This window comes from Phyllostomus hastatus, unplaced genomic scaffold, assembly GCF_019186645.2.
Source record: "Phyllostomus hastatus isolate PE091 unplaced genomic scaffold, TTU_PhHast_1.1 phas_scaffold_345, whole genome shotgun sequence".
Lineage (NCBI taxonomy): Eukaryota > Metazoa > Chordata > Mammalia > Chiroptera > Phyllostomidae > Phyllostomus > Phyllostomus hastatus.
Genome location: NW_025334024.1, coordinates 30,582,992 through 30,649,353, shown reverse-complemented (window position 1 = coordinate 30,649,353; position 66,362 = coordinate 30,582,992). Strand labels below are relative to the sequence as shown.

General features: G+C 59.8%; 6 protein-coding genes across 18 annotated transcripts in view; 5 read left to right on the top strand and 1 right to left on the bottom strand.

The window, feature by feature from the left end:
• The first annotated feature begins 6,312 nt into the window (after positions 1-6,312).
• LOC123805880 (protein C19orf12-like) lies at positions 6,313-10,092 on the top strand. The gene is made up of 2 exons (XM_045818710.1): positions 6,313-6,377; positions 9,661-10,092. Exons 1-2 carry the CDS (start codon positions 6,368-6,370, stop codon positions 9,924-9,926), a joined length of 276 nt encoding a protein of 91 aa, XP_045674666.1. The 5' UTR covers positions 6,313-6,367; the 3' UTR covers positions 9,927-10,092.
• A 377-nt stretch (positions 10,093-10,469) lies between these two features.
• LOC123806143 lies at positions 10,470-23,159 on the top strand. Its single transcript, XM_045819153.1, has 5 exons — positions 10,470-10,678; positions 17,632-17,743; positions 18,254-18,496; positions 19,223-19,403; positions 22,690-23,159. The coding sequence occupies exons 1-5, from the start codon at positions 10,470-10,472 to the stop codon at positions 22,779-22,781; spliced, it is 837 nt and encodes a 278-aa protein (XP_045675109.1). The 3' UTR covers positions 22,782-23,159.
• An 8,033-nt stretch (positions 23,160-31,192) lies between these two features.
• Positions 31,193-36,461, top strand: LOC123805876 (protein C19orf12 homolog). The gene is made up of 5 exons (XM_045818705.1): positions 31,193-31,308; positions 32,036-32,216; positions 32,989-33,236; positions 35,073-35,242; positions 36,005-36,461. The coding sequence occupies exons 2-5, from the start codon at positions 32,057-32,059 to the stop codon at positions 36,132-36,134; spliced, it is 708 nt and encodes a 235-aa protein (XP_045674661.1). The 5' UTR covers positions 31,193-31,308; positions 32,036-32,056; the 3' UTR covers positions 36,135-36,461.
• Positions 36,462-44,572: 8,111 nt separating this feature from the next.
• On the top strand, positions 44,573-52,225 carry LOC123806163 (protein C19orf12 homolog). 5 transcript variants are annotated; one of them, XM_045819189.1, is made up of 4 exons: positions 44,573-44,673; positions 45,410-45,578; positions 46,360-46,604; positions 51,729-52,222. In XM_045819189.1, the coding sequence occupies exons 2-4, from the start codon at positions 45,419-45,421 to the stop codon at positions 51,873-51,875; spliced, it is 552 nt and encodes a 183-aa protein (XP_045675145.1). In that variant the 5' UTR covers positions 44,573-44,673; positions 45,410-45,418; the 3' UTR covers positions 51,876-52,222. The 5 variants fall into 5 exon arrangements, with proteins under 5 accessions (XP_045675145.1, XP_045675147.1, XP_045675146.1 ...); XM_045819190.1 differs by having other exon boundaries at positions 44,580-44,673; positions 45,383-45,578; positions 51,729-52,225; XM_045819193.1 differs by having other exon boundaries at positions 44,609-44,741; positions 51,729-52,224.
• A 2,005-nt stretch (positions 52,226-54,230) lies between these two features.
• LOC123805846 (protein C19orf12 homolog) lies at positions 54,231-57,807 on the top strand. 6 transcript variants are annotated; one of them, XM_045818632.1, is made up of 3 exons: positions 54,231-54,346; positions 55,308-55,488; positions 56,174-57,807. In XM_045818632.1, exons 2-3 carry the CDS (start codon positions 55,329-55,331, stop codon positions 56,437-56,439), a joined length of 426 nt encoding a protein of 141 aa, XP_045674588.1. In that variant the 5' UTR covers positions 54,231-54,346; positions 55,308-55,328; the 3' UTR covers positions 56,440-57,807. The 6 variants fall into 6 exon arrangements, with proteins under 6 accessions (XP_045674588.1, XP_045674594.1, XP_045674589.1 ...); XM_045818638.1 differs by lacking the exon at positions 54,231-54,346 and adding an exon at positions 54,476-54,493; XM_045818633.1 differs by lacking the exon at positions 54,231-54,346 and adding an exon at positions 54,503-54,708.
• A 7,056-nt stretch (positions 57,808-64,863) lies between these two features.
• Positions 64,864-66,362, bottom strand: part of PLEKHF1 (pleckstrin homology and FYVE domain containing 1) — an 8,187-nt gene continuing 6,688 nt past the window's right edge. For all 4 annotated transcript variants that reach the window (XM_045818686.1, XM_045818688.1, XM_045818689.1 and 1 more), the window contains exon 2: positions 64,864-66,362. This exon is cut by the window's right edge and continues 106 nt beyond it. In XM_045818686.1, the coding sequence (XP_045674642.1) occupies positions 65,605-66,362 (758 nt within the window). In that variant the 3' untranslated portion in view covers positions 64,864-65,604.

Here is a 66,362-nt window from a genome sequence, read left to right as displayed (position 1 = left end):
CGAGGACACCGTTTGTGAACAGGCCCGACTCACTGAGCCTTCCTTGTCCTCCAGGCGGCGCCGCCTCGTCCCGGCTCCCAGGGGCTGGGATGACCAAGGAGAAGACGCAGCTGATGCCTCGAGTCCAGAAAAAGACATGCACGTATATGTGGGAGCTGGTCAGCAGGGTGCAGGTGGTAACTAGTAACCTGTGTTTCCTTTAGCCGACGAGCTGCCCAAGGTCCCCAGTAGCCACCAGAGACGTCCCCAGCAGCTGGCGGACGTGCTGGGGGAACTCTTCCCCAGGGAGCCCAAGGGAAGGGGCACAAGCAGCCCCTCGGCACCAGGGTCCCCAGGAGCGGCGGGGGCTGGGGTGCCCACAGAGCCAGGTGTCACCTTAACCCCTCCATGCCCACGCTTTTCCCCCTCACGGCACACACAAGCAAACCACTGCAATTCTGAGTCACACCAGAAAATGAATTGCGCTTTCGGCTGATCTGATGAATAAAATTGGTGTAATTTTGATTCATTCACACCAGACGTCTACTGTTGTGTCGTCTCTGGTCATTTTTCATTTGACCACCTGAGGGAAAAGAGGTCGGTGCCCCTGACTAACAACAGGTCAGGTGTCACATGGTAAAACTTCTCACAGGGCCGTGGCTGACCTCGCCGCCTTCCGCGGCCGGGAGCCTGCTGCGGGGGAGGCTGGGCTGTGCGGGAGCCTGGTCCGGACACCCCCGATGCGGGCGGCCTGTGGCGTGGCGGCCTGGGCCTGCTGTCTGAGCCCACCCTCCTGCCGTGGGGTCTGCAGGGAGGTGGCGGTGGGCAGCCGATCATCTGCGAAGGTGACCTCTGACCCGGGCAGGTGCAGCAGGAGTGCGCGTCCCTCTGCACCTGGGGTCCCAGGACCTGGCAGCCGGCCAAGCTGGAACCATGGGGACCCCCTGAGTGAGCCCCTCCCCAGTCCCTTCTGAGGGGCCCCTGGGAGGGAAACGCCGAGGGCACCCAGCCCCTGTCCCAGCGCCCCAGGCCCTGCTATCCCATCCGGTTCTGCTTTTCCAGGTCGCTGCTTGCAGCAGAAGGTGCTCTTGCATTGCTCTTTCTGAAGATGTCGGGTCCCAGGCCACCTCTGAGAAGTGGGCACCCGAACGTTCCCACACACTGGCCCCCCATCCTCCGCCTAGAACCACGCCGGCACTGTCCCCAGATGGGACAGGAAATGGTCGGTGGCTTCTTTAAGAAAACACATTATTGACATATTTTTAGAGAGGGGGAAGGGACGGAGAAAGAGGGAGAGAGACGAGCATTCGCTCCCTCTCATACATGCCGCACCCGGGGGCCCACCCCGCCACCCAGGCGTCTGCACTGACGGGGAACCTAACCTGAGACCATTCCCTTGCAGAGGGCGCCCACCCCAGGGGCCCCTCCGCCCCCCGCCAGGGCTCCGGCACGTGGTCTTCGGGGCCAGTGCCTCCGAGTGAAATTGCCGGGTACAAAGTGGCAGTAGTTTCATCAATACACTTTATTGATTAGGCTATTAGTGTTGTCTCATTTTCCCTACCCTTGATTCCCCTCTGCCCTGCTCCCCACCTCCCACCAGCGTCCCCCCCTTAGTTCACGTCCATGGGTCGTCCCATGCCCTGCTCCCCACCTCCCACCAGCGTCCCCCCTTAGTTCACGTCCATGGGTCGTCCATGTAAGTTCTTTGGCGTCTCCAGTTCCCACACTGTTCTTACCCTCCCCTGTCTGTTTTGAACCTGCCAATTATGTTTCTTACTCCCTGTACCGTTTCCCCCTCCCCCTCCCCGCTGATAACCCTCCCTGTGATCTCCCTCTCTGTGGGTCTGCTCCTGTTCCAGTTGTTTGCTTAGTCTGTTTTTGTTTTTGTTTTAGGTGTGGTTGCTAATAATTGTGAGTTTGCTGTCATTTTACTGTACATGTTTTTTATCTTCTTTTTCTTAGATAAGTCCCTTTAACATTTCATAAAATAGGGGCTCAGTGATGATGAACTCCTTTAACTTGACCTTATCTGAGAAGCACTTGATCTGCCCTTCCATTCCAAATGAAAGCTTTGCTGGATAGAGCAATCTTGGATGTAAGTCGTTGCTTTTCATGACTTTAGATACTTTTTTCTGGCCCCTTCTTGCCTGCAAGGTTTCTTTTGAGAAATCAGCTGATAGTCTTACGGGAACTCCTTTGTAGGTAACTGTCTCCTATTCTCTTGGTGCTTTTAAGATTCTCTCCTCATATTTGATCGTAGGTAACACAATTATGATGTGCCTTGGTGTGTGCTTCCTTGGGTCCAACTTCTTTGGGACTCTCTGAGCTTCCTGGACTTCCTGGAAGTCTATTTCCTTTGCCAGATTGGGGAAGTTCTCCTTCACTATGTTTTCAAGTAAGTTTTCCATTTCTTGCTCTTCCTCTTCTCCTTTTGGCACCCCTGTGGTTCAGATGTTGGAACGTTTGAAGTTGTCCTGGAGGTTCCTAAGCCTCTCCTCATTTTTTTGAATTTCTGTGTCTTCATTTTTTTGTGATTGGATGTTTCTTTCTTCCCTTTACTCCACATCTTTGACTCGAGTCCCGGTCTCCTTCTCTTCACTATTGGATCCTTGCATATATATTTTTTTAAGATTTCATTTATTTATTTTTAGAGAGGGAAGGGAGGGAGGGAGAGAGAAGCGGGGGGGAGAGAGAGAGAGAGAGAGAGAGAGAAACACAGAGAGAGAGAAACAGAGAGGGAGGGAGAGAAACATCAATGTGCGGTTGCTGGGGGCCATGGCCTGCAACCCAGGCATGTGCCCTGACTGGGAATCGAACCTGTGAGACTTTGGTTTGCAGCCCACGCTCAATCCACTGAGCTGGGCCAGGGCAACCTTTATGATTTTATTAACCAAATTCACCCTGCTAAACTCAATAAAAAACAAATAAAAAACATTTGAAAGTATGTCCCAGTCATCCCTTCGAAACTGATGCCTTCCTTGTGCATTAACAACACCCCGGGGAGACCCCAGGGGGGCCTGCAGACCCCGCCTTTGCAAGGCCTCCCCAGGACCCCGGTGACGTAAGCAGGTGGAGGGCGAACATGTCTGTTTAGTAGGTTCGTTCTTCCCACTGGTCTGCCTACTGTGCATTCTGTAGTTTGGGGGGAGGAGGGCATCTTATCAATTTTCCTGAATGATTTCCACGGCAGACATGTGTGTGAAAGTCCCCCCTGGAAGTGGGGTTGGATGTGAGGCCTGGGCTCTGCGGGGTCCCCCGGACTGTCCCTCAGGGGCTCCGTGTGGTGCTCCCAGAGGCCAGCAGGTCCCTCAGGGGCAGCAGCCAGAGGGAGGATGCCCCGGACACCACACGGGGACAAAACTCGCCTAAATGGCAACATAAAGGGGCCTGAGCCCCAGAACCGAAGGGAGTGGGGAGGGAAGGAGAGGAGGGAGGGAAGGAAGAAAGGGAGGGAGGGAGGACCGACAGGCAGAGAGAAAGAAGGGCTCAATAAAAACACCCCCCAGATGTTGGGCAAACTGAAGTTCACTGCTGGGGCTCGTGTGTGTCCATGGAAAGGCCCAGAAGGCTTCTGCAGACTCCAGATGGCCCCGGGCCAGCCCGTGTGTGTGTGTGTGTGTGTGTGTGTGTGTGTGTGTTGGGGACTCCATGAGCCCCTCTAGAGCACAGTGGACTCCCCCTCCCTTGCGGGCCCACCCCCCAGAGAAGGAAAGGGCCCTCCCAGGGCTCTGCGGTGCTGCCCGCACTGTGGGGCAGGGAGGCCTAAGGAGCCCTGAGCTCAGCCCTGCAGGCGGCTCCTGCTGCTGTGGGTCCCCAAACAGGACCAGGGAGTGGTTTCCTGCGGCCCTTACCTGGATTTCGCATTAGCAGAGACACACACAGCAGGGATTTGGGTGTCCGCTGGGTCCCCCTGTCCACAGTTCCCAAGCCCCTTGTATGCTCCAGGCTCCCCCCCCCCACCTCAGCTTTGTCCTGAGAGCTAGGAGGAAGCCTGCCCTTGGCCTTCACACCCCCAACCCCCCAAGGCCAGAGGCCGGTGCGCACTGGGGGGACAGATGCTTTAGGAAGTGGCCGGTCCTGTCACCAAACGCTAGTTCAGCCCTCACTTCCCAAGGCCCTGCGCTCTCTCCGTGGAGCTGTGGGACGGAGTGGGCCCCAGGTCGAGGGTCCCCTGGGGCCAAAGGGTCATGGGGGCTCCGAGTGGGCCGGGGGGAGGGCAGGGGTGGCCTTGGGCGACCAGACTGCTACAATAGCTCCACGGGGGCCAGTCCGAGGGGCACGCACCCTGCCCGGCTCCTCCAGAGAAGCAGATGGCCAGGGACCCCAGTGCGGCGGCACCATTATTGCGACCTGGGTGGGTGGGCAGTCTGGACCCGTGGGTGGGCCGAAGGGCCTCTTCCCCTGGAGAAGAGGCGGGGCACCAGCTCTGTCTGCAGGTGGTCGCTGCTGGGGAGTGGAGAGGACAGAAGCCAGGGGGTGTTTGGGGACCCAGGACACCTGGCAGTCAGAGTGGGGGCAGGCACACCTGAGCACTCCCCCGGGGCCCTGGGCAGCGGTGGGCCCAGCCCCGGCCCGTCCAGTCCCCGGACTCTCAGACTCACACCCCGTTTGACACACAGACGCACCCGCACCACCAGGGGGCGCCTCCCTGCAGTGTCTGACCTGCAGCGCCCAGTCACACTTGCCCAGTGCCCTGCACCATGAGTGCGCCCTGGGACTCTGGCTGTCCCAAGTGAGCTCAGGACCCCTGGGCTGGCTGCGAAAGGCCGAGGGTCCCCTGCCCACGATGGCCGGGTCCACAGGACCTTCAGGGCCGACGGTGCCCTGCGGGCCATGGCTGGTCCCAGGGACTGGGGGAGGGAAAGAGGGAGAGGCAGGCTCTGAGCCCGGGACCCCCCAGCGCTCCTGGCAGCGCGGGGCGTTCTGGAGCCTGAGTGTGGGGTGGGAGGGTCCGCAGGGCAGGTCTGGGAACTCGCAGCTCCTTCCTGGAGCTCGGGGGGGGGGGGGTCCCGGTACATGAGACACTGGGGTGGACCCTCCTTGCTCAGAGCACCCTCATCCAACCAGAAGAGGCTGGGCAGCAGCGTGGGCCCCCGAAGTCCCCCTGCATCCCCTCAGTGAGTGTCTGCAGGTCAGCCCAGAACTCGGGGGGCCAAGGTGGGGGGGAGGGAGCTGGGAGGGGAGAGGCCCCAGCCTTGGCTGCAGCTGAAGGGGGGAAGAGGGTGTTCTGTCATTTTACCTCGAAGACCGGCCAGGTGGGGGCGCTCCAACCCACGGACCCTGGGCAGATCTGGTCCTGCCTGGTTGACCCTGGCCCCACCTACCATTTCCTGAGCAGCCCGCCCCTGATTTCTCTGAAGCTGGTCCCTGATTTCCACGAAGCCGGTCCCTGGTTTCCCAGCAGCCAAGACGCACGTAGTCTCCTGCCCCAGACAGTCATTCTGATCCCTGTCCCAGCGTTGGTGCCTGCTCCTGCCGCCCACCCACAGGTACGCTCGTCCCTGGGACTGATTCCTCTTGGCCTCTGGCTGGTCCATGGTTCTGCCTCATCCAACCCGTGAGTGGAAGTGGGTTGCCTGTCCAGGGGTAGATTTGGAGGCCGGGAGTGGGGGTCAGCGGCAGGATGCTGACCCAGAGCCACCACGTCCGAGGGTCTGCGGGGTCCCAGCTCCCCGGGCACCTGGCAGTGCTCCCCTCACCCCTCCAGAATCCAACGGGGGTGCGGGGGGAGCGATCCACCCCACAGCCCGGGACCTGACACCTGCTCAGGGTTCCAGGGCGGGCTGGGCGGGCGTGAGGCCATGGCAGTGGCTGAGTCCCATGTTCTCCCTCTCGGGCTTGTCCAGAGCCCAGATGTCCTGTCTGGGAGAGGCCAGCAGGACATCTCCCAAGAGGACACCAGCTGGGACACCCCCACACTCGGCCAGGCCTTGCCTCACTTGCACTGAACGCGGGCAGGTCCCTCCCTGTCCCGGGGCAGAGGTCACTGGAAAGCACAGAAGAGTTTCCATCTGCCCGCTGCTTCTGTTTGCCCATGAACTGGCCGCAGCCCTGCTTTCTCGGTGACAGAGAAGGTGTCACATGACTGGGTGCTGTCCCTCATGCGCACAGGGGAGCTACGATGCTCTCCCGAAAATGAGGACCCGTCCCCAAACTCTGGGGACAGTCGCCTTTGGGTGGCAACGCTCTGACACTCTCGAAACTCTCTCTGGAAAGGCTTCCTCCCAGGCTGCCGAGATGCCCGTTGCAGTACAGGGACGTCATGAGGCTGCTGGGCTCCGTTTCCAAGAAGAGGGGGGTTAGTAGTGGTCCTCAAGGGCGATTGGAGGGTGTCGTGAAACCTGGTGTTGGTGCCTGGATTGGTACCCTCCTTGGCGGCGTCCCAGGAATGGCTGTCGGTAAGTGCCAGTGCATCACAGGGGCAGCCGGCCCGGGGGCTACGGGACAAAGGCCTCAGGTCCCCAGGGCCCTCAGAGCAGGCTGCCTCCTGCATGAGGAGGGGTGGCGTTGAGGTCGCCTCTGAGACACCATCTTTGTCACAACCCACATCCTGGGAAACACCGGCCGCTGTGTCTGAGTCTCCGACCTGCAGGTGTCTGGAAATGGCCCCCATGTCCTGCAGACCCGGAGGACGCCCTGCCCAGGGATATGTCCTGCAGACTGAGGCCTCAGGGTGTCCCTGGGCGGCCCCTCAGGGACCCCTACACGGGGTCTTTCCATGGGGGTGTCTTTATTGAGCCCTTCCTTCTCTCCACCTGTTGGTCCTTCCTTCCCTCCCTCCTCCCTTCCTTCCCTCCCTCCTCACTTCCTTCCTCTCTCCTCTTTTCTTCCTTCCTTTCTGCATTTTTCCTCTCTCTTTCTCTCCCTCCCTCCTCTCCTTCCTTCCTTCCTTCCATTTCTTTTCTCTTTTCTTTTTTCTTTTCTTTTCTTTTCTTTTCTTTTCTTTCCTTTTCCTTCCTTCCTTCCATTTCTTTTTTCTTTTTTTCTTTTCTTCTTTTCTTTTCCTTCCTTACTTCCTTCCATTTCTTTTCTCTTTTCTTTTTTCTTTTCTTTTATTTTCTCTTCTTTTCCCTTCCTTCCTTTTCCCCCTCCCTCCCTCCCTTTCTTTCTTCCTCTTTCTTCTCTCTCCCCCTCCCTTTCTTCCTTCCCTCCCTCCTCTCCTTCCCTCCCCCACACCCTTGGGTTCTGCGGCTCAGGCCCCTTTACGTTGCCATTTAGGAGAGTTTTGTCCCCGTGTAGACCCCCAGTCGGGTGCCACCAGACTGCTACAAATGCTCCACAGGGGCCAGTCCGAAGGACACGCACTCTGCCCGGCTCCTCCAGAGAAGCACATGGCCAGGGACCCCACTGCGGCGGCACCATTATTGCGACCTGGGTGGGTGGGCAGTCTGGACCTGTGGGCGGGCCGAAGGGCCTCTTCCCCTGCAGAAGAGGCGGGGCACCAGCTCTGTCTGCAGGTGGTCGCTGCTGGGGAGTGGAGGGGACAGAAGCCAGGAGGTGTTTGGGGACTCAGGACACCTGGCAGTCAGAGTGGGGGCAGGCACACCTGAGCGCTCCCTGGCCGGTCTTCGAGGTAAAATGACAGAACACCCTCTTCCCCCTTCAGCTGCAGCCAAGGATGGGGCCCCTCCCTCCCAGCTCCCCGCTGCCCCACCCCCCTGCATCCTGGGCTGACCTGCAAACACTCACTGAGGGGATGCAGGGGGACTTCGGGGGCCCACTCTGCTGCCCAGCCTCTTCTGGTTGGATGAGGGTGCTCTGAGCAAGGAGGGTCCACGCCCGTGTCTCATGTACCGGGACCCCCGAGCCCCGGGGAAGGAGCTGCGAGTTCTCAGACCTGCCCTGCGGACCCTCCCACTCCACACTCAGGCTCCAGAACGCCCCGCGCTGCCGGGAGCGCTGGGGGGTCCCGTGTAGCACCCGACATCATCATCACAGGTGCCCTCAGGAGGGGCACCCATAGGGGCACGTGCCGTATGTCAGTTCACGTGAGCTGTTCAGCGAGGGCGTCCCCACTCCCAGTCAAACTGTCCAGGGCAGGAGAAGCTGCCAACCACCGCTGACAGCGTCACCTGCCCTCCTCTCCCCACCTGCTCCCACGTGGGAACCAGGACCAGGCAGCCTGGGCCGGGTGCAGGGCCTCTTGGTCCTCGGTCCCGGGGGATCCTTTCCCGATGCTGGGGTGGTGACCCCTCTCAGCCTGGGGGCGCCCCTTGCCGGGCTCACCGGCCCGGCCTCCTGGGCTGCTGTCCCTGGGGTGGCAGGATGGACATCCTAGCCGTGTCGTCGGGCGGGGGCCCCAGAGGGGGAGAGGCAGCGTGTGGCCCCCCAGACCTCCCACCCCTGCATGTTCTCTCCACTCCGCGTCAGTGAGTTCCGGCTGCAGCCGCCAGGCGGTGGCGGGTGAGGGGGGCCACAAGCCCGCACCTCCCGCCTCAGTGGTCGGGTCTGCGTCTGTCCCCCGCTCTGAGGTGCTCAGGGGAGGCCGGCTGGCTCCACCTGCCCCGTAGCCCCGCCCTGACGCCCTGTGGGGGGCGCCTCTGCGGGACTGAGTAGGGGCTACTGGGGAACACAGGTCCGCAGGGGAGGGGGCGGTGGCTGCCTGCCACCCCAGTCAGGGGCAGGAGCCTCCGTTTCCCAGGAAACGGGAATTTCTCTTCTCCAGAGAGTGGGTAGGTAGCTGGTCACCGTTCCCGTGACTCTTGGCATTAAGTGCTGCCCGCGGTCACAGACTGATGGTCCCGCAGAAGTGGAGAGAGGGGCAGACGGCTCCTGAGGGCGGTGTGCACACTGCCTGTGTCCTGGGGAGACTTCGGTGACACGTGTCAGTGATGGCTGTCCTCCGCAGGTGGCTCCTGTCCTTCCAGGCCGAGGGCAGCCCGGCCCAGGGCACCGTGCCTCTTCCTGGGTGGGGGGCCGGCCTCTCTCCCCTGGGCCGTGTGGGGGGGGGGGGGGGGGGGGGGCTGTGCCCCATGCCCCCTGAGAGGGTGCTCTCTGGCCCGGCTGCGTCCTTCAGAGAAACTTCTTGTGAAGGGTGTCAGAGGAACAGGGAACTTACAAAGACAGAGGACAGAAATCCCATGTACCCCCCGTTTTGACCCCCCCACGCTCATGACCAGGTGACAGGCACAGCTGTCACAGCTGGGAGGAAGCCAGCGCTGTCCCCTTACGAGTCCCTAGCCCCCAGACTTGGCTTTATGGGGTGACCAGCTTTCCCATAACTGACCCTCTCCCGTCCCGGGGTCCCACTCACGACTGATACTACGTGGCGTTTGATACCACGTGTCCTTGGTCCCCGGGCCTGGGACCGTCCCTCAGACCTGGCTGGCGTTCCCGGCCGTGAGAGGGTGGCGGGGTGGCCGCCGGGTGCTCTGTGGACCCGCTGCGCCCGGGCGTGGCTGCTGCCTCTCTGCTGACAGCGGGGGCTACGGGCCGTGGGCAGCACCCCGCTGAGGAGATCTCCACGCCCACAGCTCCGCATCAGGGGCACCGACGTCCCCGGCACCTCGAGGTGACGTTCACCTCGTCACCCGGTCAGGGGGTGTCCCCAGCGTGACGTCGGTGCCGCGTCCCCTGTGCGCTGCTCTCCCAGAGAGAGTCACTGCGTCCAGCTGGGCCGCCGCTGCCGAGGACACCGTTTGTGAACAGGGCCCGACTCACTGAGCCTTCCTTGTCCTCCAGGTGGCATCATCGGAACCCTGGTAGGGGTCTGGATGGTCATGGACAAGAGGCAGCCTGTGTCTCAGGTCCTGAAGGGGCTGTCTGGCGCTAAGCAGCAGAAGCTGTTCAATAAAGTCAAGGCCATCATCTGGAACCTGGATTCCATGAACGAGGAGCAGCTGACGGAGTGTGTCATGAGCAGTGAGACACTTCAGCAGCAGCTGGTGGAGTTGCTGGAGGATTTCTTCGAAAAGGAGCTTAAGATCCCACATGAAAAGCAGAGGTAGCTCCTGGGGGCCGGGGATCCCCAGGAGCAGTGGGGGCTGGGGTGCCCGCAGCGCCACGTGTCACCCTAAACCATCAGTGCTCACCCTTTTTCCCCTCATGGCACACGCAAGTGAATCACTGAAATTCTGGGGCACCCCACAAAATAAGTTGTTCTTTTTGCTGATCTGATGAACGAAATGTGTATAATTTTGATTGATTCACATCAGATGTCTACTGTTGTGTCGTCTGTTGTCATTTTTGTATTTGACCATCTGTAGGGGCGTCACACTCATTGTCACCGGGGGCCACATCAGCCTCGCGGTGGCCTTCAAAGGGCTGAATGTGACTTTAGGACTGTGTACATGGAACTGCTCCTTAACAGGGGGCCAGGAGCTCGGTGCTGCCACCGGGTAGAAACAAGGCACCAGGCCGGACAAAATGAGGTGGGGGGTTGGGTTCGGCCTGCGGGCCTCGTGTCTGCCTCCTGTGCTCTAAGGGAAAAGAGGGCAGTGCCCCTGACTAACAACAGGTCAGGTGTCACATGTGAAAATTCCCACGGCGCCATGGGTGACATCAACGCCTTCCGCGGCCGGGAGCCTGCTGCAGGGGAGGCAGGGCTGTGCGGGAGCCTGGTCCAGACACCCCCGATGCGGGCGACCTGTGGCGTGGCCGCCTGGGCCTGCTGTCTGAGCCCACCCTCCTGCCGTGGGGTCTGCAGGGAGGTGGCGGTGGGCAGCCGATCATCTGCGAAGGTGACCTCTGACCCGGGCAGGTGCAGCAGGAGTGCGCGTCCCTCTGCACCTGGGGTCCCAGGACCTGGCAGCCGGCCCCGCTGGAACCATGGGGACCCCCTGAGTGAGCCCCTCCCCAGTCCCTTCTGAGGGGCCCCTGGGAGGGAAACGCCGAGGGCACCCAGCCCCTGTCCCAGCACCCCGGGCCCTGCTGTCCCATCCGGTTCTGCTTTTCCAGGTCGCTGCTTGCAGCAGAAGGTGCTCTTGCATTGCTCTTTCTGAATATGTCGGGTCCCAGGCCACCTCTGAGAAGTGGGCACCCGAACACCCCACACACTGGGTCCTCCCCTACCTAGAACCATGCCGGCACTGTCCCCAGATGGGACAGGAAATGGTCGGTGGCTTCTTTGAGGAAACACATTATTGACATATTTTTAGAGAGGGGGAAGGGACGGAGAAAGAGGGAGAGACGTGCATTCGCTCCCTCTCATACATGCCGCACCCGGGGGCCCACCCCGCCACCCAGGCGTCTGCACTGACGGGGAACCTAACCTGCGACCATTCCCTTGCAGAGGGCGCCCACCCCAGGGGCCCCTCCGCCCCCGCCAGGGCTCCGGCACGTGGTCTTCGGGGCCAGTGCCTCCGAGTGAAATTGCCGGGTACAAAGTGGCAGTAGTTTCATCAATACACTTTATTGATTAGGCTATTAGTGTTGTCTCATTTTCCCTCCCCTTGATTCCCCTCTGCCCTGCTCCCCACCTCCCACCAGCGTCCCCCCTTAGTTCACGTCCATGGGTCGTCCATGTAAGTTCTTTGGCGTCTCCAGTTCCCACACTGTTCTTACCCTCCCCTGTCTGTTTTGAACCTGCCAATTATGTTTCTTACTCCCTGTACCGTTTCCCCCCTCCCCTCCCCCGCTGATAACCCTCCCTGTGATCTCCCTCTCTGTGGGTCTGCTCCTGTTCTAGTTGTTTGCTTAGTCTGTTTTTGTTTTTGTTTTAGGTGTGGTTGCTAATAATTGTGAGTTTGCTGTCATTTTACTGTACATGCTTTTTATCTTCTTTTTCTTAGATAAGTCCCTTTAACATTTCATAAAATAAGGGCTTGGTGATGATTAACTCCTTTAACTTGACCTTATCTGGGAAGCACTGTATCTGCCCTTCCATTCCAAATGAAAGCCATGCTGGACAGAGCAATCTGGGATGTAGGTCCTTGTCTTTCATGACTTGGAATCCTTCTTTCTGGCCCCTTCTTTCCTGCAAGGTTTCTTTTGAGAAATCGGCCGATAGTCCTATGGGAACTCCTTTGTAGGTACCTGTTTCCTTCTCTCTTCCTGCTTTTAAGATTCTCTCCTCATATTTGATCTTAGGTAACACAATTATGATGTGCCTTGGTGTGTTCCTCCTTGGGTCCAACTTCTCTGGGACTCTTTGAGCTTCCTGGACTTCCTGGAAGTCTATTTCCTTTGCCAGATTGGGGAAGTTCTCCTTCACTATGTTTTCAAGTAAGTTTTCCATTTCTTGCTCTTCTTCTTCTCCTTTTGGCACCCCCTATGATTCAGATGTTGGAACGTTTGAAGTTGTCCTGGAGGTTCCTAAGCCTCTCCTCATTTTTTTGAATTTCTGTGTCTTCATTTTTTTCTGATTGGATGTTTCTTTCTTCCCTTTGTTCCAAATCTTTGACTCGAGTCCCGGTCTCCTTCTCTTCACTCTTGGTTTCTGGTATGTTTTTATTTCACTTTTCATAGCCTTCACTTCTTCCTCTATGTTGCAGCCATACTCAACCATTTCTGTGAACATCCTAATTACCAGTGTTTTGAATTGTGCATCTGATAGGTCCACTATCTCTTCATTGCTTAGTTGTATTTTTTTCTGGAGGTTTGATCTGTTCTTTTATTTGGGCCTTAATTTTTTTTTGTTTTGGCATGCCTGTTACATAGTGAGGGGTGGAGCCTTAGGGATTTGCCAGGGCAGGGCAACCCACGTCCCCGAGTTATGGCGCTGTGCATGGGGGAGGGGCCTGAGAGGGAACAGTGCCATTTGTTCAAGTCTCAGCTGGCTTTCAACCACTTCCCCCCTACCGACTAGCAAAGTGGGCCCTTCGGGTGCTGATTCCCCTGCGGGTGGGTCTGTGCACGTCCTAGGACCCTGTGGGTCTCTCCAATGAGCTCTCCTGTGAGGCTGGGAGTTTCTCCTGCTGCCCCAACCCCCACGGGGTTTTACGGTCAGAGGTCTGAGGCTTTATTTCCCCGCTGGAACCCTGGGTTGTGGGTCTGTCTCGCCCCCCAGTTGTTCCTCCTGGTTAACCTGCACACGAATGTGGGAGCACCCGCTCCCCAAGCCACCACCAGGCACAGTCTGTGAGCCGCCGCCTTGCCACGCATGCTCCCCGCCCCTCCTGTGGGTCTGGGCGAGTGTTTCTTCTTCCACTCCTTGTTTGTCGGACGCCCACACGTTTGATTTACCGGCAGCTCTGGTTAGGTTTTGTTTTTACATGTGTTGTTGTCGTCCTTCTTTGGGTTGTGTGGCAGTCTGCAAACTGTATCCACCTGCGCATCATCTTGGCCAGGAATCGTGAAGTGGCTGTGTTTCCTAAGGCTGTAGTTTTACTGAGTCCAGGTTTCTATCGGACGGGGACACAGGAACACACGGTGGGGGGAAGACGGCCTGCCCATCCCACGGGAGAGGCGGAGAACTGGGCACAGATGCTCAGCGCAGAGACACCAGGAGAAAGGCCTCCTGGACATGACAACTGTGTGGTGACTGCTGGGGGGGCACGGGCAAGGGGGACTGAAGGTACTGCACAAAAAATACAGCAAGGATTAAGTTAAAAAAACAAGAAAACTGTTACAGAACAAAAGGGTGGGCCAAGGGCAGCCGAGGCAATATACTACTACCTGAAAGGAAACCCCCCAGGTTCATTATATCCGCCGCCAGAGGAAAGACATCTCTCAATACCAGAGATCGGTGAAAAGGAGAGGAATTTGTTATTCATTTGAAATAACACAAACTAAAGTTCCCCACAAATGCACACAGTCCTCCCAGCACCCTCCACGTGGCAAAAGGGAGCACCTCCAAAGCCTCGTGGTGCTGATTCTCACCCAAGCCTCATGGTCCCAACCACGACACCACAGCTGCGTGGTCCTAAACAGACTAGTGGTCCCAAAAGGAAAGAGCCCCAATGGCTGCCTCGCTGGGTTTAAATCCCAGCGCCAATCTTCCTCTGCAGCCCCATTTCTGGCTCCTCCCACAACTGGCCACAGCTGCCCGCGTTCTGGGCAGGTGTGGCCCTGTGCTGTGGAGCCAATTATCTCCAAGCTCTTCTGGACCCTGTAACAAATCCCTATTTGGGGCTCCCCTCTTGGCTGCACCCTGTTACAAAACTAGACCACCTTCTTACACCATCTACAAGAATAAACTCAGCATGGATTGAAGACTTCAGTGTAAATCTCAAAACCATGGGAACCCTAGAAACAACCAGGGGCAGTAACCTCTCGACCGTTTATTGTGGCCATAGCTTCTTCTGCTGTATCTCCTCGGGCACGGGAAACCAGAGAGAAAGTAATGACCCTAAAACGTGTTTGCATAGCAAAATGAAAACACATTCCCCAGTGACACTCCTGATGAGGGGTCAATATCCAAAATGCATAAAGAACTCGCACAACTCAACACCAAACAACAACACTCCAATTAAAAACTGGGCAAAGGACCTGAACAGACACTTCCCCAAACAGGACACGCAGAGGTCAACAGACGTGTGAAAAGATGCTCAACGTCACGAATCATCAGAGAAATTCAGTTAAAACCTCAGTGAGGTATCACCCGACACCTGTCAGAATGGCCGTCACCAACAAACCCACAAACAAGTCCTCGTGGGGACGGGGAGCAGGGCACCCTGGTGCACTGCTGGTGGGAATGCGGACGGTGCAGCCGCCGTGGGGAACAGTATGGAGGTTCCTCAAAACATGAAAACGATACTGCCTTCTGACCCAGCATCCCCCTTCTGGAATGTATCTGAACAAACCGAACCCTAACGGGAAAGGACGTAAGCACCCCGTGTTCACTGCAGCGAGCTCACTATAGTGGCCAAGACTGGACGCAGCCCTGTCGCCCGGCGGCAGCCGAGGGGTGGAGGGGCTGCAGTGCGCTCCCGCGGCGGAATGCGCTCAGCCCCGAGGACGGAAGGAGCTCTCACCCCCTGTGACAGCAAGGATGGGGCCACCCCAGAGAGGGGTCTGCTGGGTGGGACACACCAGTCACTCACGGGGCGGGGGGGCTGGCGGTGCGCTGGGGGAAAACGTGGAGAGATTCGGCAAAAAGAAGGAAACAAACAAACAAAACACGGGTGGAGAGCCCACAGCGTGGAGGGGACCGGAGGGAGCGCAGAGGTCGGGGGGGGAAGGAGGGGTGGGGGGCCGACCTGGTGCAGGGAAGAGACCTGACTCTGGGCGGCGCACACAGGCTGCCACGTGCAGGTGAGGTGCTGGCTCGGCCGAAAGTCTCTCCAGAGTTTGCCTTAAATAAAAGACACAGTTTCCATGTTCACCAGTAACGCGTGGTTGAGTTGGGTATTCTGAGTGCGTTGGCCCTCTCCCTCGTGCCATGACGCTGATTGCTCCCAATGAACAACTGGATTTGGTCGCTATCAGCTGCAGCTGGTCCACCCGGCTGTGGGGCACCGTCCAGCGAGAAACGTCCAGCACGGAACTTCACAGACCACCTCTGACACGTTCCATCGGTCACAGCGCCTTCTCCACGCACTGTACATGACTTTTCTTGTTTCACTTGTGTTTTGACCTTTCTTGGAAAAAATAAAGCATAAGATCCCGAAAATGGTGCTTACTCTCTTCCTTCTTCAATATAAAAAGGGCTGTACAGAAATTCTCCAGTTTCAGTTGTTTCAGAGGCACGCGGACAGGACGGCTGGCACGGTGCGTCTCACAAAGCTGTTTCCGACGACGAGCAAGCGCTGCCGGAGCCCCCGTCCGGGAAACGCCCAAGGGACCTTCCGGCCAACGCGGTGTCACAGATTCGTCCACCTGCAACCTTTATAATTTTTTTTGTTTTAAAATGTTTTATTTCTTTATTTTTAGAGAGGGAAGGGAGGGAGAGAGAGAGAGAAACATCATGTGCAGTTGCTGGGGGTCATGGCCTGCAACCCAGGCATGTGCCCTGACTGGGAATCGAACCTGCGAGACTTTGGTTTGCAGCCCGCGCTCAATCCACTGAGCTGGGCCAGGGCAACCTTTATGATTTTATTAACCAAATTCACCCTGCTAAACTCAATAAAAAACAAATAAAAAACATTTGAAAGTATGTCCCATTCATCCCTTTGAAACTGATGCCTTCCTTGTGCGTTAACAACACGCCGGGGAGACCCCAGGGGGCCTGCAGACCCCGCCTTTGCAAGGCCTCCCCCAGGACCCCGGTGACGTAAGCAGGTGGAGGGCGAACATGTCTGTTTAGTAGGTTCGTTCTTCCCACTGGTCTGCCTACTGTGCATTCTGTAGTTTGGGGGGAGGAGGGCATCTTATCAATTTTCCTGAATGATTTCCACGGCAGACATGTGTGTGAAAGTCCCCCCTGGAAGTGGGGGTTGGATGTGAGGCCTGGGCTCTGCGGGGGTCCCCCGGACTGTCCCTCAGGGGCTCCGTGTGGTGCTCCCAGAGGCCAGCAGGTCCCTCAGGGGCAGCAGCCAGAGGGAGGATGCCCCGGACACCACACGGGGACAAAACTCGCCTAAATGGCAACATAAAGGGGCCTGAGCCCCCAGAACCGAAGGGAGTGGGGGAGGGAAGGAGAGGAGGGAGGGAAGGAAGAAAGGGAGGGAGGGAGGACCGACAGGCAGAGAGAAAGAAGGGCTCAATAAAAACACCCCCCAGATGTTGGGCAAACTGAAGTTCACTGCTGGGGCTCGTGTGTGTCCATGGAAAGGCCCAGAAGGCTTCTGCAGACTCCAGATGGCCCCGGGCCAGCCCGTGTGTGTGTGTGTGTGTGTGTGTGTGTGTGTGTGTGTGTTGGGGGCTCCATGAGCCCCTCTAGAGCACAGTGGACTCCCCCTCCCTTGCGGGCCCACCCCCCAGAGAAGGAAAGGGCCCTCCCAGGGCTCTGCGGTGCTGCCCGCACTGTGGGGCAGGGAGGCCTAAGGAGCCCTGAGCTCAGCCCTCTAGGCGGCTCCTGCTGCTGTGGGTCCCCAAACAGGACCAGGGAGTGGTTTCCTGCGGCCCTTACCTGGATTTCGCATTAGCAGAGACACACACAGCAGGGATTTGGGTGTCCGCTGGGTCCCCCTGTCCACAGTTCCCAAGCCCCTTGTATGCTCCAGGCTCCCCCCCCCCACCTCAGCTTTGTCCTGAGAGCTAGGAGGAAGCCTGCCCTTGGCCTTCACACCCCAACCCCCAAGGCCAGAGGCCGGTGCGCACTGGGGGACAGATGCTTTAGGAAGTGGCCGGTCCTGTCACCAAACGCTAGTTCAGCCCTCACTTCCCAAGGCCCTGCGCTCTCTCCGTGGAGCTGTGGTACGGAGTGGGCCCCAGGTCGAGGGTCCCCAGGGGCCAAAGGGTCATGGGGGCTCCGAGTGGGCCGGGGGGAGGGCAGGGGTGGCCTTGGGCGACCAGACTGCTACAATAGCTCCACGGCGGCCAGTCCGAGGGGCAGGCACCCTGCCCGGCTCCTCTAGAGAAGCAGATGGCCAGGGACCCCAGTGCGGCGGCACCATTATTGCGACCTGGGTGGGTGGGCAGTCTGGACCCGTGGGTGGGCCGAAGGGCCTCTTCCCCTGGAGAAGAGGTGGGGCACCAGCTCTGTCTGCAGGTGGTCGCTGCTGGGGAGTGGAGGGGACAGAAGCCAGGGGGTGTTTGGGGACCCAGGACACCTGGCAGTCAGAGTGGGGGGCAGGCACACCTGAGCGCTCCCGGGGCCCTGGGCAGCGGTGGGCCCGGCCCCGGCCTGTACAGTCCCCGGACTCTCAGACTCACACCCCGTTTGACACACAGACGCACCCGCACCGCCGGGGGCGCCTCCCTGCAGTGTCTGACCTGCAGCGCCCAGTCAGACTTGCCCAGTGCCCTGCACCATGAGTGCGCCCTGGGACTCTGGCTGTCCCAAGTGAGCTCAGGACCCCTGGGCTGGCTGCGAAAGGCCAAGGGTCCCCCGCCCACGATGGCCGGGTCAACAGGACCTTCAGTGCCGCCAGTGCCCTGCGGGCCATGGCTGGTCCCAGGGACTGGGGGAGGGAAAGAGGGAGAGGCAGGCTCTGAGCCCGGGACCCCCCAGCGCTCCCGGCAGCGCGGGGCGTTCTGGAGCCTGGAGTGTGGGGGTGGGAGGGTCCGCAGGGCAGGTCTGGGAACTCGCAGCTCCTTCCTGGAGCTCGGGGGGGGTCCCTGGTACATGAGACACTGGGGTGGACCCTCCTTGCTCAGAGCACCCTCATCCAACCAGAAGAGGCTGGGCAGCAGCGTGGGCCCCCGAAGTCCCCCTGCATCCCCTCAGTGAGTGTCTGCAGGTCAGCCCAGAACTCGGGGGGCCAAGGTGGGGGGAGGGAGCTGGGAGGGGAGAGGCCCCAGCCTTGGCTGCAGCTGAAGGGGGAAGAGGGTGTTCTGTCATTTTACCTCGAAGACCGGCCAGGTGGGGGCGCTCCAACCCACGGACCCTGGGCAGATCTGGTCCTGCCTGGTTGACCCTGGCCCCACCTACCATTTCCTGAGCAGCCCGCCCCTGATTTCTCTGAAGCTGGTCCCTGATTTCCACGAAGCCGGTCCCTGGTTTCCCAGCAGCCAAGACGCACGTAGTCTCCTGCCCCAGACAGTCATTCTGATCCCTGTCCCAGCGTTGGTGCCTGCTCCTGCCGCCCACCCACAGGTACGCTCGTCCCTGGGACTGATTCCTCTTGGCCTCTGGCTGGTCCATGGTTCTGCCTCATCCAACCCCTGAGTGGAAGTGGGTTGCCTGTCCAGGGGTGGATTTGGAGGCCGGGAGTGGGGGTCAGTGGCAGCATGCTGACCCAGAGCCACCACGTCCGAGGGTCTGCGGGGTCCCAGCTCCCCGGGCACCTGGCAGCGCTCCCCTCACCCCTCCAGAATCCAACGGGGGTGCGGGGGGAGCGATCCACCCCACAGCCCGGGACCTGACACCTGCTCAGGGTTCCAGGGGCGGGCTGGGCGGGCGTGAGGCCATGGCAGTGGCTGAGTCCCATGTTCTCCCTCTCGGGCTTGTCCAGAGCCCAGATGTCCTGTCTGGGAGAGGCCAGCAGGACATCTCCCAAGAGGACACCAGCTGGGACACCCCACACTCGGCCAGGCCTTGCCTCACTTGCACTGAACGCGGGCAGGTCCCTCCCTGTCCCGGGGCAGAGGTCACTGGAAAGCACAGAGAGTTTCCATCTGCCCGCTGCTTCTGTTTGCCCATGAACTGGCCGCAGCCCTGCTTTCTCGGTGACAGAGAAGGTGTCACATGACTGGGTGCTGTCCCTCATGCGCACAGGGGAGCTACGATGCTCTCCCGAAAATGAGGACCCGTCCCCAAACTCTGGGGACAGTCGCCTTTGGGTGGCAACGCTCTGACACTCTCGAAACTCTCTCTGGAAAGGCTTCCTCCCAGGCCGCCGAGATGCCCGTTGCAGTACAGGACGTCATGAGGCTGCTGGGCTCCGTTTCCAAGAAGAGGGGGTTAGTAGTGGTCCTCAAGGGCGATTGGAGGGGTGTCGTGAAACCTGGTGTTGGTGCCTGGATTGGTACCCTCCTTGGCGGCGTCCCAGGAATGGCTGTCGGTAAGTGCCAGTGCATCACAGGGGCAGCCGGCCCGGGGGCTACGGGACAAAGGCCTCAGGTCCCCAGGGCCCTCAGAGCAGGCTGCCTCCTGCATGAGGAGGGGGTGGCGTTGAGGTCGCCTCTGAGACACCATCTTTGTCACAACCCACATCCTGGGAAACACCGGCCGCTGTGTCTGAGTCTCCGACCTGCAGGTGTCTGGAAATGGCCCCCATGTCCTGCAGACCCGGAGGACGCCCTGCCCAGGGATATGTCCTGCAGACTGAGGCCTCAGGGTGTCCCTGGGCGGCCCCTCAGGGACCCCTACACGGGGCCTTTCCATGGGGGTGTCTTTATTGAGCCCTTCCTTCTCTCCACCTGTTGGTCCTTCCTTCCCTCCCTCCTCCCTTCCTTCCCTCCCTCCTCACTTCCTTCCTCTCTCCTCTTTTCTTCCTTCCTTTCTGCATTTTTCCTCTCTCTTTCTCTCCCTCCCTCCTCTCCTTCCTTCCTTCCTTCCATTTCTTTTCTCTTTTCTTTTTCTTTTCTTTTCTTTTCTTTTCTTTTCTTTCCTTTTCCTTCCTTCCTTCCATTTCTTTTTTCTTTTTTCTTTTCTTCTTTTCTTTTCCTTCCTTACTTCCTTCCATTTCTTTTCTCTTTTCTTTTTCTTTTCTTTTATTTTCTCTTCTTTTCCCTTCCTTCCTTTTCCCCCTCCCTCCCTCCCTTTCTTTCTTCCTCTTTCTTCTCTCTCCCCCTCCCTTTCTTCCTTCCCTCCCTCCTCTCCTTCCCTCCCCCACTCCTTTGGGTTCTGCGGCTCAGGCCCCTTTACGTTGCCATTTAGGAGAGTTTTGTCCCCGTGTAGACCCCAGTCGGGTGCCACCAGACTGCTACAAATGCTCCACAGGGGCCAGTCCGAAGGACACGCACTCTGCCCGGCTCCTCCAGAGAAGCACATGGCCAGGGACCCCACTGCGGCGGCACCATTATTGCGACCTGGGTGGGTGGGCATTCTGGACCTGTGGGCGGGCCGAAGGGCCTCTTCCCCTGCAGAAGAGGCGGGGCACCAGCTCTGTCTGCAGGTGGTCGCTGCTGGGGAGTGGAGGGGACAGAAGCCAGGAGGTGTTTGGGGACTCAGGACACCTGGCAGTCAGAGTGGGGGCAGGCACACCTGAGCGCTCCCTGGCCGGTCTTCGAGGTAAAATGACAGAACACCCTCTTCCCCCTTCAGCTGCAGCCAAGGATGGGGCCCCTCCCCTCCCAGCTCCCCGCTGCCCCACCCCCTGCATCCTGGGCTGACCTGCAAACACTCACTGAGGGGATGCAGGGGGACTTCGGGGGCCCACTCTGCTGCCCAGCCTCTTCTGGTTGGATGAGGGTGCTCTGAGCAAGGAGGGTCCACACCCGTGTCTCATGTACCGGGACCCCCCGAGCCCCGGGAAGGAGCTGCGAGTTCTCAGACCTGCCCTGCGGACCCTCCCACTCCACACTCAGGCTCCAGAACGCCCCGCGCTGCCGGGAGCGCTGGGGGGTCCCGTGTAGCACCCGACATCATCATCACAGGTGCCCTCAGGAGGGGCACCCATAGGGGCACGTGCCGTATGTCAGTTCACGTGAGCTGTTCAGCGAGGGCGTCCCCCACTCCCAGTCAAACTGTCCAGGGCAGGAGAAGCTGCCAACCACCGCTGACAGCGTCACCTGCCCTCCTCTCCCCACCTGCTCCCACGTGGGAACCAGGACCAGGCAGCCTGGGCCGGGTGCAGGGCCTCTTGGTCCTCGGTTCCGGGGGATCCTTTCCCGATGCTGGGGTGGTGACCCCTCTCAGCCTGGGGGCGCCCCTTGCCGGGCTCACCGGCCCGGCCTCCTGGGCTGCTGTCCCTGGGGTGGCAGGATGGACATCCTAGCCGTGTCGTCGGGCGGGGGCCCCAGAGGGGGAGAGGCAGCGTGTGGCCCCCCAGACCTCCCACCCCTGCATGTTCTCTCCACTCCGCGTCAGTGAGTTCCGGCTGCAGCCGCCAGGCGGTGGCGGGTGAGGGGGGGCCACAAGCCCGCACCTCCCGCCTCAGTGGTCGGGTCTGCGTCTGTCCCCCCGCTCTGAGGTGCTCAGGGGAGGCCGGCTGGCTCCACCTGCCCCCGTAGCCCCGCCCTGACGCCCTGTGGGGGGCGCCTCTGCGGGACTGAGTAGGGGCTACTGGGGAACACAGGTCCGCAGGGGAGGGGGCGGTGGCTGCCTGCCACCCCAGTCAGGGGCAGGAGCCTCCGTTTCCCAGGAAACGGGAATTTCTCTTCTCCAGAGAGTGGGTAGGTAGCTGGTCACCGTTCCCGTGACTCTTGGCATTAAGTGCTGCCCGCGGTCACAGACTGATGGTCCCGCAGAAGTGGAGAGAGGGGCAGACGGCTCCTGAGGGCGGTGTGCACACTGCCTGTGTCCTGGGGAGACTTCGGTGACACGTGTCAGTGATGGCTGTCCTCCGCAGGTGGCTCCTGTCCTTCCAGGCCGAGGGCAGCCCGGCCCAGGGCACCGTGCCTCTTCCTGGGTGGGGGGGGGGCCGGCCTCTCCCCTGGGCCGTGTGGGGGGTGGGGGGTGGGGGGCTGTGCCCCATGCCCCCTGAGAGGGTGCTCTCTGGCCCGGCTGCGTCCTTCAGAGAAACTTCTTGTGAAGGGTGTCAGAGGAACAGGGAACTTACAAAGACAGAGGACAGAAATCCCATGTACCCCCCGTTTTGACCCCCCCGACGCTCATGACCAGGTGACAGGCACAGCTGTCACAGCTGGGAGGAAGCCAGCGCTGTCCCCTTACGAGTCCCTAGCCCCCAGACTTGGCTTTATGGGGTGACCAGCTTTCCCATAACTGACCCTCTCCCGTCCCGGGGTCCCACTCACGACTGATACTACGTGGCGTTTGATACCACGTGTCCTTGGTCCCCGGGCCTGGGACCGTCCCTCAGACCTGGCTGGCGTTCCCGGCCGTGAGAGGGTGGCGGGGTGGCCGCCGGGTGCTCTGTGGACCCGCTGCGCCCGGGCGTGGCTGCTGCCTCTCTGCTGACAGCGGGGGCTACGGGCCGTGGGCAGCACCCCGCTGAGGGGGGCTCCCCGCCCACAGCTCCGCGTCAGGGGCACCGACGTCCCCGGCACCTCGAGGTGACGTTCACCTCGTCACCCGGTCAGGGGGTGTCCCCAGCGTGACGTCGGTGCCGCGTCCCCTGTGCGCTGCTCTCCCAGAGAGAGTCACTGCGTCCAGCTGGGCCGCCGCTGCCGAGGACACCGTTTGTAGAACAGGGCCCGACTCACTGAGCCTTCCTTGTCCTCCAGGTGGCATCATCGGAACCCTGGTAGGGGGTCTGGATGGTCATGGACAAGAGGCAGCCTGTGTCTCAGGTCCTGAAGGGGCTGTCTGGCGCTAAGCAGCAGAAGCTGTTCAATAAAGTCAAGGCCATCATCTGGAACCTGGATTCCATGAACGAGGAGCAGCTGACGGAGTGTGTCATGAGCAGTGAGACACTTCAGCAGCAGCTGGTGGAGTTGCTGGAGGATTTCTTCGAAAAGGAGCTTAAGATCCCACATGAAAAGCAGAGGTAGCTCCTGGGGGCCGGGGATCCCCAGGAGCAGTGGGGGCTGGGGTGCCCGCAGCGCCACGTGTCACCCTAAACCATCAGTGCTCACCCTTTTTCCCCTCATGGCACACGCAAGCGAATCACTGAAATTCTGGGGCACCCCACAAAATAAGTTGTTCTTTTTGCTGATCTGATGAACGAAATGTGTATAATTTTGATTGATTCACATCAGATGTCTACTGTTGTGTCGTCTGTTGTCATTTTTTGTATTTGACCATCTGTAGGGGCGTCACACTCATTGTCACCGGGGGCCACATCAGCCTCGCGGTGGCCTTCAAAGGGCTGAATGTGACTTTAGGACTGTGTACATGGAACTGCTCCTTAACAGGGGGCCAGGAGCTCGGTGCTGCCACCGGGTAGAAACAAGGCACCAGGCCGGACAAAATGAGGTGGGGGGTTGGGTTCGGCCTGCGGGCCTCGTGTCTGCCTCCTGTGCTCTAAGGGAAAAGAGGGCAGTGCCCCTGACTAACAACAGGTCAGGTGTCACATGTGAAAATTCCCACGGCGCCATGGGTGACATCAACGCCTTCCGCGGCCGGGAGCCTGCTGCAGGGGAGGCAGGGCTGTGCGGGAGCCTGGTCCAGACACCCCCGATGCGGGCGACCTGTGGCGTGGCCGCCTGGGCCTGCTGTCTGAGCCCACCCTCCTGCCGTGGGGTCTGCAGGGAGGTGGCGGTGGGCAGCCGATCATCTGCGAAGGTGACCTCTGACCCGGGCAGGTGCAGCAGGAGTGCGCGTCCCTCTGCACCTGGGGTCCCAGGACCTGGCAGCCGGCCCCGCTGGAACCATGGGGACCCCCTGAGTGAGCCCCTCCCCAGTCCCTTCTGAGGGGCCCCTGGGAGGGAAACGCCGAGGGCACCCCAGCCCCTGTCCCAGCACCCCGGGCCCTGCTGTCCCATCCGGTTCTGCTTTTCCAGGTCGCTGCTTGCAGCAGAAGGTGCTCTTGCATTGCTCTTTCTGAATATGTCGGGTCCCAGGCCACCTCTGAGAAGTGGGCACCCGAACACCCCACACACTGGGTCCTCCCCTACCTAGAACCACGCCGGCACTGTCCCCAGATGGGACAGGAAATGGTCGGTGGCTTCTTTGAGGAAAACACATTATTGACATATTTTTAGAGAGGGGGAAGGGACGGAGAAAGAGGGAGAGACGTGCATTCGCTCCCTCTCATACATGCCGCACCCGGGGGCCCACCCCGCCACCCAGGCGTCTGCACTGACGGGGAACCTAACCTGCGACCATTCCCTTGCAGAGGGCGCCCACCCCAGGGCCCCTCCGCCCCCCGCCAGGGCTCCGGCACGTGGTCTTCGGGGCCAGTGCCTCCGAGTGAAATTGCCGGGTACAAAGTGGCAGTAGTTTCATCAATACACTTTATTGATTAGGCTATTAGTGTTGTCTCATTTTCCCTCCCCTTGATTCCCCTCTGCCCTGCTCCCCACCTCCCACCAGCGTCCCCCCCTTAGTTCACGTCCATGGGTCGTCCATGTAAGTTCTTTGGCGTCTCCAGTTCCCACACTGTTCTTACCCTCCCCTGTCTGTTTTGAACCTGCCAATTATGTTTCTTACTCCCTGTACCGTTTCCCCCTCCCCCTCCCCACTGATAACCCTCCCTGTGACCTCCCTCTCTGTGGGTCTGCTCCTGTTCTAGTTGTTTGCTTAGTCTGTTTTTGTTTTTGTTTTAGGTGTGGTTGCTAATAATTGTGAGTTTGCTGTCATTTTACTGTACATGCTTTTTATCTTCTTTTTCTTAGATAAGTCCCTTTAACATTTCATAAAATAAGGGCTTGGTGATGATTAACTCCTTTAACTTGACCTTATCTGGGAAGCACTGTATCTGCCCTTCCATTCCAAATGAAAGCCATGCTGGACAGAGCAATCTGGGATGTAGGTCCTTGTCTTTCATGACTTGGAATCCTTCTTTCTGGCCCCTTCTTTCCTGCAAGGTTTCTTTTGAGAAATCGGCCGATAGTCCTATGGGAACTCCTTTGTAGGTACCTGTTTCCTTCTCTCTTCCTGCTTTTAAGATTCTCTCCTCATATTTGATCTTAGGTAACACAATTATGATGTGCCTTGGTGTGTTCCTCCTTGGGTCCAACTTCTCTGGGACTCTTTGAGCTTCCTGGACTTCCTGGAAGTCTATTTCCTTTGCCAGATTGGGGAAGTTCTCCTTCACTATGTTTTCAAGTAAGTTTTCCATTTCTTGCTCTTCTTCTTCTCCTTTTGGCACCCCTATGATTCAGATGTTGGAACGTTTGAAGTTGTCCTGGAGGTTCCTAAGCCTCTCCTCATTTTTTTGAATTTCTGTGTCTTCATTTTTTTCTGATTGGATGTTTCTTTCTTCCCTTTGTTCCAAATCTTTGACTCGAGTCCCGGTCTCCTTCTCTTCACTCTTGGTTTCTGGTATGTTTTTATTTCACTTTTCATAGCCTTCACTTCTTCCTCTATGTTGCAGCCATACTCAACCATTTCTGTGAACATCCTAATTACCAGTGTTTTGAATTGTGCATCTGATAGGTCCACTATCTCTTCATTGCTTAGTTGTATTTTTTCTGGAGGTTTGATCTGTTCTTTTATTTGGGCCTTAATTTTTTTTTGTTTTGGCATGCCTGTTACATAGTGAGGGGTGGAGCCTTAGGGATTTGCCAGGGCAGGGCAACCCACGTCCCCGAGTTATGGCGCTGTGCATGGGGGAGGGGCCTGAGAGGGAACAGTGCCATTTGTTCAAGTCTCAGCTGGCTTTCAACCACTTCCCCCCTACCGACTAGCAAAGTGGGCCCTTCGGGTGCTGATTCCCCTGCGGGTGGGTCTGTGCACGTCCTAGGACCCTGTGGGTCTCTCCAATGAGCTCTCCTGTGAGGCTGGGAGTTTCTCCTGCTGCCCCAACCCCCCACGGGGTTTTACGGTCAGAGGTCTGAGGCTTTATTTCCCCGCTGGAACCCTGGGTTGTGGGTCTGTCTCGCCCCCCAGTTGTTCCTCCTGGTTAACCTGCACACGAATGTGGGAGCACCCGCTCCCCAAGCCACCACCAGGCACAGTCTGTGAGCCGCCGCCTTGCCACGCATGCTTCCCGCCCCTCCTGTGGGTCTGGGCGAGTGTTTCTTCTTCCACTCCTTGTTTGTCGGACTCCCACACGTTTGATTTACCGGCAGCTCTGGTTAGGTTTTGTTTTTACATGTGTTGTTGTCGTCCTTCTTTGGGTTGTGTGGCAGTCTGCAAACTGTATCCACCTGCGCATCATCTTGGCCAGGAATCTTGAAGTGGCTGTGTTTCCTAAGGCTGTAGTTTTACTGAGTCCAGGTTTCTATCGGACGGGGACACAGGAACATACGGTGGGGGGAAGACGGCCTGCCCATCCCACGGGAGAGGCGGAGAACTGGGCACAGATGCTCAGCGCAGAGACACCAGGAGAAAGGCCTCCTGGACATGACAACTGTGTGGTGACTGCTGGGGGGCGCGGGCAAGGGGACTGAAGGTACTGCACAAAAATACAGCAAGGATTAAGTTAAAAAACAAGAAAACTGTTACAGAACAAAAGGGTGGGCCAAGGGCAGCCGAGGCAATATACTACTACCTGAAAGGAAACCCCCCAGGTTCATTATATCCGCCGCCAGAGGAAAGACATCTCTCAATACCAGAGATCGGTGAAAAGGAGAGGAATTTGTTATTCATTTGAAATAACACAAACTAAAGTTCCCCACAAATGCACACAGTCCTCCCAGCACCCTCCACGTGGCAAAAGGGAGCACCTCCAAAGCCTCGTGGTGCTGATTCTCACCCAAGCCTCATGGTCCCAACCACGACACCACAGCTGCGTGGTCCTAAACAGACTAGTGGTCCCAAAAGGAAAGAGCCCCAATGGCTGCCTCGCTGGGTTTAAATCCCAGCGCCAATCTTCCTCTGCAGCCCCATTTCTGGCTCCTCCCACAACTGGCCACAGCTGCCCGCGTTCTGGGCAGGTGTGGCCCTGTGCTGTGGAGCCAATTATCTCCAAGCTCTTCTGGACCCTGTAACAAATCCCTATTTGGGCTCCCCTCTTGGCTGCACCCTGTTACAAAACTAGACCACCTTCTTACACCATCTACAAGAATAAACTCAGCATGGATTGAAGACTTCAGTGTAAATCTCAAAACCATGGGAACCCTAGAAACAACCAGGGGCAGTAACCTCTCGACCGTTTATTGTGGCCATAGCTTCTTCTGCTGTATCTCCTCGGGCACGGGAAACCAGAGAGAAAGTAATGACCCTAAAACGTGTTTGCATAGCAAAATGAAAACACATTCCCCAGTGACACTCCTGATGAGGGGTCAATATCCAAAATGCATAAAGAACTCGCACAACTCAACACCAAACAACAACACTCCAATTAAAAACTGGGCAAAGGACCTGAACAGACACTTCCCCAAACAGGACACGCAGAGGCCAATAGATGTGTGAAAAGATGCTCAACGTCACGAATCATCAGAGAAATTCAGTTAAAACCTCAGTGAGGTATCACCCGACACCTGTCAGAATGGCCGTCACCAACAAACCCACAAACAAGTCCTCGTGGGGACGGGGAGCAGGGCACCCTGGTGCACTGCTGGTGGGAATGCGGACGGTGCAGCCGCCGTGGGGAACAGTATGGAGGTTCCTCAAAACATGAAAAACGATACTGCCTTCTGACCCAGCATCCCCCCTTCTGGGATGTATCTGAACAAACCGAACCCTAACGGGAAAGGACGTAAGCACCCCGTGTTCACTGCAGCGAGCTCACTATAGTGGCCAAGACTGGACGCAGCCCTGTCGCCCGGGGGCAGCCGAGGGGTGGAGGGGCTGCAGTGCGCTCCCGCGGCGGAATGCGCTCAGCCCCGAGGACGGAAGGAGCTCTCACCCCCTGTGACAGCAGGGATGGGGCCACCCCAGAGAGGGGTCTGCTGGGTGGGACACGCCAGTCACTCACGGGGCGGGGGGGCTGGCGGTGCGCTGGGGGAAAACGTGGAGAGATTCGGCAAAAAAGAAGGAAACAAACAAACAAAACACGGGTGGAGAGCCCACAGCGTGGAGGGGACCGGAGGGAGCGCAGAGGTCGGGGGGGGAAGGAGGGGGGGGGGGGGGGGCCGACCTGGTGCAGGGAAGAGACCTGACTCTGGGCGGTGCACACAGGCTGCCACGTGCAGGTGAGGTGCTGGCTCGGCCGAAAGTCTCTCCAGAGTTTGCCTTAAATAAAAGGCACATTTTCCATGTTCACCAGTAACGCGTGGTTGAGTTGGGTATTCTGAGTGCGTTGGCCCTCTCCCTCGTGCCATGACGCTGATTGCTCCCAATTAACAACTGGATTTGGTCGCTATCAGCTGCAGCTGGTCCACCCGGCCGTGGGGCACCGTCCAGCGAGAAACGTCCAGCACGGAACTTCACAGACCACCTCTGACGCATTCCATCGGTCACAGCGCCTTCTCCACGCACTGTACACGACTTTCCTTGTTTCACTTGCGTTTTGACCTTTCTTGAGAAAATACAGCATAAGATCCCGAAAATGGTGCTTACTCTCTTCCTTCTTCAATATAAAAAGGGCTGTACAGAAATTCTCCAGTTTCAGTTGTTTCAGAGGCACGCGGACAGGACGGCTGGCACGGTGCGTCTCACAAAGCTGTTTCCGACGACGAGCAAGCGCTGCCGGAGCCCCCGTCCGGGAAACGCCCAAGGGACCTTCCGGCCAACGCGGTGTCACAGATTCGTCCACCTGCAACCTTTATAATTTTTTTTGTTTTAAAATGTTTTATTTCTTTATTTTTAGAGAGGGAAGGGAGAGAGAGAGAGAGAGAGAAACATCATGTGCAGTTGCTGGGGGTCATGGCCTGCAACCCAGGCATGTGCCCTGACTGGGAATCGAACCTGCGAGACTTTGGTTTGCAGCCTGCGCTCAATCCACTGAGCTGGGCCAGGGCAACCTTTATGATTTTATTAACCAAATTCACCCTACTAAACTCAATAAAGATAAATGGGGTTCAATGTGAGGCCTGGGCTCTACGGGGGCCCCCTCGGACTGTCCCTCAGGGGCTCCGTGTGGTGCTCCCAGAGGCCAGCAGGGTCCCTCAGGGGCAGCAGCCAGAGGGAGGACGCCCCGGACACCACACGGGGGACGAAACTCGCCTAAATGGCAATGTAAAGGGGCCTGAGCCGCAGAACCGAAGGGAGTGGGGAGGGAAGGAGAGGAGGGAGGGAGAGAAAGAGAGAGGAAAACGAAGAAAGGAAGGAAGAAAAGAGGAGAGAGGAAGGAAGTGAGGAGGGAAGGAAGGAAGGGAGGAGGGAAGGCAGGACCGACAGGCGGAGAGAAAGAAGGGCTCAATAAAAACACCCCCCAGATGTTTGGGCAAACTGAAGTTCGCTGCTGGGGCTCGTGTGTGTCCATGGAAAGGCCCAGAAGGCTTCTGCAGACTCCAGATGGCCCCGGGCCAGCCCATGTGTGTGTGTGTGTGTGTGTGTGTGTGTGTGTGTGTGTGTGTTGGGGGCTCCATGAGCCCCTCTAGAGCACAGCGGACGCCCCTCACCTGCGGGCCCACCCACCAGAGAAGGAAATGGCCCTCCAAGGGCTCCGCGGTGCTGCCCACACTGTGGGGCAGGGGGGCCTAAGGAGCCCTGAGCCCAGCCGTGCAGGCGGCTCCTGCTGCTGTGGGTCCCCAAACAGGACCAGGGGGCGGGTTCCTGCGGCCCCCTTATGGGGATCTGGCATTAGCAGAGACTCACACAGCAGGGATTTGGGTGTCCGCTGGGTCCCGCCGCCCACAGGCCCCGAGCCCCTTGCATGCCCCAGGTCCCCCCACCTCAGCTTTGTCCTGAGCGCCAGGAGGAAGCCTGCCCTTGGCCTTCACACCCCAACCCCCAAGGCCAGAGGCCGGTGCGCACTGGGGGACAGATGCTTTAGGAAGTGGCCGGTCCTGTCACCAAACGCTAGTTCAGCCCTCACTTCCCAGGGCCCTGCCCTCTCTCCGTGGAGCTGTGGGACAGAGTGGGCCCCGGGTCGAGGGTCCCCCTGGGGCCAAAGGGGGCACGGGGGGCTCCGAGTGGGCTGGGGGGGAGGGTAGGGGGCGGCCTTGGACCACCAGACTGCTACAATAGCTCCACGGGGGGCCAGTCCGAGGGGCACGCACCCTGCCCGGCTCCTCTAGAGAAGCAGATGGCCAGGGACCCCAGTGCGGCGGCACCATTATTGCGACCTGGGTGGGTGGGCAGTCTGGACCTGTGGGTGGGCCGAAGGGCCTCTTCCCCTGGAGAAGAGGCGGGGCACCAGCTCTGTCTGCAGGTGGTCGCTGCTGGGGAGTGGAGGGGACAGAAGCCAGGGGGTGTTTGGGGACCCAGGACACCTGGCAGTCAGAGCGGGGACAGGCACACCTGAGCGCTCCCCGGGGCCCTGGGCAGCGGTGGGCCCGGCCCCGGCCTGTACAGTCCCCGGACTCTCAGACTCACAACCCGTTTGACACACAGACGCACCCGCACCGCCGGGGGCGCCTCCCTGCAGTGTCTGACCTGCAGCGCCCAGTCAGACTTGCCCAGTGCCCTGCACCATGAGTGCGCCCTGGGACTCTGGCTGTCCCAAGTGAGCTCAGGACCCCTGGGCTGGCTGCGAAAGGCCAAGGGTCCCCCGCCCACGATGGCCGGGTCCACAGGACCTTCAGTGCCGCCAGTGCCCTGCGGGCCATGGCTGGTCCCAGGGACCGCGGTGGGGAGAGAGGGGAGAGGCAGGCTCTGAGCCCGGGACCCCCCAGCGCTCCCGGCAGCGCGGGGCGTTCTGGAGCCTGAGTGTGGGGTGGGAGGGTCCGCAGGGCAGGTCTGGGAACTCGCAGCTCCTTCCTGGGGCTCGGGGGGTCCTGGTACATGAGACACTGGGGTGGACCCTCCTTGCCCAGAGCACCCTCATCCAACCAGAAGAGGCTGGGCAGCAGAGTGGGCCCCCGAAGTCCCCCTGCATCCCCTCAGTGAGTGTTTGCAGGTTATCCCAGGATGCAGGGGGTGGGGCAGCGGGGAGCTGGGAGGGGAGGGGCCCTAGCCTTTGCTACAGCTGAAGGGGGAAGAGGGTGTTCTGTCATTTTACCTCAAAGACCGGCCAGGTGGGGGCGCTCCAACCCACGGACCCTGGGCAGATCTGGTCCTGCCTGGGTGACCCTGGCCCCACCTACCATTTCCTGAGCAGCCCGCCCCTGATTTCTCTGAAGCTGGTCCCTGATTTCCACGAAGCCGGTCCCTGGTTTCCCAGCAGCCAAGACGCACGTAGTCTCCTGCCCCAGACAGTCATTCTGATCCCTGTCCCAGCGTTGGTGCCTGCTCCTGCCGCCCACCCACAGGTACGCTCGTCCCTGGGACTGATTCCTCTTGGTCTCTGGCTGGTCCATGGTTCTGCCTCATCCCGTCCCCTGAGTGGAAGTGGGTTGCCTGTCCAGGGGTGGATTTGGAGGCCGGGAGTGGGGGTCAGTGGCAGCATGCTGACCCAGAGCCACCACGTCCGAGGGTCTGCGGGGTCCCAGCTCCCCGGGCACCTGGCAGTGCTCCCCTCACCCCTCCAGAATCCAACGGGGGGTGCGGGGGAGCGATCCACCCCACAGCCCGGGACCTGACACCTGCTCAGGGTTCCAGGGCGGGCTGGGCGGGCGTGAGGCCATGGCAGTGGCTGAGTCCCATGTTCTCCCTCTCGGGCTTGTCCAGAGCCCAGATGTCCTGTCTGGGAGAGGCCAGCAGGACATCTCCCAAGAGGACACCAGCTGGGACACCCCACACTCGGCCAGGCCTTGCCTCACTTGCACTGAACGCGGGCAGGTCCCTCCCTGTCCCCGGGCAGAGGTCACTGGAAAGCACAGAAGAGTTTCCATCTGCCCGCTGCTTCTGTTTGCCGGTGAACTGGCCGCAGCCCTGCTTTCTCAGTGACAGAGAACGTGTCACATGACTGGGTGCTGTTCCTCACGCGCACAGGGGAGCTACGATGCTCTCCCGAAAATGAGGACCCGTCCCCAAACTCTGGGGACAGTCGCCTTTGGGTGGCAACGCTCTGACACTCTCGAAACTCTCCCCGGAAAGGCTTCCTCCCAGGCCGCCGAGATGTCTGTCCCGGTGGAGGACGTCATGAGGCTGCTGTGCTCCATTTGTGAGAACAAGAAAATGAGAGCGACCTTCAAACACTCAGTCAGGGGTGCTCTTATTACTAGTGCTGTGGCCATCACTGGTTTCATCCTTGGTGGCCCCCCAGGAATGGCTGTTGGTAAGTCCAGCGCCTCGCCCGTTCAGCCGGCCTGGCGGCTATGGGACTAAGACCTCAGGTCCCCAGAGCCCTCAGAGCAGGCTGCGTCCTGCGTGAGGAGGGGTGGCCTTGAGGTCACCTCTGAGACACAATCTTTGTCACAAACCACATCCTGGAAAACACCGGCCGCTGTGTCCGAGTCTCCGACCTGCAGGTGTCTAGAAATGGCCCCCGTGTCCCGCAGACCCGGAGGACGCCCTGCCCAGGGATGTGTCCTGCAGTCTGAGACCTCAGGGTGTCCCTGGGTGGTCCCTCCCCCATCATCATCATTACAGGGCTCCTTGGGAGGGGCACCCATAGGGGCACGTGCCATCTGTCAGTTCACGAGAGCTGTTCAGAGAGGGCGTCCCGCTCCCAAACTGTCCAGGGCAGGAGAAGCTGCCAACCACCGCCCACAGAGTCACCTGCCTTCATTTCTGTACCTGCTCCCACGTGGGAACCAGGACCTGCCAGGGGGATGAAGTTGGGCCGATGTCCCCTGGTCCCTGGGAGGGAGGTGACCTTGCTTCCTCTGGACTAGGGACAGGGAGATTCCCCAGGGGCCTGGCCTTGAGCTGACACTCAAACCACTGGCTGTGACCAGAGCAATAGCTGTGACCAGCACCACGTGGGATGGCCTGCTCTGACCACTCGTGAATGTCCCCAGTCATCATGAAGTTCATGAGCTGTCAGTGAGCTCAAGGCCATCGTTTGTGAACAGGGCTGGACTCACTTAACCTTCCTTGTCTTTTAGGCGGGTCCGCAGGGGCGCTCTTAGGGGCCTGGATGTCAAGTGGGCAATGTCAGTCTGTCCCTGAGATCCTCATGGAGCTGCCGCCCGCTGAGCGACGGAAGCTGCTCCGTGAGTTCATGGCCATTGTCCAGCACCTCGACTGGAGAGACACAGAGGAGCTGACCGACATGGTCATGGACAGGAAGGAACTGCAGCAACCGGTGGTGGACATGCTGGTGCACTACGTCACCAACGAGCTCGGGGCCAAGGTGCGGTATGGTCATTAGCCCCTCAGGACACCACAGGGTGTCGCAGGAGGGCCCTGGGGGCTGGGGTGCCCCGCCCCACCCTGTGTTACCTTCGGCTGCCGTGAGCCCCCTGCGGGGGAGGCTCGGCTGTGCCAGATCCTGGTCTGGCCATTGCAAATGAGGAGGTTGTGTGGCGTGGCCGCCTGGGGGTGGTTGTCTGAGCCCACCCTCCTGCCGTGGGGTCCGGAGGGAGGTGGTGGTGGGCAGCCGCTCATCTGTGAAGGTGACCTCTGACCCAAGCACGTGTAGCAGCACTGGGCGCCCCTCTGGGCCCGGGGTCTCAGGACCTGGTAACCGGCCACGCTGGAACCATGGGGACCCTCTGAGCGAGCCCCTCCCCCAATCCCTTCCGAGGGGCTCCTGGGAGGAAGTTGCAAAGTGCACCCCGCCCTTCTCCCACCTGCCCGGGCCCTACTGTCCAACCCAGTTCTGCTTTTCCAGGTCGCTGCTTGCAGCAAAAGTGTCACTGCTCTTCCTAAAGGTGTCGCATCACAGGCCACCTCTGAGAAGTGGGCACCCGAACATTTCCCACACACTGGGCCCCTGCGCCTAGAACCACGATGACACTGTCCCCAGATGGGACACACTTCCTGTGCAGTGTCTCTGTCCCCCTCACTCCTGGTCAGCAACCCTAACACTAGGGAGTCGTCCCCTCTGAGGGATGGGGACAATGGTACAGCTTGCCACCGGTGGCTCCTGTCCCCTCCTGACCCCCCGTTTTCCTGGCTGATTGGCTGTCATGCTCCATGGGCTGCCAGCGGGCATGCACTGTCCCGCCTCCCTGGGTTTGTGGGGGTGACTGAAGTGTGTGGCTGGAGGCCCTCCAGCCCTAGCACCCCCATTTTCCTAATCAAAAGCTTCAGGAAGAAGGGGGCGCCTGTCTGTGAGCGAAATTGGGTCTCTTGCCACCGCGTCCAGCACACACTGTGCCCCTGGAGCTGACCTGGCACAGAGCTGTCCCCTCCAGAGCTGCCTAGGGGAGTTGTTTATGGCCACCCACAATAATCTGGCATGTGTGGGGGGCTCACCTCCCGACCTAGCCGTGGTGTGCATGTGTGCAACCACCACGGTAACCCCATGTGTTTGGTGTGACCTCCTGTGGTACCCACCCACCCGTGTCTCCTTCCTCCGTCACCCTGGGCTCTGTGGGGGTCACCTCTCCCAGTAGCTAAGTATGTGACCCTCCACAGTAGCTTGTGCCTCCCTGCCATTGTAACAGGCCTTGCAGGGGGGTGGGTGACAGGTGAGGAAGACTGATCCTACCGGGGACACGTGGCAGTCAGCACACCCGCCCCACTTGGGGGAGGAGCCACAGGGGCTGCTCTGGAGATGGTCAGAGGGGGCAGTCAGCCATTTAGGACGGGAGATGGGTTTTGGGGCGGGGGTGCCTGGAAGCTTGCTTGGCCTTTGAAAAGACCCTTTGAGAGGTGTGAGGGGCCCTGCCAGGTGGGCAGGAGGCAGTGAGCCCCGGTGGGTCCTGGAACGGGTGGGCAGGGTGGTCCCGGACTTCAGAGGTTTTCCCGAGATGGAACCTGAGGTCCATGACCCACCCCCCGATTCTGAAATCCCAGGGACCGGGGCCTCCAAAGCAAAGGCCTTTCATAGTCATTGCCTGTGAACTGGCCGCAGCCCTGCTTTCTCGGTGACAGACAGTGTGTCACATGCCCGGGTGCTGTCCCTCACGTGCACAGGGGAGCTACGGTGCTGTCCCGAAAATGAGGACTCGTCCCTAAAACTCTAGGTAGAGTCAGCATTGGGTGGAAACACTCTAATACCCTTGAAACTCTCCCCTGAAAGGTTTCCTTCGAGGCCCTCGAAGACACCCATCACAGTGGAAGACCCCATGAGGCTGCTGAGCTCCAGATCAGGGGAGGAGAAAATAAGGCTGCGCAGGTTCCCTCTCTTGATCGGCCCATAGCTTCTGGTAGCCGGGGCCAGGATTGCAGGACCGCCAGGACTAACCATCAGTAAGTGGCAGTGCCGCGCGGGGGCAGCCGGCCTGGGGGCTGTGGGACACAGGCCTCAGGTGCACAGAGTCCTGGAAGCAGGCTGCCTCCTGCGTGAGCACGGGTGGCGTTGACGTCGCCTCTGAGACACGATCTTTGATACAGGACAAAATCCCATGTCCCCCCATTTCACCCCCCTGACACTCCTGACAAGGGGACAGGCACCGCGGTCACAGCTGGAAGGAAGCCAGCGCTGTCCCCTTGCTAGTCCCTAGTCCTTGGACTTGGCTTTATGGGGTGACCAGCTTTCCCATCACTGACCCTCTCCCGTCCTGGGGTCCCGCTCACGACAGATACTACGTGGCATTTGATACCACATGTCCTTGGTCCCCGGGCCTGGGACCGTCCCTCAGACCTGGCTGGCGTTCCCGGCCGTGAGAGGGTGGCGGGGTGGCAGGGTGGCCGCCGGGTGCTCTGTGGACCCGCTGCGCCCGGGCGTGGCTGCTGCCTCTCTGCTGACAGCGGGGGCTACGGGCCGTGGGCAGCACCCCGCTGAGGGGAGCTCCCCGCCCACAGCTCCGCATCAGGGGCACCGACATCCCCGGCACCTCGAGGTGACGATCACCTGGGTCACCCGGTCAGGATGTGTTGCCAGGTGACGTCGGTGCCGCATCCCCTGTGCGCTGCTCTCCCAGAGAGAGTCACTGCGTCCAGCTGGGCCGCCGCTGCCGAGGACACCGTTTGTGAACAGGCCCGACTCACTGAGCCTTCCTTGTCCTCCAGGCGGCGCCGCCCTCGTCCGGCTCCCAGGGGCTGGGATGACCAAGGAGAAGACGCAGCTGATGCCTCGAGTCCAGAAAAAGACATGCACGTATATGTGGGAGCTGGTCAGCAGGGTGCAGGTGGTAACTAGTAACCTGTGTTTCCTTTAGCCGACGAGCTGCCCAAGGTCCCCAGTAGCCACCACAGACGTCCCCGGCAGCTGGCGGACGTGCTGGGGGAACTCTTCCCCAGGGAGCCCAAGGGAAGGGCACAAGCAGCCCCTCGGCACCAGGGTCCCCAGGAGCGGCGGGGGCTGGGGTGCCCACAGAGCCAGGTGTCACCTTAACCCCTCCATGCCCACGCTTTTCCCCCTCACGGCACACACAAGCAAACCACTGCAATTCTGAGTCACACCAGAAAATGAATTGCGCTTTCGGCTGATCTGATGAATAAAATTGGTGTAATTTTGATTCATTCACACCAGACGTCTACTGTTGTGTCGTCTCTGGTCATTTTTCATTTGACCACCTGAGGGAAAAGAGGTCGGTGCCCTTGACTAACAACAGGTCAGGTGTCACATGGTAAAACTTCTCACAGGGCCGTGGCTGACCTCGCCGCCTTCCGCGGCCGGGAGCCTGCTGCGGGGGAGGCTGGGCTGTGCGGGAGCCTGGTCCGGACACCCCCGATGCGGGCGGCCTGTGGCGTGGCGGCCTGGGCCTGCTGTCTGAGCCCACCCTCCTGCCGTGGGGTCTGCAGGGAGGTGGCGGTGGGCAGCCGATCATCTGCGAAGGTGACCTCTGACCCGGGCAGGTGCAGCAGGAGTGCGCGTCCCTCTGCACCTGGGGTCCCAGGACCTGGCAGCCGGCCCCGCTGGAACCATGGGGACCCCCCTGAGTGAGCCCCTCCCCAGTCCCTTCTGAGGGGGCCCCTGGGAGGGAAACGCCGAGGGCACCCAGCCCCTGTCCCAGCGCCCCAGGCCCTGCTATCCCATCCGGTTCTGCTTTTCCAGGTCGCTGCTTGCAGCAGAAGGTGCTCTTGCATTGCTCTTTCTGAAGATGTCGGGTCCCAGGCCACCTCTGAGAAGTGGGCACCCGAACGTTCCCACACACTGGCCCCCCCATCCTCCGCCTAGAACCACGCCGGCACTGTCCCCAGATGGGACAGGAAATGGTCGGTGGCTTCTTTAAGAAAACACATTATTGACATATTTTTAGAGAGGGGGAAGGGTCGGAGAAAGAGGGAGAGAGACGTGCATTCGCTCCCTCTCATACATGCCGCACCCGGGGGCCCACCCCGCCACCCAGGCGTCTGCACTGACGGGGAACCTAACCTGAGACCATTCCCTTGCAGAGGGCGCCCACCCCAGGGGCCCCTCCGCCCCCCGCCAGGGCTCCGGCACGTGGTCTTCGGGGCCAGTGCCTCCGAGTGAAATTGCCGGGTACAAAGTGGCAGTAGTTTCATCAATACACTTTATTGATTAGGCTATTAGTGTTGTCTCATTTTCCCTCCCCTTGATTCCCCTCTGCCCTGCTCCCCACCTCCCACCAGCGTCCCCCCTTAGTTCACGTCCATGGGTCGTCCATGCCCTGCTCCCCACCTCCCACCAGCGTCCCCCCTTAGTTCACGTCCATGGGTCGTCCATGTAAGTTCTTTGGCGTCTCCAGTTCCCACACTGTTCTTACCCTCCCCTGTCTGTTTTGAACCTGCCAATTATGTTTCTTACTCCCTGAACCGTTTCCCCCTCCCCCTCCCCGCTGATAACCCTCCCTGTGATCTCCCTCTCTGTGGTCTGCTCCTGTTCTAGTTGTTTGCTTAGTTTATTTTTGTTTTTGTTTTAGGTGCGGTTGCTAATAATTGTGAGTTTGCTGTCATTTTACTGTACATGCTTTTTATCTTCTTTTTCTTAGATAAGTCCCTTTAACATTTCATAAAATAGGGGCTCAGTGATGATGAACTGTTTTAACTTGACCTTATCTGAGAAGCACTTTATCTGCCCTTCCATTCCAAATGAAAGCTTTGCTGGATAGAGCAATCTGGGATGTAAGTCGTTGCTTTTCATGACTTTAGATACTTTTTTCTGGCCCCTTCTTGCCTGCAAGGTTTCTTTTGAGAAATCAGCTGATAGTCTTACGGGAACTCCTTTGTAGGTACCTGTTTCCTTCTCTCTTCCTGCTTTTAAGATTCTCTCCTCATATTTGATCGTAGGTAACACAATTATGATGTGCCTTGGTGTGTGCTTCCTTGGGTCCAACTTCTTTGGGACTCTGTGAGCTTCCTGGGTTTCCTGGAAGTCTATTTCCTTTGCCAGATTGGGGAAGTTCTCCTTCACTATGTTTTCAAGTAAGTTTTCCATTTCTTGCTCTTCCTCTTCTCCTTTTGGCACCCCTGTGGTTCAGATGTTGGAACGTTTGAAGTTGTCCTGGAGGTTCCTAAGCCTCTCCTCATTTTTTTGAATTTCTGTGTCTTCATTTTTTTGTGATTGGATGTTTCTTTCTTCCTTTTACTCCACATCTTTGACTCGAGTCCCGGTCTCCTTCTCTTCACTCTTGGATCCTTGTATATATTTTTTTAAGATTTCATTTATTTATTTTTAGAGAGGGAAGGGAGGGAGGGAGAGAGAAAGGGGGGGAGAGAGAGAGAAACAGAGAGGGAGGGAGAGAAACATCAATGTGCGGTTGCTGGGGGCCATGGCCTGCAACCCAGACATGTGCCCTGACTGGGAATCGAACCTGCGACACTTTGGTTCGCAGCCCACACTCAATCCACTGAGCTACGCCAGCCAGGGCATGGTTCCTTGTATATTTTTATTTCACTTTTCATAGCCTTCACTTCTTCCTCTATGCTGCAACCATTTCTCAGAACATCCTGATCACCAGTGTTTTCAACTGTGCATCTGGTAGGTTGGCTACCTCTTCATTCTTTAGTTGTCCTTGTTCTGGAGCTTTGATCTGTTCTTTTATTTGGGCCTTAATTTTTTTTTGTTTTGGCATGCCTGTTACATAGTGAGGGGTGGAGCCTTAGGGATTTGCCAGGGCAGGGCAACCCACGTCCAGGGCAGGGCAACCCACGTCCCCGAGTTATGGCGCTGTGCATGGGGGAGGGGCCTGAGAGGGAACAGTGCCATTTGTTCAAGTCTCAGCTGGCTTTCAACCACTTCCCCCCTACCGACTAGCAAAGTGGGCCCTTCGGGTGCTGATTCCCCTGCGGGTGGGTCTGTGCACGTTCCTAGGACCCTGTGGGTCTCTCCAATGAGCTCTCCTGTGAGGCTGGGAGTTTCTCCTGCTGCCCCAACCCCCACGGGGTTTTACGGTCAGAGGTCTGAGGCTTTATTTCCCCGCTGGAACCCTGGGTTGTGGGTCTGTCTCGCCCCCCGGTTGTTCCTCCTGGTTAACCTGCACACGGATGTGGGAGCACCCGCTCCCCCAGCCACCACCAGGCACAGCCTGTGAGCCGCCGCCTTGCCACGCATGCTCCCCGCCCCTCCTGTGGGTCTGGGCGAGTGTTTCTTCTTCCACTCCTTGTTTGTCGGACTCCCACACGTTTGATTTACCGGCAGTACTGGTTAGTTTTTGTTTTTAAATGTGTTGTTGTTGTCCTTCTTTTGGTTGTGTGAGGATGCAAACTGTATCCACCTGCGCATCATCTTGGCCAGGAATCTTGAAGTGGCTGTGTTTCCTAAGGCTGTAGTTTTACTGAGTCCAGGTTTCTATCGGACGGGGACACAGGAACACACGGTGGGGGGAAGACGGCCTGTCCATCCCACGGGAGAGGCGGAGAACTGGGCACAGATGCTCAGCGCAGAGACACCAGGAGAAAGGCCTCCTGGACATGACAACTGTGTGGTGACTGCTGGGGGGCGCGGGCAAGGGGACTGAAGGTACTGCACAAAAATACAGCAAGGATTAAGTTAAAAAACAAGAAAACTGTTACAGAACAAAAGGGTGGGCCAAGGGCAGCCGAGGCAATATACTACTACCTGAAAGGAAACCCCCCAGGTTCATTATATCTGCCGCCAGAGGAAAGACATCTCTCAATACCAGAGATCGGTGAAAAGGAAAGGAATTTGTTATTCATTTGAAATAACACAAACTAAAGTTCCCCACAAATGCACACAGTCCTCCCAGCACCCTCCACGTGGCAAAAGGGAGCACCTCCAAAGCCTCGTGGTGCTGACTCTCACCCAAGCCTCATGGTCCCAACCACGACACCACAGCTGCGTGGTCCTAAACAGACTAGTGGTCCCAAAAACAGAGACGCGCAGTGGCTGCCGTGCCTCCGTTTAAATCCCAGCGCCAATCTTCCTCTGCAGCCCCATTTCTGGCTCCCACCACAACTGGCCACAGCTGCCCGCGTTCTGGGCAGGTGTGGCCCTGTGCTGTGGAGCCAATTATCTCCAAGCTCTTCTGGACCCTGTAACAAATCCCTATTTGGGCTCCCCTCTTGGCTGCACCCTGTTACAAAACTAGACCACCTTCTTACACCATCTACAAGAATAAACTCAGCATGGATTGAAGACTTCAGTGTAAATCTCAAAACCATGGGAACCCTAGAAACAACCAGGGGCAGTAACCTCTCGACCGTTTATTGTGGCCATAGCTTCTTCTGCTGTATCTCCTCGGGCACGGGAAACCAGAGAGAAAGTAATGACCCTAAAACGTGTTTGCATAGCAAAATGAAAACACATTCCCCAGTGACACTCCTGATGAGGGGTCAATATCCAAAATGCATAAAGAACTCGCACAACTCAACACCAAACAACAACACTCCAATTAAAAACTGGGCCAAGGACCTGAATAGACACTTCCCCAAACAGGACACGCAGAGGCCAATAGATGTGTGAAAAGATGCTCAACGTCAGGAATCATCAGGGAGATGCAAATTAAAACCTCAGTGAGGTGTCACCCCACACCTGTCAGAATGGCCACCACCAACAAACGCACAAACAACAAGTCCTCGTGGGGACGGGGAGCAGGGCACCCTGGTGCACTGCTGAGGGGAATGCGGACGGTGCAGCCGCCGTGGGGAACAGTATGGAGGTTCCTCAAAACATAAAAACGCTACTGCCTTCTGACCCAGCATCCCCCTTCTGGGATGTATCTGAACAAACCGAACCCTAACGGGAAAGGACGTAAGCACCCCGTGTTCACTGCAGCGAGCTCGCTATAGTGGCCAAGACTGGACCAGCCCTGGCGCCCGGCGGCAGCCGAGTGGGTGGAGGGGCTGCAGTGCGCTCCCGCGGCGGAATGCCCTCAGCCCCGAGGACGGAAGGAGCTGTCACCCCTTGTGACAGCGGGGATGGGGCCCCCCGAGACAGGGGCCTGCTGGGTGGGACACGCCAGTCACTCACGGTGGGGGGGGGGCGGTGCGCTGGGGGAAACATGGAGGGATTCGGCAAAAAAGAAGGAAACAAACAAAACACGGGTGGAGAGCCCACAGCGTGGAGGGGACCGGAGAGAGCGCGGAGGTCGGGGCGGGAGGAGGGGTGGGGGCCGACCTGGTGCAAGGAAGAGACCTGACTCTGGGCGGCGCACACAGGCTGCCACGTGCAGGTGAGGTGCTGGCTCGGCCGAAAGTCTCTCCAGAGTTTGCCTTAAATAAAAGGCACAGTTTCCATGTTCACCAGTAACGCGGTTGAGTTGGGTATTCTGAGTGCGTTGGCCCTCTCCCCCGTGCCATGACGCTGACTGCTCCCAATGAACAACTGGATTTGGTCGCTATCAGCTGCAGCTGGTCCACCCGGCCGTGGGGGCACCGTCCAGCGAGAAACGTCCAGCACGGAACTTCACAGACCACCTCTGACACGTTCCATCGGTCACAGCGCCTTCTCCACGCACTGTACATGACTTTTCTTGTTTCACTTGTGTTTTGACCTTTCTTGAGAAAATACAGCATAAGATCCCGAAAATGGTGCTTACTCTCTTCCTTCTTCGATATAAAAAGGGCTGTACAGAAATTCACCAGTTTCAGTTGTTTCAGAGGCACGCGGACAGGACGGCTGGCACGGTGCGTCTCACAAAGCTGTTTCCGACGACGAGCAAGCGCTGCCGGAGCCCCCCGTCCGGGAAACGCCCAAGGGACCTTCCGCCAACGCGGTATCACAGAATCGTCCACCTGCAACCTTTATAATTTTTTTTGTTTTAAAATGTTTTATTTATTTATTTTTAGAGAGGGAAGGGAGGGAGAAAGAGAGAGACAGAGAAACATCCATGTGCAGTTGCTGGGGGTCATGGCCTGCAACCCAGGCATGTGCCCTGACTGGGAATCGAACCTGCGAGACTTTGGTTTGCAGCCCGCGCTCAATCCACTGAGCTGGGCCAGCCAGGACAACCTTTATGATTTTATTAACCAAATTCACCCTACTAAACTCAATAAAGATAAATGGGGTTCAATGTGAGGCCTGGGCTCTACGAGGGCCCCCCCGGACTGTCCCTCAGGGGCTCTGTGTGGTGCTCCCAGAGGCCAGCAGGGTCCCTCAGGGGCAGCAGCCAGAGGGAGGACGCCCCGGACACCACACGGGGACGAAACTCGCCTAAATGGCAATGTAAAGGGGCCTGAGCCGCAGAACTGAAGGGAGTGGGGAGGGAAGGAGAGGAGGGAGGGAGAGAAAGAGAGAGGAAAACGAAGAAAGGAAGGAAGAAAAGAGGAGGGAAGGAAGGAAGTGAGGAGGGAAGGAAGGAAGGGAGGAGGGAAGGAAGGACCGACAGGTGGAGAGAAAGAAGGGCTCAATAAAGACGCCCCCCAAATGTTTGGGCAAACTGAAGTTTGCTGCTGGGGCTCGTGTGTGTCCATGGAAAGGCCCAGAAGGCTTCTGCAGACCCCAGATGGCCCCGGGCCAGCCCGTGTGTGTGTGTGTGTGTGTGTGTGTGTGTGTGTGTGTGTGTGTGTTGGGGGCTCCATGAGCCCCTCTAGAGCACAGCGGACGCCCCTCACCTGCGGACCCACCCCCCAGAGAAGGAAAGGGCCCTCCGAGGGCTCCGTGGTGCTGCACACACTGTGGGGCAGGGGGGCCTAAGGAGCCCTGAGCCCAGCCGTGCAGGCGGCTCCTGCTGCTGTGGGTCCCCAAACAGGACCAGGGGGCGGGTTCCTGCGGCCCCCTTATGGGGATCTGGCATTAGCAGAGACTCACACAGCAGGGATTTGGGTGTCCAGTGGGTCCCGCCGCCCACAGGCCCCGAGCCCCTTGCATGCCCCAGGTCCCCCCACCTCAGCTTTGTCCTGAGCGCTAGGAGGAAGCCTGCCCTTGGCCTTCACACCCCAACCCCCAAGGCCAGAGGCCGGTGCGCACTGGGGGACAGATGCTTTAGGAAGTGGCCGGTCCTGTCACCAAACGCTAGTTCAGCCCTCACTTCCCAAGGCCCTGCCCTCTCTCCGTGGAGCTGTGGGACGGAGTGGGCCCCGGGTCGAGGGTCCCCTGGGGCCAAAGGGTCATGGGGGCTCCGAGTGGGCTGGAGGGAGGGCAGGGGTGGCCTTGGACCACCAGACTGCTACAATAGCTCCACGGGGGCCAGTCCGAGGGGCACGCACCCTGCCCGGCTCCTCTAGAGAAGCAGATGGCCAGGGACCCCAGTGCGGCGGCACCATTATTGCGACCTGGGTGGGTGGGCAGTCTGGACCCGTGGGTGGGCCGAAGGGCCTCTTCCCCTGGAGAAGAGGCGGGGCACCAGCTCTGTCTGCAGGTGGTCGCTGCTGGGGAGTGGAGAGGACAGAAGCCAGGGGGTGTTTGGGGACCCAGGACACCTGGCAGTCAGAACGGGGACAGGCACACCTGAGCGCTCCCCGGGGCCCTGGGCAGCGGTGGGCCCGGCCCCGGCCTGTACAGTCCCCGGACTCTCAGACTCACACCCCGTTTGACACACAGACGCACCCGCACCACCAGGGGGCGCCTCCCTGCAGTGTCTGACCTGCAGCGCCCAGTCAGACTTGCCCAGTGCCCTGCACCATGAGTGTGCCCTGGGACTCTGGCTGTCCCAAGTGAGCTCAGGACCCCTGGGCTGGCTGCGAAATGCAGAGGGTCCCCCGCCCAGGATGGCCGGGTCCACAGGACCTTCAGTGCCGCCGGTGCCCTGTGGGCCATGGCTGGTCCCAGGGACGGTGGGGGGGACAGAGGGGAGAGGCAGGCTCTGAGCCCGGGACCCCCCAGCGCTCCCGGCAGCGCCGCGGGGCGTTCTGGAGCCTGAGTGTGGGGTGGGAGGGTCCGCAGGGCAGGTCTGAGAACTCGCAGCTCCTTCCCGGGGCTCGGGGGGTCCCGGTACATGAGACACTGGGGTGGACCCTCCTTGCCCAGAGCACCCTCATCCAACCAGAAGAGGCTGGGCAGCAGCGTGGGCCCCCGAAGCCCCCCTGCATCCCCTCAGTGAGTGTTTGCAGGTCAGCCCAGGATGCAGGGGGAGGGGCAGCGGGAAGGGGCGGGGCCCCAGCCTTGGCTCCAGCGGCAGGGGGAAGAGGCTCCTCTGTGTCGTTACTTCCCAGCATGGCCAGGTGGGGGCGCTCCAACCCACGGACCCTGGGCAGATCTGGTCCTGCCAGGTTGACCCTGGCCCCACCTACCATTTCCTGAGCAGCCCGCCCCTTATTTCCCCGAAGCCCGTCCCTGGTTTCCCAGCAGCCAAGAAGCACGTAGTCTCCTGCCCCAGAGGGTCATTCTGATCCCTGTCCCAGCGTCGGTGCCTGCTCCTGCTGCACACCCACAGGTACGCTCCTCCCTGGGACTGATTCCTCTTGGTCTCTGGCTGGTCCATGGTTCTGCCTCATCCAATCTGTGAGTGGAAGTGGGTTGCCTCTCCAGGGGTGGATTTGGAGGCCGGGGGGTGGGGGTCAGCGGCAGGATGCTGACCCAGAGCCACCACATCCGAGGGTCTGCGGAGTCCCCGCTCCCTGGGCACCTGGACGAGCTCCCCTCACCCCTCCAGAATCCAGTGGGGGGGGGGTGGTCGACCCCACAGCCCGGGACCTGACACCTGCTCAGGGTTCCAGTGCCAGCTGGGAGGGTGTGAGGCCTGTGTCTCGGTGGCCGAGGCCCCAGTTCCCCTCTCAGGCTTGTCCGGAGCCCAGATGTCCTGTCTGGGAGAGGCCAGGAGGACATCTCCCAAGAGGACACCGGCTGGGACACCCCACACTCGGCCAGGCCTTGCCTCACTTGCACTGAACGCGGGCAGGTCCCTCCCTGTCCCCGGGCAGAGGTCACTGGAAAGCACAGAAGGGTTTCCACCCGCCCGCTGCTTCTGTTTGCCCATGAACTGGCCACAGCCCTGCTTTCTCGGTGACAGAGAAGGTGTCACCTGACTGGGTGCTGTCCCTCACGCACACAGGGGAGCTATGGTGCTCTCCCGGAAATGAGGTCCTGTCCCCCAAACTGTGGGGAGAGTCGCCTTTGGGTGGCAAGGCTCTGACACTCCCCAGACTCTCTCCGGAAACACTTCCTCCCAGGCCGCCGAGATGTCAGTCACGGTGGAGGACGTCATGAGGCTGCTGTGCTCCATTTCGAAGGAGAAGAAAATGAGAGTGACCATCAAACACTCACTGAGGGGTGGCGTGGTCGCCGGTGTAACGACTGCCATTGGTGGCCTGTTACTTGGCCCCCCAGGACTAGCTCTTGGTAAGTGCCAGTGGGGCAGCCGGCCCCGGGGGCTGTGGGACAAAGGCCTGAGGTCCCCAGAGCCCTCAGAGCAGGCCACGTCCTGCGTGAGGAGGGGTGGCGTTGAGGTCGCCTCTGAGACACAGTCTCTGTCACAAACCGCGTCCTGGGAAACACCGGCCGCTGTGTCCGAGTCTCCGACCTGCAGGTGTCTGCAAATGGCCCCCGTGTCCCGCAGACCCGGAGGACGCCCTGCCCAGGGATGTGTCCTGCAGACTGAGGCCTCAGGGTGTCCTTGGGTGGCCCCTCCCCCATCATCATCATTACAGGTGCCCTCAGGAGGGGCACCCATGGGGGGGGACCGTACCATTTGTCAGTTCACGTGAGCTGTTCAGAGAGGGCGTCCCCGCTCCCAGTCAAACTGTCCCGGGCAGGAGAACCTGCCAACCACCACCCACAGAGTCACCTGCCCTCCTGTCCCCCCCTGCTCCCACGTGGGAACCAGGACCTGCCAGGGGATGAAGTTGGGCCGATGTCCCCTGGTCCCTGGGAGGGAGGGTGACCTTGCTTCCTCTGGACTAGGGACAGGGAGATTCCCCAGGGGCCCCGCCCCGGGCTGTCACTCAAACCCCGGACTGTGACCAGAGCAACCAGCGGTGACCAGCACAGAGGTGGGGCTGAGCCTGCTGTGACCACCCACTCCTCAATGTGCCCGCCCATCTTAATGGGGACCAGGTCTCAGCGAGCTCAAGGCCACCGTTTACATGCAGTGAAAACGCATTGAATCTTTCTTCTCTTCCAGGGGGTGCCCTAGGGGGGCTCTTAGCGTGGGCGACGAGTGAGGAGTTCCAGCCTGTCCCTCAGATCCTAATGGAGCTGCCGCTCGCTAAGAAGGTGAAGCTGTGCAATCAGTTCATGGCCATCGTCAGGGGCCTGGATTGGACAGACGCTGTGACGCTGACCGCACTGGTCATGGGCAGAGTGGACCTGAAGCAACAGCTGATTCACATGGTGGTGGGCTACCTCACCAAGGAGCTCAAGGCCAAGGTGCAGTACGGCAATTAGCCCCTCAGGGCACCACAGGGTGTCACAGGAGGTCCCTGTGGGCTGGGGTACCCCACCCCACTGGCTGTGCTGGATCCTGGTGGACATTGAGGAGGAGGGGTTTCTGTGGGGTGGCTGAGGGGGGTGGTAGTCTGAGCCTACCCTCCTGCCGTGGGGTCTGGAGGGAGGTGACCGTGGACAGCTGCTCATCTGCGAAGTTGACCTCTGACCCGGGCAGGTGCAATAGGAGTGGGTGCCCCTACCGACCCGGGGTCCCAGGACCTGGCAGCCGGCCCCACTGGAATCATGGGGACCCCCTGAGTGAGTCCCTCCCCTCGGCCCCTTCCGAGGGGTCCCTGGGAGGGAATCAACAAGTGCACCCCGCCCTTCTCCCACCTGCCCAGGCCCTACTGTCCCATCCCCTTCTGCTTTTCCAGGTCGTTGCTTGCAGCAAAAGTGTCATTGCTCTTTCTGAAGGGGTCGGGTCCCAGGCCACCTCTGAGAAGTGGGCACCCGAACACCCCACACACTGGGTCCTCCCTTACCTAGAACCACGCCGGCACTGTCCCCAGATGGGACAGGAAATGGTCAGTGGCTTCTTTAAGAAAACACATTATTGATATATTTTTAGAGAGGGGGAAGGGACGGAGAAAGAGGGAGAGAGACGTGCATTCGCTCCCTCTCATACATGCCGCACCCAGGGGCCCACCCCGCCACCCAGGCGTCTGCACTGACTGGGAACCTAACCTGCGACCATTCCCTTGCAGAGGGCGCCCACCCCAGGGCCCCTCCGCCCCCCGCCAGGGCTTCGGCACGTGGTCTTCGGGGCCAGTGCCTCCGAGTGAAATTGCTGGGTACAAAGTGGCAGTAGTTTCATCAATACACTTTATTGATTAGGCTATTAGTGTTGTCTCATTTCCCTCCCCTTGATTCCCCTCTGCCCTGCTCCCCACCTCCCACCCACATTCCCTGGTTCCCCTTAGTTCACGTCCATGGGTCGTCCATGTAAGTTCTTTGGTGTCTCCAGTTCCCACACTGTTCTTACCCTCCCCTGTCTGTTTTGAACCTGCCAATTATGTTTCTTACTCCCTGTACCGTTTCCCCCTCCCCTCCCCCGCTGATAACCCTCCCTGTGATCTCCCTCTCTGTGGGTCTGCTCCTGTTCTAGTTGTTTGCTTAGTCTGTTTTTGTTTTTGTTTTAGGTGTGGTTGCTAATAATTGTGAGTTTGCTGTCATTTTACTGTACATGCTTTTTATCTTCTTTTTCTTAGATAAGTCCCTTTAACATTTCATAAAATAGGGGCTCGGTGATGATGAACTGTTTTAACTTGACCTTATCTGGGAAGCACTTTATCTGCCCTTCCATTCCAAATGAAAGCTTTGCTGGATAGAGCAATCTTGGATGTAAGTCGTTGCTTTTCATGACTTTAGATACTTTTTTCTGGCCCCTTCTTGCCTGCAAGGTTTCTTTTGAGAAATCAGCTGATAGTCTTACAGGAACTCCTTTGTAGGTAACTGTCTCCTATTCTCTTGGTGCTTTTAAGATTCTCTCCTCATATTTGATCGTAGGTAACACAATTATGATGTGCCTTGGTGTGTGCTTCCTTGGGTCCAACTTCTTTGGGACTCTGTGAGCTTCCTGGGTTTCCTGGAAGTCTATTTCCTTTGCCAGATTGGGGAAGTTCTCCTTCACTATGTTTTCAAGTAAGTTTTCCATTTCTTGCTCTTCCTCTTCTCCTTTTGGCACCCCTGTGGTTCAGATGTTGGAACGTTTGAAGTTGTCCTGGAGGTTCCTAAGCCTCTCCTCATTTTTTCAAATTTCTGTTTCTTCATTTTTTTGTGATTGGATGTTTCTTTCTTCCTTTTACTCCACATCTTTGACTCGAGTCCCGGTCTCCTTCTCTTCACTCTTGGATCCTTGTATATATTTTTTTAAGATTTCATTTATTTATTTTTAGAGAGGGAAGGGAGGGAGGGAGAGAGAAAGGGGGGGAGAGAGAGAGAGACAGAGAGAGAGAGAGAGAGAGAGAGAGAGAGAGAGAAACAGAGAGGGAGGGAGAGAAACATCAATGTGTGGTTGCTGGGGGCCATGGCCTGCAACCCAGGCATGTGCCCTGACTGGGAATCGAACCTGCGACACGTTGGTTCGCAGCCCACACTCAATCCACTGAGCTACGCCAGCCAGGGCATGGTTCCTTGTATATTTTTATTTCACTTTTCATAGCCTTCACTTCTTCCTCTATGTTGCAACCATTTCTCAGAACATCCTGATCACCAGTGTTTTCAACTGTGCATCTGGTAGCTTGGCTACCTCTTCATTCTTTAGTTGTCCTTGTTCTGGAGCTTTGATCTGTTCTTTTATTTGGGCCTTACTTTTTTTGTTTTGGCATGCCTGTTACATAGTGAGGGGATGGAGCCTTAGGGATTTGCCAGGGCAGGGCAACCCACGTCCCCGAGTTATGGCGCTGTGCATGGGGGAGGGGCCTGAGAGGGAACAGTGCCATTTGTTCAAGTCTCAGCTGGCTTTCAACCACTTCCCCCCTACCGACTAGCAAAGTGGGCCCTTCTGGGTGCTGATTCCCCTGCGGGTGGGTCTGTGCACGTCCTAGGGACCCTGTGGGTCTCTCCAATGAGCTCTCCTGTGAGGCTGGGAGTTTCTCCTGCTGCCCCAACCCCCACGGGGTTTTACGGTCAGAGGTGTGAGGCTTTATTTCCCCGCTGGAACCCTGGGTTGTGGGTCTGTCTCGCCCCCCGGTTGCTCCTCCTGGTTAACCTGCACACGGATGTGGGAGCACCCGCTCCCCAAGCCACCACCAGGCACAGCCTGTGAGCCGCCGCCTTGCCACGCGTGCTCCCCGCCCCTCCTGTGGGTCTGGACGAGTGTTTCTTCTTCCACTCCTTGTTTGTCGGACTCCCACACGTTTGACTTACCGGCAGCTCTGGTTAGTTTTTGTTTTTAAATGTGTTGTTGTTGTCCTTCTTTGGGTTGTGTGGCAGTCTGCAAACTGTATCCACCTGCGCATCATCTTGGCCAGGAATCTTGAAGTGGCTGTGTTTCCTAAGGCTGTAGTTTTACTGAGTCCAGGTTTCTATCGGACGGGGACACAGGAACACACGGTGGGGGGAAGACGGCCTGCCCATCCCACGGGAGAGGCGGAGAACTGGGCACAGATGCTCAGCGCAGAGACACCAGGAGAAAGGCCTCCTGGACATGACAACTGTGTGGTGACTGCTGGGGGGCGCGGGCAAGGGGACTGAAGGTACTGCACAAAAATACAGCAAAGACTAAGTTAAAAAACAAAGAAGGAAACTGTTACAGAACAAAAGGGGGGCCAAGGGCAGCCGAGGCAATATACTGTTACCCAAAAGGAACCCCCCAAGTTTGTTATGTCCGCCGCCAGAGGAAAGACATCTCTCAATACCAGAGATCGGTGAAAAGGAAAGGAATTTGTTATTCATTTGAAATAACACAAACTAAAGTTCCCCACAAATGCACACAGTCCTCCCAGCACCCTCCACGTGGCAAAAGGGAGCACCTCCAAAGCCTCGTGGTGCTGACTCTCACCCAAGCCGCGTGGTCCCAACCAAGACACCACAGCCGCGTGGTCCTAAACAGACTAGTGGTCCCAAAAACAGAGACGCGCAGTGGCTGCCGTGCCTCCGTTTAAATCCCAGCGCCAATCTTCCTCTGCAGCCCCATTTCTGGCTCCTCCCACAACTGGCCACAGCTGCCCGCGTTCTGGGCAGGTGTGGCCCTGTGGTGTGGAGCCAATTATCTCCAGGATCTTCTGGACCCTACTACAAATGCCTATTTGGGCTCCCCTCTTGGCTGCACCCTGTTACAAAACTAGACCACCTTCTTACACCATCTACAAGAATAAACTCAGCATGGATTAAAGACTTCAATGTAAATCTCAAAACCATGGGAACCCTAGAAACAACCAGAGGCAGTAGCCTCTCGACCGTTTATTGTGGCCATAGCTTCTTCTGCTGTATCTCCTCGGGCACGGGAAACCAGAGAGAAAGTAATGACCCTAAAACGTGTTTGCATAGCAAAATGAAAACACATTCCCCAGTGACACTCCTGATAAGGGGTTAACATCCAAAATGCATAAAGAACTCGCACAACTCAACACCAAACAACAACACTCCAATTATAAACTGGGCAAAGGACCTGAACAGACACTTCCCCAAACAGGACACGCAGAGGCCAACAGACATTTGAAAAGATGCTCAGCGTCACAAATCATCAGAGAGATGCAAATTAAAAACCTCAATGAGGTGTCACCCCACACCTGTCAGAATGGCCGCCACCAACAAACCCACAAACAACAAGTCCTCGTGGGGACGGGGAGCAGGGCACCCTGGTGCACTGCTGGTGGGAATGTGGACGGCGCAGCCACCGTGGGGAACAGTATGGAGGTTCCTCAAAACATAAAAACGCTACTACTGCCTTCTGACCCAGCTTCCCCCTTCTGGGATGTATCTGAACAAACTGAACCCTAACGGGAAAGGACGTAAGCACCCCGTGTTCACTGCAGCGAGCTCACCCTAGTGGCCAAGACTGGACCAGCCCTGGTGCCCGGCGGCAGCCGAGTGGGTGGAGGGGCTGCAGTGCGCATCCGCGGCGGAATGTGCTCAGCCCCGAGGAGGGAAGGAGCTCTCACCCCCTGTGACAGCGGGGATGGGGCCACCCCAGACAGGGGCCTGCTGGGTGGGACACGCCAGTCACTCACGGGGGAGGTGGGGGGGAGGTGGCGGTGCGCTGGGAGAAATGTGGAGAGATTCGGCAAAAAAGAAGGAAACAAACCAACAAACAAAACACGGGTGGAGAGCCCACAGCGTGGAGGGGACCGGAGGGAGCGCGGAGGTCGGGGCGGGAGGAGGGGTGGGGGCCGACCTGGTGCAGGGAAGAGACCTGACTCTGGGCGGCGCACACAGGCTGCCACGTGCAGGTGAGGTGCTGGCTCGGCCGAAAGTCTCTCCAGAGTTTGCCTTAAATAAAAGACACAGTTTCCATGTTCACCAGTAACACGGTTGAGTTGGGTATTCTGAGTGCGTTGGCCCTCTCCCCCGTGCCATGACGCTGACTGCTCCCAATGAACAACTGGATTTGGTCGCTATCAGCTGCAGCTGGTCCACCCGGCCGTGGGGCACCGTCCAGCGAGAAACGTCCAGCACGGAACTTCACAGACCACCTCTGACGCGTTCCATCGGTCACAGCGCCTTCTCCACGCACTGCACACGACCTTTCTTGTTTCGCTTGCGTTTTGACCTTTCTTGAGAAAATACAGCATAAGATCCCGAAAATGGTGCTTACTCTCTTCCTTCTTCAATATAAAAAGGGCTGTACAGAAATTCACCAGTTTCAGTTGTTTCAGAGGCACTCGGACAGGACGGCTGGCACGGTGCGTCTCACAAAGCTGTTTCCGACGACGAGCAAGCGCTGCCGGAGCCCCCGTCCGGGAAACGCCCAAGGGACCTTCCGGCCAACGCGGTATCACAGAATCGTCCACCTGCAACCTTTATAATTTTTTTTGTTTTAAAATGTTTTATTTCTTTATTTTTAGAGAGGGAAGGGAGGGAGAAAGAGAGAGAGAGAGAAACATCCATGTGCGGTTGCTGGGGGTCATGGCCTGCAACCCAGGCATGTGCCCTGACTGGGAATCGAACCTGCGAGACTTTGGTTTGCAGCCCGCGCTCAATCCACTGAGCTGGGCCAGGGCAACCTTTATGATTTTATTAACCAAATTCACCCTACTAAACTCAATAAAAAACAAATAAAAAACATTTGAAAGTATGTCCCAGTCATCCCTTTGAAACTGATGCCTTCCTTGTGCGTTAACAACACGCCGGGGAGACCCGCGGGGCCTGCAGACCCCGCCTTTGCAAGGCCTCCCCCCAGGACCCCGGTGACGTAAGCAGGTGGAGGGCGAACATGTGTGTTTAGTAGGTTCGTTCTTCCCCACTGGTCTGCTTACTGTGCATTCTGTAGTTTGGGGGGAGGAGGGGGTCTTCTCAATTTACCTGATTGATTTCCACGGCAGACATGTGTGTGAAGTCTCCCCTGGAACTGGGGTTGGATGTGAGGCCTGGGCTCTACGGTGTCCCCCAGACTGTCCCTCAGGGGCTCTGTGTGGTGCTCCCAGAGGGCAGCAGGTCCCTCAGGGGCAGCAGCCAGAGGGAGGACGCCCCGGATACCACACGGGGACGAAACTCGCCTAAATGGCAACATAAAGGGGCCTGAGCCGCAGAACCGAAGGGAGTGGGGAGGGAAGGAGAGGAGGGAGGGAGGCAGGAGGGAGGGGGAGAGAGAAGAAAGAGGAAGAAAGAAAGGGAGGGAGGGAGGGGAAAAGGAAGGAAGGGAAAAGAAGAGAAAATAAAAGAAAAGAAAAAGAAAAAGAAAAGAGAAAAGAAATGGAAGGAAGTAAGGAAGGAAAAGAAAAGAAGAAAAGAAAAGAAAAAAGAAAAGAGAAAAGAAATGGAAGGAAGGAAGGAAAAGAAAAGAAAAGAAAAGAAAGAAAAGAGAAAAGAAATGGAAGGAAGGAGAGGAGGGAGAGAAAGAGAGAGGAAAAATGCAGAAAGGAAGGAAGAGGAGAGAGGAAGGAAGTGAAGAGGGAAGGAAGGAAGGAAGGGAGGGAGGAGGGAAGGCAGGACCGACAGGCGGAGAGAAAGAAGGGCTCAATAAAAACACCCCCCAGATGTTTGGGCAAACTGAAGTTCGAGGCTGGGGCTCGTGCGTGTCCATGGAAAGGCCCAGAAGGCTTCTGCAGACTCCAGATGGCCCCGGGCCAGCCCGTGTGTGTGTGTGTGTGTGTGTGTGTGTGTGTGTGTGTGTGTGTGTGTGTTGGGGGCTCCATGAGCCCCTCTAGAGCACAGCGGACGCCCCTCCCTTGGGGGCCCACCCCCGGAGAAGGAAAGGGCCCTCCCAGGGCTCCGCGGTGCTGCCCGCACTGTGGGGCAGGGGGGCCTAAGGAGCCCTGAGCCCAGCCGTGCAGGCGGCTCCTGCTGCTGTGGGTCCCCAAACAGGACCAGGGGGCGGGTTCCTGCGGCCCCCTTATGGGGATCTGGCATTAGCAGAGACACACACAGCAGGGATTTGGGTGTCCGCTGGGTCCCGCCGTCCACAGGACCTGAGCCCCTTGCATGCCCCAGGCCCCCCCACCTCAGCTTTGTCCTGAGTGCTAGGAGGAAGCCTGCCCTTGGCCTTCCCACCGCAGCCCCCAAGGCCAGAGGCCCGGTGTGCGCTGGGGGACAGATGCTTTAGGAAGTGGCTGGTCCTGTCACCAAATGCTAGTTCAGCCCTCACTTCCCAAGGCCCTGCGCTCTCTCCGTGGAGCTGTGGGCCGGAGTGGGCCCCGGGCCAAGGGTCCCCTGGGGCCAAAGGGGCACGGGGGCTCCGAGTGGGCCGGGGGGAGGGCAGGGGCGGCCTTGGGCCACCAGACTGATCCGAACGCCTCGGCGGGGCGGGCCGGGCCGGCCGGCGGGGCGCGCGTCCTGCCCGGGCTCCTCCCGGGAGACCGGTGGCCCTGGTCTGGAGCGCCGTGCGGGTGCCCGAAGGACTCGGCTCCGCTGGGTCCTGCTCTGCGGCGACCGGAAAGTCCCTGCGCCGCCCCGGAAGGCGGGAGGGCGGAGCTGGGGCTGCGGGCGCGGCCCGGACCCGGTCACCCTCCGGCGACCAGGCAGGCCGCCCCAGTGACCCGGGACACCACCGGGTACTGCGCGGCGTCCGAGGCCTGCGGCAGGTGGGAGCCGGCGCGGACGGGGCCGGGAGGGGCGCGCGTCGCGGGCCGCAGAGCCCGACCTGCACTTGGGGGCGGACCGGGGGTTCATTCATTTTCCGGAGGACCACGTGGAGCGCGGGGCGCGTCCGGAGGAAGCGGAAGCTCTAGGTGGGGTGGGACACAGTCGCTGGACCGGCCCTGCCCCCTGCGCCCCGCACCGTCCAGGTGCCATTGCCGTCACCTCCCGCACCAGCCTGGGGTGCGGGGCGCCTGTGCCCTCGCGTCCTTCGCTGACCTCTGTGCGCGGGCGGGGGAGGGGCGGCGTCAGCTCCCTCAGCAGACCCTCCGCAGTAGCCTGCGCCCCCTGCGGCTGTGACAGGCCTGTGCGTGGGGGCGGGTGACATGTGAGCAAGGCGGGTCCTAGTGGGGACACGCGTGAGTCAGCACACGCGTGAGTCAGCACTCCTGCCCCCCCCCCCCCCCCCGGGGAGGAGCCGCTGTAGAGATGGTCAGGAAAGGGTGCCAACCATTCAGGAGGGGAGTGAGTTCTAGGGCGCGGGTGCTGGAAGCTTCCTTAGCCTTTGAAAAGACCCCTTGAGAGGTGTGAGGTGACCTGTCAGGAGGGCCAGACGCATGGAGCCCTGGTGGGGCCTGGGGCAGAGGGGGCGGGGCCGGGCCTCGGATGTTTCCTGAGACAGAACCTGAGGTCCATGACCCCCCCCCCCCATTCTGAAATTCCAGGGACCAGGGGCCTCCAAAGCAAAGGCCTTGCACAGTCAGAGCAGCAGGCATTTGCCTGAGGTCAGCCGGAAGGGCCTGGGCGGGAGGCCAGGGTCCGGCGGAAGCCCAGAGAGCGTTCTGGCCAGAGACAGGGAGGGCACCGTGCCACCGCAGAAGGGAGGCCTGTCTCTGGGTGCCGGTAACGAGGCGGAGGGACAGCGGTTCTCAAGGCTCTGACACTCCCCAAACTCTCCCCTGCAAGGCTGCCTCCCGGGCCGCCGAGATGCCCGTGGCGATGGGAGACGTGATGAGGCTGCTGGGCTCCATTTCCGAGGAGAAGAAAATGAGAGCGGCCGTCAAACACTCCGGGCGGGGCGCCGTGGTCACCGGCGCCGTGGCCTTCGTTGGTGGCTTGCTTGGTGGCCCCCCAGGACTAGCCGTTGGTAAGAGCAAGCGCCTCACAGGGGCGGCCGGCTCGGTCCCGCCAACGCTCCTGACGAGGGGACAGGCACCGCGGTCACAGCTGGAAGGAGGCCAGCGCTGGCCCCTTACGAGTCCCTAGTCCCCGGACTTGGCTTTATGGGGTGACCAGCTTTCCCATCACTGACCCTCTCCCGTCCCGGGGTCCCGCTCACGATGCCACGTGGCATTTGATGAAAGAAGCGTTGTCTTGGGCCGCACATGAAATCCATGGCAACACGTAATCACACAAGAAAAATCTCATCACGTGTTCAGCAAATTCATCATTTGGTGCTGGGCCGCATTCACAGCCATCCGGGCTGCATGCCGCCTGCGGTCCTCGGGCTGGACACCCCGGTACGGCGTCCCCTGCCCTGGTTGTGCCTCTTACTCCCACTGGGAGCCAGTTTCCGGCACTGGGCGAAGTCTGGCCGAGTTCCCCTGGTCCCTGGGAGGGAGGGTGACGTTGCTTCCTCTGGACGAGGGACAGGGAGGTTTCCCAGGGGGCCAACCACGGGCTGTGCCCAGCACCGCATGGGGCTGGCCGGCTGTGACCACTCTCGCTCTCGTGAATGTGCCTGCTCATCATGACAGGGACGAGCTCTCGGCGAGCTCAAGGCCATCGTTTGTGAGCAGGGCTGGACTCACTTAACCTTCCTTGTCTTCCAGGGGGCGCCGTCGGGGGGCTCTTGGGGGCCTGGATGACGAGTGGGCAGTTCCAGCCTGTCCCTCAGATCCTCATGGAGCTGCCGCCCGCTGAGCAGCAGAAGCTGCTCCGTGAGTTCACGGCCATCGTCAGGGGCCTGGACGGGATGGACGCGGTGCAGCTGGTCACACTGGTCATGGGCAGCGAGGTGCTGAAGGAGCAGCTGCTGGCCATGCTGGTGGGCTACGTCACCAGGGAGCTCGGGGCCGAGGTGCGGTACGGCGATTAGCCCCTCGGGCCGTGGGCTGTCGCCGGAGGGCCCCGGGGGCTGGGGTGCCCCGCCCCACCCTGTGTTACCTTCAGCTGCCGTGAGCCCCCTGCGGGGGAGGCCCGGCTGTGCTGGATCCTGGTTGGACATCACGGATGAGGAAATCCTGTGGCGTGGCCGCGTGGGGCCTGTTTTGTGAGCCCACCCTCCTGCCGTGGGGTCTGGGGGGAGGTGTTGGTGGGCAGCAGCCGCTCATCTGTGAAGGTGACCTCTGACCTGGGCACGTGTAGCAGCCCTGGGCGCCCCTCTGGGCCCGGGGTCTCTGGACCTGGCCGCCGGCTCCGCTGGAATCGTGGGGACCCTCTGAGCGAGCCCCTCCCCCAGCCCCTTCTGAGGGGCCCCTGGGAGGAAATTGCCAAATGCACCCTGCCCTTCTCCCACCTGCCCGGGCCCTGCTGTCCCATCCGGTTCTGCTTTTCCGGGTCGCTGCTTGCAGCAGAAGCGTCACTGCTCTCCCTAAAGGTGTCGGGTCACAGACCACCTCTGAGAAGTGGGCACCCGAACATCCCCACACACTGGGCCCCCCCCCCTTGAACCACGCCAGCACTGTCCCCAGATGGGACACACTTCCTGCACCGTCTCTCTCCCCCTCACTCCTGGTCAGCGTCCCTAACACCGGGAGCCGTCCCCTCCCGACGGTGGGCGGGCGGGCAGTCGGTGGCTCCCGGTCACCGCCTGGCCCCTGCCTTTCCCTGTGGCGGCTTCCCTGCCGGCGGGAGAGGGGCCGCATCCCGGCATCCCCGCGTGCTGCGTGGAGAACGCGGGAGGCTGAACGGGACCCCGGGGGCTGCGGGAAGGGCGAGCCCGCGTCTCAGAGAGGGAGCCGCCTCGCCCAGCACGGCCGCCGCGCTCCCCGGACTGCGGGGCTGCCTCCGTCATTTCTGTGCGGCTTCGGGGCCGGGCCCGGGGCCCCTGGAGAACTCCGCTGACTCAGACGAGGTGACCGGGAGTTGCTCTCGTGCTGGGTCACCCTGTGCTGGCCCCAGCCTGGAGGTCCCACAGCCGTGACCAATGAAGGCCCCCCGTGGCCGTCCTGTCCTGCCCCGGGAAGGCAGCCCTGGGAGGCAGTGACCCCGCACCTGACCGATCCGGGCTGGACGTAGCTGGACCTGCTGAGTGAGGCGCCCTTGGCTCGCTGGGTCCGGGTGCTGCCTGCAGTGGGCGGTGGCCCCCAAAGCCGCCCAGACCTGACCCCGGCTCCCTCGGGGGCTGAAGGTCCTTCCCTCGCTCCTCTCTCGGGCTCTCTCAGCCTTCAGTGTTTGTATTTCGGTACTTCCTTGTACAAGCATCTTTTTTTTTCTTTGAAAATTATATTTATTGATTATGCGATCAGAGTTGTGCTGACTTTTCCCTCTTGCACCCCCTCCACCCGGCACCCCCACTCCCTCGGGCAGTCCCCCCACCGTGGTTCACGTCCACGGGTCCTGCGTGGGAGTCCCCTGGCTGCCCCATCTCCTGCGCTGCACTTCCCGCCCCCGTGGCTGTCCTGTACCCCCTGTGGGCGCCGCTCAGTGCCCTCGCCTCTGCACCCCTCCCCCCCAAACCCCCTCCCAGCTCTTCATCTGTAACTTTCGGCGTTTTCATGACGACGTGTCTTGGCGTGGCCTCTTTGCATCCATCTCGTTGGGGCCTTCCTGTGCTTCCTGAGCCTGCAGGTCTATTTCCTTCACCACATTAGAGCAGTTTTCTTTCGCTATTTTTTCAAATTGCCACTTTTCTTCCTCTCCTTCCTCTGCTTTCTTCCTCTCCTTCCTCTTTCTTCCTCTTCTCCTTCTGGCACCCCTGTGATGCGAATGCCGGACCTCTTGATGTTGTCCCGGAGGCTGCCTATGCTGTCCTCGTGTTCATGGGTTCTTTTTCCTTCTTGTTTGTCGGATTGCTGGGGTTTTTTTCCTTCCTTATGTTCCAAATCATTGATTCGATTCTTGGTTTCATCCACTCTACTGTTGCTTTCCTGTAGATTGTTCTTTATTTTAATTAGTGTGTCCTTCGTTTCTGCCTGGGTCTTCTGTATGTTGCTGAGGTCCTCACTGAGCCCCTTGAGCATCTTCATAACCAGTGTCTTGAACTCTGCATCTGACAGATCGCTTATCTCCATTTTGCTTAGCTCTTTTTCTGGAGTTTTCATCTGTCTCTTCATTTGGGCCGTGTTCCTTTGTCTCCTCACTTTGGCAGCCTCCCTGTGTTTGTTTCTGTGTCTTAGGTAGAGCTGCTGTGACCCCCTGTCTTGGTAGTGTGGCCTCATGCAGTAGGTGTCCTGTAGGGACCAGTGGCACAGCCTTCCTACCACCCAAGCTGGGTCCTCAGGGTGCACCCTTCATGTGGGCTGGGCACACCCTCCTCTTGTAGTTGAGCCTTGGTTGCTGTGGCAGGTCGATGGGAGGGATTTACCCAGACCAGTCAGTTGTAAGGACTGGCTATGACCACGGACCACCAACCTCCGCCCTCCGTGGAGGACCAGCTGTGCAGGGGCGGGGTGGTGGTGCTCCCACGCGGTCTGTAGCTGTCCACTGGGTGCACTGGGCCTGGGGTTTCCCGGGTGGTGCAGGCCAAGGTCAGCCCCCACCTGTGTTTTGCTGGGGCAGCCCTTTCTGAGCCGTAAAGCAACCTGAGATGGCTGCTACTTGTGCTGGGCTTGGGGATTCCCGGGCAAAGCCAAGCTGTGAGTCTAGGCTGCTAGTTCCCAGCCCAGGGCTCACTGACACCCGCTGTTGCCTGTTGGAGAGGATTCTGGAAGCTGTGAAGCAGGAACCAAGACCAGCCAATCCTATGGGAAAGCAGCTTGGGAGGGGCGGAGCCTCTGCGGATCTCCAAGGCAGTTCAGACAGTTTTCACCAGGTCGATGGAGTCTCAGAAATGGAACCGGCCTGCCAGCTCCGTGGGGGAACATTAGAAAAGGGACAATGGCGTCTGCTCACCCTGACACCAGACACTTCAGCTCCTCCCTGTGTGCCACTGGTGCCTTTCAAGCAGCCACCCCGGTGCTGGAGCTCGGAGGAGTGATTCTGAGTAGGTGAGTCCCTGTGTGGGTTCTGTAAGAGGAACTGTTTGGGCTCCAGAAGTTTCTTCCAGTGACTCAGTCCCTGTAGGTTTTTGCAGCCAGATGTGGGGACTTATCTTCCTGCCACTGGAGCCCTGGGCTGGGGGCCTGGTGTGGGGCTGGGACTCCTCGCTCCTGAGACGTCCCCCCCGAATTGTCATCCACCACACGTGGGCGAGGGACCAGCCCGTTCCGTGTCTGCGCCCCTCCTGCCTAAGTCTGGATGGACGTGGTTTCCCTAAGTCTGTAGTTGTCAGACTCCCATTCAGCTCGATTTCTCTCGGTTCTGAGCCACAGGTTGCTCCATATTTTAGTTGTAATTTTGTTGCACTTGTGTGAGGAGGTGAGCCGTGTCTGCCTACCCCACCATCTTGACTGGAAGTCAAAAAATCTTCATTCGTCTATTTTTGACGAGTCCACACCTGCCCGTTAGGACATCAGGCACAAACGTAAAAGGGCCTCCCCTTCCGCGGCCCCCGCCCCCGCCCCCGCCCCTCCCCGGACTCAGCGCCCCCAGCAGCGCCTCCCGCAGACGCGCTGCTTTCAGAGAGCTTCGGGAAGGGATTCCTTTCCTTGATTCGTCAGTGTTATGCTGAAAACGTCGATAAACCCAGCAGAGGGTAATAACATAAAAACCGCTACAAATTCCACCACTGAGATCACCACAGTGAAGCTTGGCATATCTCGTGCACATCTTTTAATGTCACGCGCGTGTGTGTAACGCACGAGTGTGGATCCTCTTCGGGTTCTTTCACGGAGCCTCTCACGGATGCCCCTTAGTGATGAAACTTAGCTCACGGGTGCCCCCTAGTGATGAAATTTAGCGTTACTGTGGGCGGGATGGCTGCAACATTGTTACTGTGGGCGGGACGGCTGCAACATTGTTGCGCTCGCCTTGGAGGGCGCTACTCTCGGAATGTGCATGCGCAGTTTGGCTTCTGACAGATGGTCTTTAGGCCCAGTCCCTCAGAGTGAAAGTGAAACTGCTGAGTGAAAGTGAAACTGCTGGGTTAAGGAGTTGCACTCTATATTTTTAGGATTTTATTTCTTTTTAGAGAGGGGACAGAGGGAGAATGAAGAGAGGGACATCAGTGTGGGGTTGCCTCTCACACGCCCCCTACTGGGGACCTGGCCCACAACCCAGGCACCTGCAGATTTTTTTAAGGCTGTAGGTTTACTGGGTCAAGACTCCTTCCGAGAGGGCTGTCCATTCGTCTCTCAGTGGCAGGGTCTGGGGCCTCTGTGCACACCCTCGCTCGGAAGTAGGATGAGGGGCCTTGACCCTTTCCGAATGTGGTGAGTGAGCACCAACGCCTTGGTTTGACTTGTTTTCCTCGGCACGGGAGCAGGGCTGGGTCAGGGGCGGCCACAGCGGGGAGAGGCAGTCCAGGCACCTTCGCCCTACCCCTGTGTCCCGGGCACAGCCAGGCTGGGACACGGCCCACAAGGGGCTGCTTTATGAGCTCCCGTGGGCAGCAGCTGGGCTCTCCTGAGGGGTAGGTAGGTCAGCCTCGAACAGAGCACCCGCTGTGGCCCCTACAGCCCTGGCCGTATAACGCAGGATGCCCCTCGGTCCCGAGCAGTGGGCGCAGGGCAGCCGAGAAGTGAGTGCCCGGCCCAGGGAGACCACGTGGGAGCAGGACGGCCGAGGGCTTTCGGTTCCGGAGGGGGTGGGCCTTTCGGGCAGCCTGCTCTCCCTCAGCTCAAGGTGCCCCTCTCTGCCTACAGCGGTTCCCTGCCGGCGCCCAGTTTGCCAAAACACCTTCTCTCTCTCCCAGCCGGCCTCCTGGGCCCCCACCCCCAACCCGGGAAAGAGAGGAACAGCTGCTGGGACCAAGCCAGCACTCGCTAGAGCCTCCTTCCCCAAGGCCTGGGCCGTGGCAGCCGTCCCAGGGAGCGGCGACCGAGAAGGGGCTCTTGGTGACAGAGAGGGGTGGGGCCGGGGCCCCTCGTCACCGGGGATGGGCCCCGGCCCCCCACACCCCTGTTCTGCGCCGATGCTGCGTCCTCGCCTGGAGCCGCCATTGCTCACAGGTCTCTGCGGCCTGCTCGTGGGTTAAGTGGGGGGGGGGGGAGGTGGTGGCAGGCGCCTGAGGCTCACGCATGCGTGGTCACACCCTGCTGTCCCCTGGTGCGAAACAACACACACACACACATGCGTGTTGGCCTCTGCCCCCAGACCCTGGCACAGAGCCCCGCAACCCTTGGAGTCCCCCGGGTGGCAGGAGTGTCTTTTGTCCTAACCAGGCCATGCCTCGCACGCAGCAGCAGGACCGGGCCACGAGCAGGAGCACAGAGTTTGCCGTGGCGCCCCGTCCTCCCGAAATGGAGGGGGGCCCAGACCCGGGCGGCCGCCCGCCCTGAGCCTGCGGGGGATGGGGGCGGGCAGGCTCGGGAGCAGCCGCTCGGCCGGCCAGCCGGCGGGGCCCCTCCGGCCCTCCGTGGCCCCTCTCGGGGGTGGGGTGCCGGCTGCCAGATGGGCGGGCTCCTTGCAAGGTGCGGATGGCAGAGGGTCGGGTCCCAGAAGGACGAGGAGGTGGGGTCCACGTGGGCCACGGACCCAGGGTGTCTGGCCACGACAGACTGCACATTTGGTGTCACCCCCACCCCCCCTACCGAGGGCCGCAGGGGTGGACAGCCCCCCCCCAACTGCGCAATGGCGGCGTGGTTCTGTGCCCCCCGCCCACAGGGGCGCCATCTAGCTCTCCCGAGGGTCCGGGGAAAGGGGCCCATGGGGGGCGTGGGACCTGGACCCGCCCCGGGTGAGGCTGTCCGGACGGCGCCGCAGAGTCCCTCCCTGCCTTCCTGGCGCCCGCCCCGCGGGCCCCGGGGCCCGGCCGCCCGGCGCTGGAGCCGCGCCCCTCGTCCTGCCGTCGCGGGCGGGCGGCCGGGCGGGCGGTGTCTGCGCCTTCTCCCCACGCGGGCTGTCTGACGGCAATGTGTCCCCGAAGTGGAGTTTGTTGGCTGGAAAGAATGTGGTTTTATGGTTCCTGTGACTTTTTTCTTTAAATCAGCCTCCCCAAAGCCTGTCTTCAGTGTCTATATGTCTTTGTACAGATGCGTGTGTGTGGTGTATATGCGTGTCTATGTACTGATGTGTGTGTGTATGTACAGGTGTGTGCATGCATGTCTATGTACTGCTGTATGTGTGTGCACGTGTGTGTCTATGTGCAGGGGGTGTGTAGGTACAGGTGCACATGCACACATGTATGTGTCTATGTACAGAGGTATGTGTGTACATGTGTGTGCATGTACAGATGTGTGTGTGTACAGGGCTGTGTGTGTGTGTTCAGATGTATGTGTGTAGGCGTTTGCATGTGTATAGGTGTGTGCACATGTGTGTGCATGTCTATGTACAGACGTGTGTCTATGTACAGGTGTGTGTGTGTCTCTATGTACAGATGTGTGGTGTGCGTGTGTGTGTACATCGTTTTCCCACAGCCCTGCGGGTCCTGGGTCCCGGGTCCCACCGTCTGGGCTCATCGTTACGGACTCGCTGCCCTGTGACAGGCCCCCCGGGCGCCAGCCGTGCGTCTGCTCCCTCGCCAACGAGGCCGGCCCTGCACCCTGGAAGGGCCCCAGCGCGGACACTCCAGGGATTGAGATTTCCCCTTGTTTTTGCCCAGGAATGTCTGGCTCCGCCCGCCCCTCCTGTGCTGTCCCTCCCAGCTGACCTTTCTGTGGTCAGCGCTGGAACTCCCCAGAACCGGCTGGGCTCCTGGAGGTGGTGGGCAGGGCCAGCAGGAGACAGAAGCCAGCTGGGAAGAGACGCTTCCGTGGGGTGGCCAGTGGCGCAGGGTGGGGGCGGGGGTGGCGGCAGGGGTGGCGCAGGACCTAGGCTGACCCTTGCCCGGGCTGCCGCTGAGGTCTCTGCAGGACCACCGGGCCGGAGAGGGCCAGAGGGCTCTCCTGGGCAGCTCGTCCCCTGGCTGCCCACCCCCCGTCCATGCACCGTGGTCCTGGTTCCTTCCGGGGCACACGCCCGGTCCCGGGGCGCACGTCCCGCTTCCTGGGGCGGCACTGCTGTCCCGGAACACCTCCCAGAACAGCCGGGGCAGCCCCGTGGGAGCAGCCGAGGACACCCAAGGCTTGCAGCCCACCACCCGCTGCCTGGGGGTCCGGGGGCCCTGCACGGCCCAGCAGGCCCCTGTGCAGCCGCACCGCCCCTGGACACACGGGCCCCCTCTCAGGGCTGCTGCTGTCTGCAAAGCCCCTCCCTGAAAAGCGCTGTTCCCGCCCCCCCTTGCCGTCACCCTCAGCGCCCTCACCACAGCACACACCGGGACAAATGCCAGCACTCCATGCCCACCTGTCCCCACTGGGCTGTCCGCTCCCGCGGGGCTGGGACCGCGTGTGTCTCGCTCACGGTTACGTCCCCAGGTCCTGGCACGACACCCAGCAAGGGCGGCCCCGTGGGCCCTCGGTCCTTCCCTGACACCCGGGGGCCCAGGGAAGCAGCAGTGCTGCTGGCGACGGGGGGCACAGGTCTCGGGGGCCCCGGCGGGGGACAGGGCAGCATGCCCACCCACCGGGTCCTGGGCTCCGGGGCAGGCACCTGCAGGGAAGACTGGGACCAGCTGTGGGCGGTCCCCTCCGCTGCCCTCGGCCAGGCGAGGGGGGTCTGGGGAGTGAGCTGAGACCAGGAGCCCAGTGCCTGGAACCGGGCAGCCTTTGCCCCAGCGCCACCCCGGAGGCGGAGGGAGGGACCGCCTGGCCCCGGGGTCTGAGAGCGCGCCTGGCTCTCCTCCTGAGGAAGCGGCACCTCGGCCCGTGACCTGTCCCGCCCTGAGCCCTGTCCCGCCCTGAGCCCTCTGCCCAGGCAGAACCGGCTTGGACCAGTTTGTGCGGCCCAGGGAGGCCCAGGCTGGTAAACAAGCCGATCATTCCTGGACGCCTGCTGGCTGGCAGTGACCCCTGCTCCGTCTGCCACAGTGGACGCCGGCCAGGGCCAGCCGGGCAAAGGGCAAGGACTGCAGAAGCCAAGGCTGGGGATTGTCATGAAGGGCCCGCGACAACGGCAATCCAGCTCCGGCCCCAACACACACGTCTGCACTGGGGGGCTCCCCTACGGCCCGGCGCCAACCCCCAGGGTGGCCGGGCACGGCCGGGCACAGGGCTCCTGGCTCACCGTGCCCGCCGTCCACCTGCGCAGAGAACGCACAGCGAGGCAGCAGGGCCGGGGGCAGGGGGCTGCACACGCCTGGGCCCGCGGTGGGGCCCCAGTTCCCAGGGGCGCCGGCCTGGCGGGCGGCTGCCGGCACCAGCCCCCGCGCGGCCTCAGCCTCGGAGCCCGCAGCGTCTGACGGACCCTTGGACTCCCCAACCACACCACACCACACCACACACCGGGCTCTCTCTCTTTATTATCGAGTCAGTCTGCCTAAGGTTTCTGTTACCTGGAATGAAAGTGTCCCACCTGCTCCCCGGCCACAGGGAGGGGGGAGGCCTGAGGGGGGTACCAGCCCCCTGCACACCTGGGAAGAGCCGAGGCGGGGCGAGAGGCCTTGGCGGGCCGTGGTCCCCAGCCCGCAGCGCCCCCCGTGCGGCAGACTCCGGCTGGCTCCGGGCGAGCCCACCTGCACAGCTGACCGGGCGGGTGAGCATCGGCAAGGCAGGTGGGCGAGCCCAGGGCCCCCAGAGGCCTCCCACGAACCGCATCGTCCCCTGGGGGTGCCCTGGTCTGGGGTCACGAGCTGTGGTTCCAGGCCTCAGAGAGGGGAGGACCTCGCCCTGGTCCTGGCCTCCTTCCGGCCCCTAAAGGTGCCCGGGGCGTGCTAACTGGAGGAGCCGCAGCTCCCAGGGCTGAGAAAAGGCCTCGGTCCCCAAGAGGATCTCTGAGATGGGGCTGCCGGACAGAGACAGTTCCCGGAAGTGGAAGCAGGAAGATGCCCGTGTCCAGAAGAGAGCCACTGGGGGGCCCCAGAGGGTGAGAGTCCGTCTCCAGGCACCGCCACCAGCGGGGTCAGGTCCTGGGGGCGCGGCGCCGGGGAGCTTGGGGAACCGCGCCCCCTAAGGAGCCCCAGAGGCAGCGGAGTCTGCGTGATGGAGGGACCAGCAGGGAGCCGCCCCTTGGCGTGCGGCGGGGGTCAGCTGTGGAAGGAGGACCAGGAGACGCCGGAGTCGTAGAACCGCACGCGGCTGGGCCAGTCGCCATCCCCGCTGCCCTCCCTGTCCTCGTCCGAGTCCTCGTCATCCCCGCTGGACGCCCCGCAGCCGGCCCTGGCCGGGGACCCCGCGCTCTGGCCCCCCTCCTCCTCCTCCTCCTCCTCCTCCTCCTCCTCCTCCTCCTCCCGGCGCTTCTGGGCGGCCAGCTCGCGGTAGCAGAGGCTGCAGACGCGCAGGGGCTTGGGCGACAGGCGCGGCAGCAGGAAGCGCGCGCGCGAGCACTCGGCGCAGACCACGAAGCCGCACTGGCGGCAGTGGTGGCGCCGCGTGAGCGCGGAGAAGCGCGTCTGCGTGCAGCGCATGCAGATGTCGGTGGCCTTGTCGGGGATCCAGGGCGCCGCGTGCTCCGTGCTGGGCGCGCGGCCGGTGGCCAGCAGCTGCCGCCGCACGCACTCCTCGATGTGGCTGATCCACTCCTGGCGCTCCGTGGCCGAGGCGGCCGACACCACGAAGGACTTCTTGGCCGTGCGGATCATCCAGCGGTTCTTGGCCTGCAGGGTCTCGGGCAGCGGCTCGAGCGTCACCTCCTCCAGCGGGATGATGTGCTGGCTGCGGTACTTGCGCTTGCTGAGCACGATGCTGCCGTAGACCAGGATGTCGCTGAACAGGAAGAAGATGCGCGGCTTGGCCTTCTTGCGGCACTCCTTGGTCAGCACGCCCTCGCCCAGCAGCACGCGGC

What these genes read in the sequence shown, in the direction of transcription:
- LOC123805846 (XM_045818632.1), top strand. Translation starts at nt 55,329, where the DNA reads ATGCCCGTGGCGATGGGAGACGTGATGAGGCTGCTGGGCTCCATTTCC. An exon ending in CCCCCCAGGACTAGCCGTTG is followed by an intron (nt 55,489 to 56,173) that starts GTAAGAGCAAGC and finishes CTTGTCTTCCAG; the next exon opens with GGGGCGCCGTCGGGGGGCTC.
- LOC123805876 (XM_045818705.1), top strand. Translation starts at nt 32,057, where the DNA reads ATGTCTGTCCCGGTGGAGGACGTCATGAGGCTGCTGTGCTCCATTTGT. An exon ending in CCAACGAGCTCGGGGCCAAG is followed by an intron (nt 33,237 to 35,072) that starts GTGCGGTATGGT and finishes CTCCCCTGAAAG; the next exon opens with GTTTCCTTCGAGGCCCTCGA. An exon ending in ACCGCCAGGACTAACCATCA is followed by an intron (nt 35,243 to 36,004) that starts GTAAGTGGCAGT and finishes CTTGTCCTCCAG; the next exon opens with GCGGCGCCGCCCTCGTCCGG.
- LOC123806163 (XM_045819190.1), top strand. Translation starts at nt 45,419, where the DNA reads ATGTCAGTCACGGTGGAGGACGTCATGAGGCTGCTGTGCTCCATTTCG. An exon ending in CCCCCCAGGACTAGCTCTTG is followed by an intron (nt 45,579 to 46,359) that starts GTAAGTGCCAGT and finishes CTTCTCTTCCAG; the next exon opens with GGGGTGCCCTAGGGGGGCTC. An exon ending in CCAAGGAGCTCAAGGCCAAG is followed by an intron (nt 46,605 to 51,728) that starts GTGCAGTACGGC and finishes GGTCGCTATCAG; the next exon opens with CTGCAGCTGGTCCACCCGGC.
- LOC123806143 (XM_045819153.1), top strand. Translation starts at nt 10,470, where the DNA reads ATGGGTGACATCAACGCCTTCCGCGGCCGGGAGCCTGCTGCAGGGGAG. An exon ending in TGGGACTCTGGCTGTCCCAA is followed by an intron (nt 17,744 to 18,253) that starts GTGAGCTCAGGA and finishes TTTACCTCGAAG; the next exon opens with ACCGGCCAGGTGGGGGCGCT. An exon ending in CTCCTGCCGCCCACCCACAG is followed by an intron (nt 18,497 to 19,222) that starts GTACGCTCGTCC and finishes CTCTCTGGAAAG; the next exon opens with GCTTCCTCCCAGGCCGCCGA.